At 41.9% G+C, this 72,089-nt stretch overlaps 2 protein-coding genes across 2 annotated transcripts; one reads left to right on the top strand and one right to left on the bottom strand.

Annotated features, from left to right (window-relative positions):
• Positions 1-34,263: 34,263 nt before the first annotated feature.
• On the top strand, positions 34,264-35,036 carry LOC139839151 (uncharacterized). The gene is made up of 3 exons (XM_071829197.1): positions 34,264-34,331; positions 34,571-34,932; positions 35,008-35,036. The coding sequence occupies exons 1-3, from the start codon at positions 34,264-34,266 to the stop codon at positions 35,034-35,036; spliced, it is 459 nt and encodes a 152-aa protein (XP_071685298.1).
• A 1,749-nt stretch (positions 35,037-36,785) lies between these two features.
• LOC127294107 (peroxidase 43) lies at positions 36,786-38,513 on the bottom strand. Its single transcript, XM_051323859.2, has 4 exons — positions 38,244-38,513; positions 37,964-38,149; positions 37,716-37,878; positions 36,786-37,616 (listed from the first exon to the last, which is right to left on the bottom strand). Exons 1-4 carry the CDS (start codon positions 38,451-38,453, stop codon positions 37,189-37,191), a joined length of 987 nt encoding a protein of 328 aa, XP_051179819.1. The 5' UTR covers positions 38,454-38,513; the 3' UTR covers positions 36,786-37,188.
• Positions 38,514-72,089: the final 33,576 nt, after the last annotated feature.

Below are 72,089 nucleotides of genomic sequence, written 5' to 3'. Positions count from 1 at the left end.
ACACGTGAAAACGAATAAGTAAGCCTGGATCCTTCTTAGTCACTCCAAAATGTACCAATTGATAGGTGCGTTAACTTTGCTTCATGGAAAAAATAATGTCATGTAAATGAGTTAACTTGGATTTCCTACCCTTGAATCCATAGGAAACTTTGTTCTAATGCACTATAATAATCAACCGAGCTTTTACACCAGCAGGTCTGTCACTTACGTGTGGTGCCCATGCGTGAGGTCCCACACTTCAGTGAGCACAAGTCACGTGCAATAGGTACGCAAACTCCCAGCCTTTTTCTTTGTCAAGAGAAGACGCATCAGGATGCGTATTGGAAGTCTGTGGGTCCTTCTGGATCCTTCGGTTGTCCCTCTCACAAAAAAAAAACAAATCTCTCTCATTCTCGGCCTCGCTCGACTCGCTCGCTCGCTCGCACCTCCTGCTCACTGACAAACCCTGCACAAAAGTCAACATCATCACCCGAAAAAGGGGAGACACCATAATTCTCTCCCTTCTTCTCTCCTTCCGAGTGATCCCTCTTCCTCCGAGTTTCACTCGACGGGCAAACACACATGTGCTGCATAGTAATAATAAAAAGGTAGAAAAATCGACCTACGAATCTATAATTAAATAGGTTAAACTAGGGTTTTGCCCAGTACTACAGATCAAGGTTCAAAAAATCCAACTATGGGGTTCGAACAACCCCATTTCTAATCCAAGATTTTTTTCGACCTCATCCAATGGCCTCAAACTATAGGCCGGGTTAGCATCTAGTGCAGTATGTGTGAGAATGTATGTACTATGTGTGCTATAACTTGTGTGTCTTTCAAATTTGAACCAAATTTGAATAAGTTTGAAATATTTGAAATGGGGCTTTTGGCTTAAACGTTTGAAACCCAAAACGACTTCTCCTCATGCTAGACTTCATAAGACCGAGTTTAGGGTTAGGGGGTAGATACATGATTTGTCTGGTTTGAATATGTCTAAACCTTGTTTATCAATTTGAATGCTTACTATATGACATAAGAAGACCATGTGCTTTTGTTTTTCATTTTTCTATTTTTTTTAAGAATTTTATGCACATTTGATTCTGGTCAAATCCTAGGTTCAACCAAGATTTAAACAAGTTTCAAGCATGAAAATGAAAACGTAAGCCAAGATCCTTCTTAATTAGTCACTCTAAAATATATGAAGCTTTTGGGACGTACTTGAAATTTCCATGTTTGAAACCCAAAACCAATTCTCTTCATGATTGACTTCATAAGACAGAGTTTAGGGTTAGGGGTAGATATACACATGATTTTTCTGGTTTGAATATGTCCAGACCTTGTTTATCAACTTGAGTGTTTACTATATGACATAATTAAGAAGGCTATGTGCTTTGGTTTTTCATTCTTTAGATTTTTTGTCTGAATTTTTATGCCCATTTGAATCTTGGTCAAATCCTAGGTTTGACCAAGATTTAAATAAGTTTAAAACATGGAAATGAAAAGGTAAGCATCGATCCTTCTTAGTCGCTCTAAAATGAAGCTGAATTTTGGGAGGTTTTTGAAATTTCCATGTTTGAAACCCAAAACCACTTCTCTTCATGCTTGACTTCATAAGACGAAGTTTAGGGTCGATAGGGGGTAGATACATGATTTGTCTTGTTTGAATATGTCTAGACCTTGTTTATCAACTTGAATGCTTACTATATGACATAAGAGGACTATGTGCATTGGTATTTCATTTTTTGATTTTTATGCCCATTTGAGAATCTTGGTAAAATCCTAGGTTTGTTGAGCAAGATTTAAACAAGTTTAACATGTGAAAATGATAAGGTAATTAAGTCTGGATCTTTCTCTTAGTAACTCTAAAATGAAGCTTTTGGGAGGTTCTTGAATTTACCATGTTTGAAACCCAAAACCACCGTACTTCTGTTCATGCTTGACTTCATAAGACAGAGTTTAGGGTTAGGGGTAGATACATGATTTTTCTGGTTTGAATATGTCTAGACCATGTTTATCAATTTGAATGCTTACTATATGACATAAGAAGGCTATGTGCTTTGGTTTTTCATTCTTTCGATTTTTTTCTGAAATTTTATGCCCATTTGAATCTTGGTCAAATCCTAGGTTCGACCAAGATTTAAACAAGTTTAAAACATGACAATGAAAAGGTAATTAATCATGGATCCTTCTTAATTAACCAGCCAGTCTAATTAAAATGAAGCTTTTTGGGAGGTTTTTGAAATTTCCATGTTTGAAACCCAAAACCACACTTCTCTGCTTCATGCTTGACTTCATATATAATTAAGACAAAGTTTAGGGTTAGGGGGTACATGATGTCTAGACCTTGTTTATGAACTTGAATGCTTACTATATGACATAAGAAGACTATGTGCTTTGGTTTTTTATTTTATTTATTTTTTATTTTATGCCCATTTGAATATTGGTCAAATCCTAGGTTTGACCAAGATTTAAACAAGTTTAAAACATGAAAATGAAAAGGTAAGCCTGGATCCTTCTTAACTAGTCACTATAAAATGAAGCTTTAATTTTGGGAGGTTTTTGAAATTTCCATGTTTGAAACCAAAAACCACTTCTCTTCATGCTTGACTTCATAAGACAGAGTTTATGGTTTTAGAGGGGTAGATACATGATTTGTCTTATTTGAATATGTCTAGCTAGACCTTGTTTATCAACTTTTGAATGCTTACTATATATATGTATGTGACATAAGAAAACTATGTGTTTTGGTTTTTCATTTTTCTGATTTTTTTTGGAATTTTGATGCACATTTGAATCTTGGTCAAATCCTAGGTTTGACCAAGATTTAAACAAGTATAGAACATGAAAATGAAAAGGGAAGCCTGTATCCTTCTTAATTAGTCACCCTAAAATGAAGTTTTTGGGAGGTTTTTGAAATTTCCATGTTTGAAACCCAAAACCACTTATCTTCATGCTTGACTTCGTCATAAGACAGAGTTTAGGGGTTAGGGGGTAGATACATGATTTGTCTAGCTAGTTTGAATATGTCCAGACCTTGTTTATCAACTTTAATGCTTACTATATGACATATAAGAAGACTATGTGCGCTTTGGTTTTTCATTTTTCTGTTTTTTTATTTTATGCCCATTTGAATCTTGGTTAAATCCTAGATTGACTTCATAAGACAGAGTTGAGGGTTAGGGGTAGATATACACATGATTTTTCTGGTTTGAATATGTCTAGACCTTGTTTATCAACTTGAGTGTTTACTATATGACATAATTAAGAAGGCTATGTGCTTTGGTTTTTCATTCTTTAGATTTTTTGTCTGAATTTTTATGCCCATTTGAATCTTGGTCAAATCCTAGGTTTGACCAAGATTTAAATAAGTTTAAAACGTGGAAATGAAAAGGTAAGCATCGATCCTTCTTAGTCGCTCTAAAATGAAGCTGAATTTTGGGAGGTTTTTGAAATTTCCATGTTTGAAACCCAAAACCACTTCTCTTCATGCTTGACTTCATAAGACGAAGTTTAGGGTCGATAGGGAGTAGATACATGATTTGTCTGGTTTGGATATATCTAGACCTTGTTTATCAACTTGAATGCTTACGATATGACATAAGAACACTATGTGCTTTTATTTTTTTATTTTTTTGTGCCCATTTGAATCTTGGTCAAATCCTAGGTTTGACCAAGATTTAAACAAGTATAGAACATGAAAATGAAAAGGGAAGCCTGTATCCTTCTTAGTCACCCTAAAATAAAGTTTTGGGAGGTTTTTGAAATTTCCATGTTTGAAACCCAAAACCACTTCTCTTCATGCTTGACTTCTTAAGACATAGTTTAGGGGTTAGCGGGTAGATACATGATTTGTATGGTTTGAATATGTCTAGACCTTGTTTATCAACTTTAATGCTTACTATATGACATAAGAAGACTATGTGCTTTGGTTTTTCATTTTTCTGTTTTTTTTTGAATTTTCTGCCAATTTTGTTTGACCAAGATTTAGACAAGTTTTACACGTGAAAACGAATAAGTAAGCCTGGATCCTTCTTAGTCACTCCAAAATGTACCAATTGATAGGTGCGTTAACTTTGCTTCATGGAAAAAATAATGTCATGTAAATGAGTTAACTTGGATTTCCTACCCTTGAATCCATAGGAAACTTTGTTCTAATGCACTATAATAATCAACCGAGCTTTTACACCAGCAGGTCTGTCACTTACGTGTGGTGCCCATGCGTGAGGTCCCACACTTCAGTGAGCACAAGTCACGTGCAATAGGTACGCAAACTCCCAGCCATTTTCTTTGTCAAGAGAAGGCGCATCAGGATGCGTATTGGAAGTCTGTGGGTCCTTCAGGATCCTTCGGTTGTCCCTCTCACAAAAAAAAAATCTCTCTCATTCTCGGCCTCGCTCGACTCGCTCGCTCGCTCGCTCGCTCGCACCTCCTGCTCACTGACAAACCCTGCACAAAAGTCAACATCATCACCCGAAAAAGGGGAGACACCATAATTCTCTCCCTTCTTCTCTCCTTCCGAGTGATCCCTCTTCCTCCGAGTTTCACTCGACGGGCAAACACACATGTGCTGCATAGTAATAATAAAAAGGTAGAAAAATCGACCTACGAATCTATAATTAAATAGGTTAAACTAGGGTTTTGCCCAGTACTACAGATCAAGGTTCAAAAAATCCAACTACGGGGTTCGAACAACCCCATTTCTAATCCAAGATTTTTTTCGACCTCATCCAATGGCCTCAAACTATAGGCCGGGTTAGCATCTAGTGCAGTATGTGTGAGAATGTATGCACTATGTGTGCTATAACTTGTGTGTCTTTCAAATTTGAACCAAATTTGAATAAGTTTGAAATATTTGAAATGGGGCTTTTGGCTTAAACGTTTGACACCCAAAACGACTTCTCCTCATGCTAGACTTCATAAGACCGAGTTTAGGGTTAGGGGGTAGATACATGATTTGTCTGGTTTGAATATGTCTAAACCTTGTTTATCAACTTGAATGCTTACTATATGACATAAGAAGACCATGTGCTTTTGTTTTTCATTTTTCTATTTTTTTAAGAATTTTATGCACATTTGATTCTGGTCAAATCCTAGGTTCAACCAAGATTTAAACAAGTTTCAAGCATGAAAATGAAAACGTAAGCCAAGATCCTTCTTAATTAGTCACTCTAAAATATATGAAGCTTTTGGGACGTACTTGAAATTTCCATGTTTGAAACCCAAAACCAATTCTCTTCATGATTGACTTCATAAGACAGAGTTTAGGGTTAGGGGTAGATATACACATGATTTTTCTGGTTTGAATATGTCTAGACCTTGTTTATCAACTTGAGTGTTTACTATATGACATAATTAAGAAGGCTATGTGCTTTGGTTTTTCATTCTTTAGATTTTTTGTCTGAATTTTTATGCCCATTTGAATCTTGGTCAAATCCTAGGTTTGACCAAGATTTAAATAAGTTTAAAACATGGAAATGAAAAGGTAAGCATCGATCCTTCTTAGTCGCTCTAAAATGAAGCTGAATTTTGGGAGGTTTTTGAAATTTCCATGTTTGAAACCCAAAACCACTTCTCTTCATGCTTGACTTCATAAGACGAAGTTTAGGGTCGATAGGGGGTAGATACATGATTTGTCTTGTTTGAATATGTCTAGACCTTGTTTATCAACTTGAATGCTTACTATATGACATAAGAGGCCTATGTGCATTGGTATTTCATTTTTTGATTTTTATGCCCATTTGAGAATCTTGGTAAAATCCTAGGTTTGTTGAGCAAGATTTAAACAAGTTTAACATGTGAAAATGATAAGGTAATTAAGTCTGGATCTTTCTCTTAGTAACTCTAAAATGAAGCTTTTGGGAGGTTCTTGAATTTACCATGTTTGAAACCCAAAACCACCGTACTTCTGCTCATGCTTGACTTCATAAGACAGAGTTTAGGGTTAGGGGTAGATACATGATTTTTCTGGTTTGAATATGTCTAGACCATGTTTATCAATTTGAATGCTTACTATATGACATAAGAAGGCTATGTGCTTTGGTTTTTCATTCTTTCGATTTTTTTCTGAAATTTTATGCCCATTTGAATCTTGGTCAAATCCTAGGTTCGACCAAGATTTAAACAAGTTTAAAACATGACAATGAAAAGGTAATTAATCATGGATCCTTCTTAATTAACCAGCCAGTCTAATTAAAATGAAGCTTTTTGGGAGGTTTTTGAAATTTCCATGTTTGAAACCCAAAACCACACTTCTCTCGCTTCATGCTTGACTTCATATATAATTAAGACAAAGTTTAGGGTTAGGGGGTACATGATTTGTCTGGTTTGAATATGTCTAGACCTTGTTTATGAACTTGAATGCTTACTATATGACATAAGAAGACTATGTGCTTTGGTTTTTTATTTTATTTATTTTTTATTTTATGCCCATTTGAATATTGGTCAAATCCTAGGTTTGACCAAGATTTAAACAAGTTTAAAACATGAAAATGAAAAGGTAAGCCTGGATCCTTCTTAACTAGTCACTCTAAAATGAAGCTTTAATTTTGGGAGGTTTTTGAAATTTCCATGTTTGAAACCCAAAACCACTTCTCTTCATTCTTGACTTCATAAGACGAAGTTTAGGGTCGATAGGGGGTAGATACATGATTTGTCTGGTTTGAATATGTCTAGATCATGTTTATCAAATCCTAGGTTTGACCAAGATTTAAACAAGTTTAAAACATGAAAATGAAAAGGGAAGCATGTATCCTTCTTAGTCACTCTAAAATAAAGTTTTTGGGCGGTTTTTGAAATTTCCATGTTTGAAACCCAAAACCACTTCTCTTCATGCTTGACTTCATAAGACATAGTTTAGGGGTTAGGGGTAGATACATGATTTGTATGGTTTGAATATGTCTAGACCATGTTTATCAACTTTAATGCTTACTATATGACATAAGAAGACTATGTGCTTTGGTTTTTCATTTTTCTGATTTTTTTAGAATTTTGATGCACATTTGAATCTTGGTCAAATCTTAGGTTTGACCAAGATTTAAACAAGTATATATAGAACACGAAAATGAAAAGCGAAGCCTGTATCCTTCTTAGTCACCCTAAAATGAAGTTTTTGGGAGGTTTTTTGAAATTTCCATGTTTGAAACCCAAAACCACTTATCTTCATGCTTGAGCAAGATTTGACCAAGATTTAAACAAGTTTAAATCATGAAAATGGAAAGGTAAGCCTGGATCCTTCTTAGTCGCTCTAAAATGAAGCTTTTGGGATGTTCTTGAAATTTCCATGTTTGAAACCCGACCAAAACGACTTTTCTTCACGCTAGACTTCATAAGATCGACACGGGGTACATACATGATTTGTCTGGTTTGGATATATCTAGACCTTGTTTATCAACTTGAATGCTTACGATATGACATAAGAACACTATGTGCTTTTTGTTTTTCATTTTTTTGTGCCCATTTGTATCTTGGTCAAATCCTAGGTTTGACCAAGATTTAAACAAGTTTAAAACATGAAAATGAAAAGGGAAACATGTATCCTTCTTAGTCACTCTAAAATGAAGTTTTTGGGAGGTTTTTGAAATTTCCATGTTTGAAACCTAAAACCACTTCTCTTCATGCTTGACTTCATAAGACAGAGTTTAGGGTTAGAGGGGTAGATACATGATTTGTCTTATTTGAATATGTCTAGCTAGACCTTGTTTATCAACTTTTGAATGCTTACTATATATATATGTGACATAAGAAGACTATGTGCTTTTGTTTTTCATTTTTCCGATTTTTTTAATTTTATGCCCATTTAAATCTTGGTCAAATCCTAGGTTTGACAATGATTTAAACAAGTTTCAAATATGAAAATGAAAAGGTAAGCATGGATCCTTCTTAGTCACTCTAAAATGAAGCTTTTGATAGGTTTTTGAAATTTCCATATTTGAAACCCAAAACCACTTCTCTTCATGCTTGACTACATAAGACAAAGTTTAGGGTTAGGGGTAGATACATGATTTTTCTTGTTTGAATATGTCTAGACCCTTGTTTATCAACTTTAATGCTTACTATATGACATAAGAAAACTATGTGCTTTGGTTTTTCGTTTTTCTGATTTTTTTGGAATTTTGATGCACATTTGAATCTTGGTCAAATCCTAGGTTTGACCAAGATTTAAACAAGTATAGAACATGAAAATGAAAAGGGAAGCCTGTATCCTTCTTAGTCACCCTAAAATGAAGTTTTTGGGAGGTTTTTGAAATTTCCATGTTTGAAACCCAAAACCACTTAATCTTCATGCTTGACTTCGTCATAAGACAGAGTTTAGGGGTTAGGGGGTAGATACATGATTTGTCTAGTTTGAATATGTCTAGACCTTGTTTACCAACTTTAATGCTTACTATATGACATATAAGAAGACTATGTGCGCTTTGGTTTTTCATTTTTTCATTTTTTTATTTTATGCCCATTTGAATCGTGGTCAAATCCTAGATTTGACCAAGATTTAAACAAGTTTAAAACATGAAAATGGAAAGGTAAGCCTGGATCCTTCTTAGTCGCTCTAAAATGAAGCTTTTGGGATGATTTTGAAATTTCCATGTTTGAAACCCAAAACCAATTCTCTTCATGCATGCTTGACTTCATAAGACAGAGTTTAGGGTTAGGGGTTAGATACATTATTTGTCTAGTTTGAATATGTCTAGACTTTGTATATCAACTTGAATATATTATTGTACCATGTCTCCACACAGCCCAAAATGCACATATTTTCAAAAGTTTTCATGCATGAGTACTTGTAACTAGTAAAAATAGAAAGTAAAAAATAGGAACCCCATGTATGAAGGATACTAAAAAGAACTCTTTCACATTTTTTTGGTATAGATTATGAGTTTGCTTGGCTTCATACACAAGTGAGTACATGTCATGCAAAAATTAACACGAAATTTAGTTATCATGACCCATTTTTGGCAGGCATTGTGCATATCGCCTAGAGAAACATCTTTGCGAGCTAGTGTATTAAACGTTTATTCACATATAATGGATTTTTTTTACTTTATTAGTGCACACAATGACAGAATCGGCCAAATGTGTATGATTTTTGTGAAGGTGCTAGAAAAACAAGATGCACTACGATGAAGCATGAAAGGAGGCAAGGGGAGGGATAGTGAAGAGGTGGGAGAGACCGAGAGATGAACAGCAAGGTAATTAAAAAATTGGGGCCAAAACGATTCCAACTTCCTAGGCATTGACCAACTTTGCCCCTCTTAACCCAACGTGGCAGTGAACCCGTATAAGCAACAACTTCCTCTTACTCCGCTTCTCCGAAATGGTAAGAGAGCCTCTCCAGTTTAAGTGACCAATCGACATAGCTATGGCCTTCCGACTTGGCTCTGGTCGCCGCGCGCGTAGTCCTACCACCGACGAGGAAGCGGAGCATCAGCGCCGCCTTCGCTTCGTCCATCGCGCACCAAGGCATAACCCGCCCGCTCTGCACTGGTCGGTTGTTCAGCCCGCAGCGGCGGCGCTGGCCGTGGAGCCCCTCGCCAGCCGCTTCCCGTGCGGGCCGATGGATGCAGAGGCAGGGATCTCCCACGCAACCCCGCATGCGACGCCCGCTCGGCCCTGGCCGGCTTTTCCGCCCGCGCATGCCGCATGGTTTTCTTTGCCAGCAGGTGAGATCCCCTTCCCGGCCGGCGCGAACGATGCGGAGGCAGGGAGCTCCCGTGGCCAGCCGCCTAATCCGACCGCACTTCAGGCGGTGCCGGCCGTGGAGCCAGGCCGTTCTTTCGAAGCGCATCACGGCGACGCCCTTTGCAGGAGCAACACCGCCAAGGAGCTCGTATATAACGTGATGTTCCCGGCACTCTATAGATGCCGGGATGCTCTGCAAGCTTTCGTGCAGGCTAAGAATGCGGCGGCTGCAAATCCCAGGGACGCAGCATTGCAGCGGCGCGCCGATGAGGCTAAGGTGGCGCACGCTTTCCACCAGGCGTGCCTCGACAGGCTTAACATCCAGCACGGCTTCGTGCAACCGCCAAACGCCGCTCCAGCTAAGATCCAAAAATACTCCGGTGAGCATATCACTCCGGAGTAGAACAATCCAATTTCTAGTACTGTAGGAGTACTTTATTAGTGCACAAACCTGGCGAAATTAAAGGTGTGTTCTTTGTGTGTGATGTAAATCTAAAAAATTGAAGGTTATAGCAAAAACATTTCTTAACAAATATTCGATGTGTTTGCTTGGCCTTATCTATATATCCGGTGAGCATATATGGATGCCAAATCCTTTACAAACTTAGGGCTCCTTTGATTCATAGGAATATGAAGAGTGTAGGAATAGGAAAGGTGTAGGATTGGAATGTCATGCCAAGTTGAATCCTATAGGAATATGGTGTGTCTTTGATTGTAGCAAAGGAATTTTTCCATGAGGTATGAGCTAATGCTTTTTTCCTATAGGATTTGTACTACAAGATTCCTGTAGGAATAATTCCTATAGGATATGTTCCTATGAATCAAATGACTTGTATAGAAATTTTCCTATAGGATCCAATTCCTACATAATTCCTATATCAATCCTATGAATCAAAGGAGCCCTTATATTTTTTAAGAGATCGATGTGCATGCATCTATCTCGTCATGGTAAATTAATGAAACAAGTTGCATATTTGCCAGAATTCCAAACTTCGTGAGCAGTATAGAGATCGAGACCTTAATTAATTATTATGGGTAGGATGCATGCATGCATGGCCATTTTCTAGGGTTTTAAAGGATACTAGAGCTTTTCTAGGTTAATTTGCAACTATATGTATATTTGTTTTCTAGTTCTGGGCTGATCATTAAACTCAACATTGAGTTGTAGATTATGTGAAATTAGTACATGCCATAAAATATAGTAATTTTTTATGTACCCTACGAGGCAGTACGTGTGGTGTACCCTTAATTATTAATTGGTAGACATGTACCGTTGGCATGTTTGAAGAAAATTTGAATTTGGAAGAAGTTTTTTAAGTAAAATTAGCGCAAGCACAAAATCATGTGTGATGGTGAAATTTCTAGAACAAATTAATACAAACCTAGTAATATGAGTTTGTTTGGCTTTCTGCCCACAAGTGAGTATTGTGCGCATGTACTTTGATGCAAAATCCCGCCATACAAAACTTTTTAGTTATCATATGACCTCAAGTTTGGAAGAGATCGTATTTTAAGCAACTTCACAAACAAGAGATTCTAACAATTATATGCATGCATGAAAGAATGATTTCCCTTTTTATTACTCTACAAAAATGGCTAGATGTGTGTTATTTGTGAAGGAGGGCTACCAAATTTTAACAGTTGCACATTATTGTCATAATTCCACCTTTTGGAAGCAGTAGGGTAGACATGCTTTCCGCTTGGTAGGATGTGTTAGTGCCATCAATTTTGTAGATATAGGTTCAAGGATTTGTTCATCTTAATCTGCAACTATATATGGATTTTTAAGCTTTTGCCTAGTAATTAAACTCATAATTGAAATAATGTAGGTTATTTAACTACATACATGCCATAAATTCTGACAGGAAATACTTGGACGTGCCTTGCGAGGGTGGTAACAAACAAGAACACAATGACCAAACTTCAAATGCCAATCCACCCACCAAGCTATACGATTGGCATGTACAATCGATCGACTCCTTCTAATCAAATTTGAATACAATAGAAGAAGTTTAAAAAAAATTCAAAATGAGATCAACTTGTGCATTGAGTCATCCTTTGTTATTTATTTGCTTGTAAAAATAGAAACATAGGCATATGAATGTATTCGAAACACTTCACTTTTCAACGGGGAAGGGACCCGAAGGTCCCAGAAAAACAAAAAAAGATTACAATAGTAGTACTCCTTTGAGAAGGCAGTAGAAGAAGGATCCTCGAAGAGCCAAATGCTTTTATTATCCACAGCTGTTCGGCTCTTTTCCTTCTCGTGTAAGCTATCGCGCAATGATTATACTAATGGTCGGATGGTAGTACAACCATTTTCGCAAACTTCTGCGCCCTTCGTCATGTCAGCATCGTATCCCAGTGTGCAAGCAGTCTGCTCGAATGAAATACTCCTAAGTACGTACGGTATTCCCTCCAAAGACACACCACACGGTATTCCCTCCAAAGACGCACCGTCGCCCCGATCTGTTCGAATGAAATACTCCAAAATACTTCTGCGCCCTTGATACGTCTCCGACGTATTGATAATTTCTTATGTTCCATGCCACATTATTGATGTTATCTACATGTTTTATGCACACTTTATGTCATATTCGTGCATTTTCTAGAACTAACCTATTAACAAGATGCCGAAGTGCCAGTTCCTGTTTTCTGCTGTTTTTGGTTTCAGAAATCCTAGTAACGAAATATTCTCGGAATCGGACGAAATCAACGCCAAAGTTCCTATTTTCACCGGAAGCATCCAGAACACCCGGGAAGGACCAGAGGGGGGGCACTGGGCCCCCAAACCATAGGCCGGCGCGGCCCAGGCCCTGGCCGCGCCGCCCTATGGTGTCGTCGCCCCTTCGACCCTCCTGCGCCGCCTCTTCGCCTATATAAAGCCCCTGGATCGAAAACCCTGATACGTTCGGCGAAAACCACAGAAACCTTCCAGAGCCGCCGCCATCGCGACGCCAAGATCTGGGGGACAGGATCTCTGTTCCGGCACGCTGCCGGAGCAGGGAAGTGCCCCCGGAAGGCTTCTCCATCGACACCGCTGCCATCTCCACCGCCATCTTCATCACCGCTGCTGCTCCCATGAGGAGGGAGTAGTTCTCCATCGAGGCTCGGGGCTGTACCGGTAGCTATGTGGTTAATCTCTCTCCCATGTACCTCAATACAATAATCTCATGAGCTGCTTTACATGATTGAGATTCATATGAGTTTTGTATCACAATTCATCTATGTGCTACTCTAGTGATGTTATTAAAGTATTCTATTCCTCCTGCATTGGTGTAAAGGTGACTAGTGTGTGCACCATGTGGTTCTTGTCGTAGGCTATGATCATGATCTCTTGTAGATTGTGGAGTTAATTATCATTATGATGGTATTGATGTGATCTATTTGGTTATGTTGATCTATCTTACACTATAAGGTTACTTAAATATGAACAAATTGTGGAGCTTGTTAACTCCGGCATTGAGGGTTCGTGTAATCCTACGCAATGCGTTCATCATCCAACAAGAGTGTAGAGTATGCATTTATCTATTCTGTTATGTGATCAATGTTGAGAGTGTCCACTAGTGAAAGAGGCCTTGTTCCTAAATACTGCTGAGTTACTGCTGCTTGTTTACTGTTTTACTGCGTTACTACTGCTGCAATACTACCACCATCAACTACACGCCAGCAAGCTATTTTCTGGCACCGTTGCTACTGCTCATATATATTCATACCACCTGTATTTCACTATCTCTTCGCCGAACTAGTGCACCTATTAGGTGTGTTGGGGACACAAGAGACTTCTTGCTTTGTGGTTGCAGGGTTGCATGAGAGGGATATCTTTGACCTCTTCCTCCCTGAGTTCGATAAACCTTGGGTGATCCACTTAAGGGAAAACTTGCTGCTGTTCTACAAACCTCTGCTCTTGGAGGCTCAACACTGTCTACAGGAAAGGAGGGGGAAAGTAGACATCAAGCTATTTTCTGGCGCCGTTGCCGGGGAGGAAAGGTAAAAGGTACTCACACTCCGGACCTTGGCTACCAAGCTATTTTCCGCCATTGTAAGTACTCGAAGCTATTTCCTTTAGATCCTGCAATTGCAACTTTTTGTTTCTTGTTTACACTAGTTTGGCATAATGGAAAACATCTGTGAGCTCTTTGTACTATTTCCTGAGTCAAGACATGAATGGTTTAATGCGAAAATTAAAAAACCCATGGAACATGTTAGCATGAATACTTTGAATACCATTGTTGCTAATGATATGGAAAATTCTAAGCTTGGGGAAGCTGGTTTTGATGAGCATGATCTTTTTAGTCCCCCAAGAATTGAGGAGAAAATTTTCTTTGATGACACTTTGCCTCCTATTTATGATGATTATAATGATAGTGGTCTTTTGTTGCCACCTACTATGGAGAGTAGTTTTTATGATGATAATACTATGCCTCCTACACTTGATGAGAATATTAATGATAGCTACTTTGTTGAATTTGCTCCCACTATTACTAATAAAATTGATTATGCCTATGTGGAGAGTAATAATTTTATGCATGAGACTCATGATAAGAATGCTTTATGTGATATTTATATTGTTGAGTTTGCTCATGATGCTACTGAAAGTTATTATGAGAGAGGAAAATATGGTTGTAGAAATTTTCATGTTACTAAAACACCTCTCTATGTGCTGAAATTTTTGAAGCTATACTTGTTTTATCTTCCTATGCTTGTTACTTTGCTCTTCATGAACTTGTTTATTTACAAGATTCCTATGCATAGGAAGCATGTTAGACTTAAATGTGTTTTGTATTTGCCTCTTGATGCTCTCTTTCGCTTCAAATACTATTTCTTGCGAGTGCATCATTAAAACTGCTGAGCCCATCTTAATGGCTATAAAGAAAGAACTTCTTGGGAGATAACCCATGTGTTATTTTGCTACATTACTTTGTTTTTATTTTGTGTCTTGGAAGTTGTTTACTACTGTAGCAACCTCTCCTTATCTTAGTTTTGTGTTTTGTTGTGCCAAGTAAAGCCGTTGATAGAAAAGTAAGTACTAGATTTGGATTACTGCGCAGTTCCAGATTTCTTTGCTGTCACGAATCTGGGTCCACCTCCCTGTAGGTAGCTCAGAAAATTAAGCCAATTTACGTGCATGATCCTCAGATATGTACACAACTTTCATTCAATTTGAGCATTTTCATTTGAGCAAGTCTGGTGCCATTTTAAAATTCGTCAATACGAACTGTTCTGTTTTGACAGATTCTGCCTTTTATTTCGCATTGCCTCTTTTGCTATGTTGGATGAATTTCTTTGATCCACTAATGTCCAGTAGCATTATGCAATGTCCAGAAGTGTTAAGAATGATTGTGTCACCTCTGAATATGTTAATTTTTATTGTGCACTAACCCTCTAATGAGTTGTTTCGAGTTTGGTGTGGAGGAAGTTTTCAAGGATCAAGAGAGGAGTATGATGCAACATGATCAAGGAGAGTGAAAGCTCTAAGCTTGGGGATGCCCCGGTGGTTCACCCCTGCATATATTAAGAAGACTCAAGCGTTTAAGCTTGGGGATGCCCAAGGCATCCCCTTCTTCATCGACAACATTATCAGGTTCCTCCCCTGAAACTATATTTTTATTCCATCACATCTTATGTGCTTTTTCTTGGAGCGTCGGTTTGTTTTTGTTTTTTGTTTTGTTTGAATAAAATGGATCCTAGCATTCACTTTATGGGAGAGAGACATGCTCCGCTGTAGCATATGGACAAGTATGTCCTTGGTTTCTACTCATAGTATTCATGGCGAAGTTTCTCCTTCGTTAAATTGTTATATGGTTGGAATTGGAAAATGATACATGTAGTAATTGCTATTAATGTCTTGGGTAATGTGATACTTGGCAATTGTTGTGCTCATGTTTAAGCTCTTGCATCATATGCTTTGCACCCATTAATGAAGAAATACATAGAGCATGCTAAAATTTGGTTTGCATATTTGGTTTCTCTAAGGTCTAGATAATTTCTAGTATTGAGTTTGAACAACAAGGAAGACGGTGTAGAGTCTTATAATGTTTTCAATATGTCTTTTATGTGAGTTTTGCTGCACCGGTTCATCCTTGTGTTTGTTTCAAATAAGCCTTGCTAGCCTAAACCTTGTATCGAGAGGGAATACTTCTCATGCATCCAAAATACTTGAGCCAACCACTATGCCATTTGTGTCCACCATACCTACCTATACTACATGGTATTTTCCCGCCATTCCAAAGTAAATTGCTTGAGTGCTACCTTTAAAATTCCATCATTCACCTTTGCAATATATAGCTCATGGGACAAATAGCTTAAAAACTATTGTGGTATTGAATATGTAATTATGCACTTTATCTCTTATTAAGTTGCTTGTTGTGCGATAACCATGTTCACTGGGGACGCCATCAACTATTCATTGTTGAATTTCATGTGAGTTGCTATGCATGTTCGTCTTGTCTGAAGTAAGAGAGATCTACCACCATAGGGTTAAGCATGCATATGTTAGAGAAGAACATTGGGCCGCTAACTGAAGCCATGTTCCATGGTGGAAGTTTCAGTTTTGGACAACAATCCTCAAATCTCAAATGAGAAAATTATTAATTGTTGTTATATGCTTATGCATAAAAGAGGAGTCCATTATCTGTTGTCTATGTTGTCCCGGTATGGATGTCTAAGTTGAAGAATAATCAATAGCGAGAAATCCAATGCGAGCTTTCTCCTTAGACCTTTGTACAGGCGGCATAGAGGTACCCCTTTGTGACACTTGGTAAAAACAATGCATTGTGATGATCTGGTAGTCCAAGCTAATTAGGACAAGGTGCGGGCACTATTAGTACACTATGCATGAGGCTTGCAACTTGTAAGATATAATTTACATGATACATATGCTTTATTACTACCGTTGACAAAATTGTTTCATGTTTTCAAAATCAAAGCTCTAGCACAAATATAGCAATCGATGCTTTTCCTCTATGGAGGACCATTCTTTTACTTTCAATGTTGAGTCAGTTCACCTATCTCTCTCCACCTCAAGAAGCAAACATTTGTGTGAACTGTGCATTGATTCTTACATACTTGCTTATTGCATTTGTTATATTGCTTTGCATTGACAACTATCCATGAGATATACATGTTACAAGTTGAAAGCAACCGCTGAAACTTAATCTTTCTTTGTGTTGCTTCAATGCCTTTACTTTGAATTATTGCTTTATGAGTTAACTCTTATGCAAGACTTATTGATGCTTGTCTTGAAGTGCTATTCATGAAAAGTCTTTGCTTTATGATTCACTTGTTTACTCATGTCATATACATTGTTTTGATCGCTGCATTCACTACATATGCTTTACAAATAGTATGATCAAGTTTATGATGGCATGTCACTCCAGAAATTATCTGTGTTATCGTTTTACCTGCTCGGGACGAGCAGAACTAAGCTTGGGGATGCTGATACGTCTCCGACGTATCGATAATTTCTTATGTTCCATGCCACATTATTGATGTTATCTACATGTTTTATGCACACTTTATGTCATATTCGTGCATTTTCTGGAACTAACCTATTAACAAGATGCCGAAGTGCCAGTTCCTGTTTTCTGCTATTTTTGGTTTCAGAAATCCTAGTAACGAAATATTCTCGGAATCGGACGAAATCAACGCCAAAGTTCCTATTTTCACCGGAAGCATCCAGAACACCCGGGAAGGACCAGAGGGGGGGCACTGGGCCCCCAGACCATAGGCCGGCGCGGCCCAGGCCCTGGCCGCGCCGCCCTATGGTGTCGTCGCCCCTTCGACCCTCCTGCGCCGCCTCTTCGCCTATATAAAGCCCCTGGATCGAAAACCCTGATACGTTCGGCGAAAACCACAGAAACCTTCCAGAGCCGCCGCCATCGCGACGCCAAGATCTGGGGGACAGGATCTCTGTTCCGGCACGCTGCCGAAGCGGGGAAGTGCCCCCGGAAGGCTTCTCCATCGACACCGCTGCCATCTCCACCGCCATCTTCATCACCGCTGCTGCTCCCATGAGGAGGGAGTAGTTCTCCATCGAGGCTCGGGGCTGTACCGGTAGCTATGTGGTTAATCTCTCTCCCATGTACCTCAATACAATAATCTCATGAGCTGCTTTACATGATTGAGATTCATATGAGTTTTGTATCACAATTCATCTATGTGCTACTCTAGTGATGTTATTAAAGTATTCTATTCCTCCTGCATTGGTGTAAAGGTGACTAGTGTGTGCACCATGTGGTTCTTGTCGTAGGCTATGATCATGATCTCTTGTAGATTGTGGAGTTAATTATCATTATGATGGTATTGATATGATCTATTTGGTTATGTTGATCTATCTTACACTATAAGGTTACTTAAATATGAACAAATTGTGGAGCTTGTTAACTCCGGCATTGAGGGTTCGTGTAATCCTACGCAATGCGTTCATCATCCAACAAGAGTGTAGAGTATGCATTTATCTATTCTGTTATGTGATCAATGTTGAGAGTGTCCACTAGTGAAAGTGTAATCCCTAGGCCTTGTTCCTAAATACTGCTGAGTTACTGCTGCTTGTTTACTGTTTTACTGCGTTACTACTGCTGCAATACTACCACCATCAACTACACGCCAGCAAGCTATTTTCTGGCACCGTTGCTACTGCTCATATATATTCATACCACCTGTATTTCACTATCTCTTCGCCGAACTAGTGCACCTATTAGGTGTGTTGGGGACACAAGAGACTTCTTGCTTTGTGGTTGCAGGGTTGCATGAGAGGGATATCTTTGACCTCTTCCTCCCTGAGTTCGATAAACCTTGGGTGATCCACTTAAGGGAAAACTTGCTGCTGTTCTACAAACCTCTGCTCTTGGAGGCCCAACACTGTCTACAGGAAAGGAGGGGGAAAGTAGACATCAGCCCTTCGTCATGTCAGCATCGTATCCCAGTGTGCAAGCAGTCTCCTATGAAATGGAGACGACATTTTGTTGAAAAGTATCGGTGTATGCTATATACCACACTAGTATGAGAGTTTTTACAGCATTATTCCGATTTCCACAGAATGCATTAAATTTGGACGCGATGCCACACTGACAAGAGTGGTTTAAACAAGGCCATTATTTTTATTATGTTATATTACTACAATACTCCAAGGTAGCACTAGTAGCCTTCGGTTGTACTCTGCCGGTCGCGCTGCCTCGTTCGACCAGACTTTATTCTTCTTCTCATATATATATACAAAATACTGTCTGCCGAGGTTCGATGACCGCACCGTCGCCCCTCTCCGCGCCGCCGTCTTGGGCCGCGCCACCATTCTCCCCGCCGAGTTCTCCCCCGTCCCCGACGCACCACCGTCAAGCACCACCGGACCGATCTTCGCAGGTATGTACATCTCCAACCTCCGGCGAGTACAGAGGTTCATCGGTCATTGTGTTCGATATAACCTTAATTTGGGGATTGCAATGTGAGTAACTTACTGGGTTTTCTAGGAAATGAAAACGGCGTCGCTCGATGCCTACACTGCGTCGGCGGATACATGGAAAGCGGAGACGGATGCTCTGCATGCATCGGCGGAGACATGTAAAGCGGATGCGGATGCGGAGGCAAAGGCGAAGGCGGTGGCTAGGACGGGCCCGGGCGCTCAAATGCTCGTATCGAAGCTGCATTTTGTTGGAAAGTCTTGGCTCGTGCTTCGAGAGTTTTGGCGGCGCAGCCGGGAGAACCGTCGGAGGCTTCGAAGCTGGCTGCTTTGAACGCGTCGAGAGCTTGGATGGTGACTTCATCTAAGGCGGCGCTTGTTGCATATGATCGTGACTCGTCAACCCCTTTGTAAGTTCTACCTTCCCCAACTGCAATGAGGTTAGATCTGGTGGATTGGGTTTTTTGCCCAAACCAGACGTGATGATGCATTGAGATGTTTTTGTATTTTTGATGATGCATTCTGCTTCTTTTGTAATTTGGGTGATTCATTATGCTTTTTAGGTACTAGTAATTTTTCTGATGCACTCACCTCTTCAGGAATTTTTCATGGTTTTTTTTGTTTTTTTTTTCTGTCAACCTAGCTAATGCTCTCTGCTGTTTAGCCAAAAGTTGGATGATGCATTGTACTGTTTACATATATTTTACTCTGATGATGCATTTTGCTCTTTTAGCCTTTTAGGTAATTTTTCTGATTCCTTGAACAGTGTGGGAAATTTCGATGAAGAATTTTGCTGTCAACTTAGATGATGTATTGTGCTGTTTACATTTTATTACCTATATCAAAGCTAACCCCATCTGATGTTACCACAGCGTTTTGGGTCCTGTAGAGGTCTCTTTTTCCTCCAATCGTGTTGACACGTTAGCAATTATTACTGTATATGCGAGATTGCCTTCCGTTGGTGCGTCCTATTTTTGTGGTGTTTTTTTTTGCAAATTAAGGGCTTCATTGATTATGCAACAGGATTACAATTGCATTGTCCTGTTTACAATATTTTGATTTTGCTGATGCATTGTGCTGTTCACATTATTTTGATTTTGCTGATGCATTGTCCTGTTTACATTATTTTGATTTTGCTGATGCATTGTGCTGTTTACACTATTTTGATTTTGCTGATGCACCGTGCAGTTTAGGAAACTTTGATGATGAATTAGATGATGCATTTTGCTGCTTAGTCAAATTAGATGTTGCATTTTGTTTTAAAAAATAGATGATGCAGTGTGCTGTTTACATAATTTTGACGATGCATCGTGCGATTTGCATAATCCTACCAGCTTCAGTCGAAGGACACCCACAACAATCAACGATCTGCCTGGAGATGTAGTCTCTCAGATTCTTGTCAGGCTTCCTCCCCATCCAACCTGCTTACTAGCTGCATCAGGCACCAAGAAAGCATGGAGGCAATGTATGGGAAGCAATTATTTCAGAAAGCTAACTGTGTCACACAACGGAGGAAACCCGTTGCTAGGGTTTTTCACCAACAACTCCGAGGACAATCGATTCATCACAGAGCATGATCTTCACCCGGCCATCTTGAAGATGCTGGCAATCCCGTCTCAAGTGAACGGTCCCAAAATCTATGTCCTGGGATGCCGCGATGGTATGGTGCTACTCCATTCTAATGTATCCAGTGGGTATATATCAGTCTGGGATCCAATTAGGCAAGTTCTCACAGCGATACCAGAACCACCATTGTGGCGCAATCACACAATTGAAAGCAGCGGCTCAATTCTCTGTTCGAGAAACAACTCTGAACCGTTTACACATTGTGGCAAGTTCTCGGTTGTTTGGATAACAACTAAACATTACGATGCACAGGCTCATATCTACTCACCAGATTCAAAAGAATGGGAGTTTCTAGCTCGATCAACTCCGATGCTGTCAGAGATTGACCGTAGACCGGCAACTCTCATAGGGGGTATTTTGTACTGGCCAACGAAGTCTAGATATATCATTGAGCTTGACCATGCAAAGAAGGCTCTGAAATATATTCAGTGCCCTCATGAGACGCATGATATATTCATGCTTAACATTCACATCTTCAAGGGACATAATGGAGATGTTGCCCTTGCTGTTATAAGAGACTTCACCCTACAAACATGGGCCAGTACAAGATCATCAACAGGCGATCACGAGTCATGGACATGTCATATAAATTTTGAATTGGATACTTTTTTTGGCCTTGACACATCATTTCCATACAATTGGAAACATGCAGTAAGGTTACTCTGCGTATTTGAGGACAAAAATGAGCTGGTTGTACGGGCAAAGGAGGGAGTATTCCAATTAGATATGAGCAACTGGCAGTGGAGAAAGTACAATTCTGCTAGACGTTGGTGCACTTTACATCCCTACTCAGTTAGACCGGGTTAGTCATTCATATGTAACCTTTGCATTCATTTGCATATGACTTTTGCTGATCAATTTGTTCATTTCCTGACAGTAACCGACCTGATCCAGAGTGCAACATCAAGGACACGAAAAAGAACGCGCTGTCAGGAACCCATCTAATTCAAAGTTCAACATCCATAAGAGAAAAGGAAGTCGCATATGAAGGAGCAAGGCTTGTTTGGGCAAGAAGTGATAGCCCAGCTTTTGTTTGGTCTGATGTCTTTTAGTTTTCGTTCTGGTGGAAATGTCGCTGCACCATTTGTTTGTACTGCAGCTCCATAGTGCTAGCTGCTAGTACGTTGGCGCTGTCCTACGTCTGCTTGTTTTGGGGGCATAAATATGCCACGAAACCTTTGTTTTATGTGATCAAACAGTCATCTCTGCATGTATATGTTCAGGTTCTGATGAAACCTCTTTTGTGATCTGTACATATATTTGAGTCAGTCTGTGTTTTGTTTTATGATGGGCAGAAGTATTTGTTTTACTACACCATTGTTTATCCGAATTGTATTACTCACTCTATTCAAAAAGTTAGCAGCTCACCTTTTTCCTTCAAGATACGAATGTATCTACACACTAAAAACATATATAGATGAAACCATCTTCAGACAAAGTTTAGTCACTTATGTATGGATGGGGGTAGTATTATTTATGTTGTGCTCCCAAACAAGCAGACATCGGACAGCGCCTGTTTAAAGTTCATATGTGTAATCTTATTCCCTTTGGAAGTTAAGCATTAAACTCTACTAGTACAACCGTGGTGGTCTTGTGATGTAGTACTCTTTTGATGCATTTGTGATGTAGTAGTACAGTACTTTTTTTTGAACTGGTATAGTACTATCTAAGAAGAGTACTCCCTCCGATTCACATTCATTTTACACCAAGAAATATGGATCGGAGCGAGGGAGTAAATTAAACATGGCATCTCGTGCATGAAGCTTGACAGATCGATCAGGTTGGCTAGAATGGCAATACAATGCTCCTCATTAGGCAAATGCATGCCATGTACGATAGTATACATCCAGTAAAGAAGTCTATACTGACATAAAAAAGACTACATTGGGGATGAGAGTCAATGGGGAATCTACAATACATAAAATCTTGCTCGTAGCTGATTTTGGCTAAGAGGGTTTTACTCACATTACACGTGCCACTTTCCTTGTCTGCAAAGCAAGTTCCAATAAAGGAAGAGGAAAGAAGAGGACATTGTGGGCGAGATTGAACACCTTTTTATGTGTTAAGCTGAGGCCTTGTTTAGCTGAGGATTTCGACTTTGGCCTAACAGCTCAGCACACCCAGAAATAAATTTCCTTGCGCGCACCACTGTCAAGAAAATAACAAAATTAGCACGCAAGATTAAGAACGAAGTGAATTTAAGTAACTTGGTTAGCTTTTGAAGCAATATATTCAGAGAAAGAGCACACATGTCCGGCTAGAAATAATCGTAAGAGAAGAACAATAAATCTAAGGCATCCCACTTCATATGCAGAAGGGACGCGACAGCGCATGGATTCATACCTTGAGTCGACTCTGGCTCGTAGAAGGGCAGTCGCGCCTCGAGGATGCCAGCGACGTCTCCACCTCGATCTCACATGTGACTGCTTCTCGGTGGGCGGTGCGCCACGCCATGTAGAAGATCTATCAAAAGAGGAGAGCCCGATGACGCTACCGACGCCTCAACCTTGATAGCACCGGCTTGTTGCTCCGCACCGAGATGCGCCACGTGCAAGATTTAGCGGATGCGCCAATTTTAGAGATATGTCATGATCGTTGTAACAAATTTCAACATGATGATGATTTGATCCTGCACTCGGCCTTGAACATAAGTACTAGTACAGTCTCACAATTTTTTTTATCATTATACTTTGCGAGATTTAGCGGATGCGCCAAATTCAGAGATAGATCATGATCATGGTAACACAATCTTCAATGTAATGAGGATTTGATGTTGCACTAGACCTTGAACATAAGTACTAGTACGGTCTCACAATTTTGTATCATTATACTTTGCAAGTTTTAGCGGATGCGCCCATTTTCAGAGGATCATGGTAACAAATTTTCAACGTGATGATGATTTGATGTTGCACTCGACCTTGAACAGAAGTACTACTACTGTCTTACAATTTCTTTATCATTATACTTTGCAAGATTTAGCAGATGCGCCAAATTCAGAGATAGATCATGATCATGGTAACAAATTTTCAACGTGATGATGATTTGATGTTGCACTCGAACTTGAACAGAAGTACTAGTACAGTCTCACAATTTTTTTATCATTATACTTTGCGAGATTTAGCGGATGCGCCAAATTCAGAGATAGATCGTGATCATGGTAACACACTTTTCAATGTAATGATGATTTGATGTTGCACTCGACCTTGAACATAAGTACTAGTACGGTCTCACAATTTTGTATCATTATACTTTGCAAGTTTTAGCGGATGCGCCCATTTTCAGAGGTAGATCATGATCATGGTAACAAATTTTCAACGTGATGATGATTTGATGTTGCACTCGAACTTGAACGAGTACTAGTATGGTCTCACAATTTTTATTATCATTATACTTTGAAAGATATAGCGGATGCGCCAATTTCAGAGATAGATCATGATCATGGTAACAAATTTTCAACGTGATGATGATTTGATGTTGCACTCGGCCTAGAATAGAAGTACTAGTACGGTCTCACAATTTTTTTTATCATTATACTTTGCAAGATATAGCGGATACGCTAATTTCAGAGATAGATCATGACCATGGTAGTGACCAATATTCAAGGTGACGATGATTTGATTTTGCACTCGGCCTTGAACAGAGGTACTAGTACGGTCTCACAATTTTTTATCATTATACTTGGACCTTAGCGAAATTCAAAATCTCATAGCGGCAAAACTTCCCGCCTACAAAATACAAAAATTTCACACGCTTCCAAATTCCCATTCTACCCCTGTGGAGATGACAGCAAAGTCGGTTGGTGGGGGGGTCTGCCCGTCATTTTTTGGATCACCACCTCCCTAGCCCGGAAACCCTCCCAAAAAAAATTCATTTCCCTCAGACCACCCACCGGAACTTCCCAAGTCCCTCTCTCCCACCTCCACGACCACCGCACCGGAACATCCCCGCCGGACTTCCCTGGCCTACCCGAGCCCTCGCGATCCTCGTCATCCGGCTGCCTGCCGGAGCCGCTTCATCGACGCCGTCATCAACCGGATCGGATCATCCCCGCCGAACCTCGAAACCATATGCTCATCTAGCAGTCTACCGCAGTCGCTTCAGCTGCGGTATCGTCCACCCCACCGGAGTCGCTTCGCCGGATCCGTCATCCACCGCATCGGATCTTGCTCACCGACACCGCTGTGCACGAACCGGATCTGCTTCACCGGCGCTGTGCATGATCTAAACTCTTCTACTGTCGCTTTTCTATTGCTTGCCTGCAAGTTCTTGTTTAATCTTGGGGGAACCTGTTTGTGCTAACGACGCGCCGTTACGTTTTTGCAGATGAGATGAGTAATCATGAAGTGTAATGGCCGTCTCTCCAACCCCAAGTAGCACATGTAGCGTACTTCATCACCGGATCTATCAACCCCAGGAAGATCTGCTGTGACTCCCACATAGTGCTTCTCCTAATGTAAGTCCCTTGTTTTAGCGCCATGTTCTGGGTTCAGATGCTTGTTTGTCTGAAGCTCTTTTAGTTCATTCCTAGCTATGACCGTAACACGTTGCTATTTTCTACTTCATTGCTAACTTTAAGCGATTGAACATTTTGGTTTGCATTCCCTGCTCTGTAGATGTAGCCATCATAACTTCTATCTTGCTCAGTCGTTGTTACAAAAATTATAGGTATTATAGTAACATCCTGCTATTATTTAGTTCATGGCCAATTTTAAGTAATTGCACATGTTGGTTCGCATTCCCTGCTCTATAGCTTTTGGCATCGTAACTTCTATATTTGGTTTACATTCCCTGCTCTGTAGATCTAGCCATCATAACTTTATCTTGCTCAGTCATTGTTACAAAAATTATGGCCTGCTACTATGTTGTTTGTGCCAATTTTTTACTCCATGAACATGTTGGCTTGCATTCCCTGTACTACAGGTGATGCCATTTTTTGTATCTAGTTCATTGTAAGCTAACAAAGTAAGGACTTAGTTTGGCATGCTATCACTCGCTATCTAGCCTCGTAGTACAAATAAACTTGTCATACTACTAGATAATAATTTTGCGTGCCATCTTGTTCTTCAAAAGCTGCATTATTGACTTGTTTCTCTGACTTGGCATGACGCTCACATATGGAAAGCTGAACATATTGGTTTGCATTCCCTCTTATACAAGTTCACAGGTGATCCCACTATATTCTGTATCTGGTCCATCCTAAGCTCCAACATTAACTATCCTCTATGTGTTGCTCATTACAAGTTTATATCCCGAAACATCTTGATTTGCATCCCCTTCACTATAAGTTCAGAGTATTATTTAGTTCACGGCCAAAATGAAGTAATTGCACTTGGCACATGTTGGTTCACATTCCCTCCTCTTTAGCTTTTGCCATCGTAACTTCTATTTTTGGTTTACATTCCTCGCTCTGTAGATGTAGCCATCATAACTTCATCTTGCTCGCCGTTGTTACAAAATTTATAGCCTGCTACTATGTTGTTCATGCCAATTTTGTACTCCCTGAACATGTTGGTTTGCATGGGACTCGACAGTAGTAAGTCTGCTGTTTCATTCTAACATGCTCTGTTATATTGGCTGTTGGTATGCGGCATGCACTCTTTGTTTGCTTATTGTGCGCATTACAATGATCTTGTTATAACGACGAAATGATGAGTTCCAAATTCTTTGGCAAACAATATTGTAGTGTCTTTGCCTTTCCATTGTTGCTGTCTTAACTTGTAATGTCTTTGTTTTGGATATAGGTGCTGCATGGACAACTTAAAAGATTGCCGGATCCCTTCATTGTATTGCTAGGTTTAATTACCATTCAATTTCTCTGGGTTCTGTAATATTTTTCAATGCCTTGCATCTGATGTAATATTTAGTTAGTTTTTATAGTTCTTTCGCGCATTTTTTCGTTGGTGCTTGTGGTAAGTGAGGCTATCCGACAGAAATCAATGCTGCGTAAATATTCTCAATATCTAAATCACGAATTCCCATCCCTTAAACGGCCCAATTAAGCGAAATCACATATGTGCCGGCCCGCAAAATCCTAAAGCGCCTATTACGCCGGCATATAAACAGCAACTAAACGGGCTAGCCCACTTACTTATTGGGCCAGCCCACTTGATTTACTGTGGACCCCACACTTTTATTGGGCCGGCCCACTTGCTTTAAGGTGGACCCCACCCACTACTGGGTCGGCCCACTAACTAGTTGGGCCAGCCCAATTGCTTTTGTGGTGGTCCCCACATACTAAACGGGCCGGCCCTTTAAGACGAAAGTGGGACCCACCTGTGTTTTTGGCCCGGCCCACTAGCGTGTTGGGCCGGCCCACTTGCTATATGGTGGACCCCACATACTAAATGGGCCGGCCCTTTAACAGGAAAGAGGGACCCACCTGTGTTTTTGGCCTGGCCCACTAGCGTGTTGGGCCGGCCCACTTGCTATACGGTGGACCCCACATACTAAATGGGCCGGCCCTTTAACAGGAAAGTGGGACCCACCAGTGTTTTGGCCCGGCCCACTATCTTGTTGGGCCGGCCCAATTGCTATATGGTGGACCCCACATACTAAATGGGCCAGCCCTTTAACTGGAAAGTGGGACCCACCTGTGTTTTTGGCCCGGCCCACTATCTTGTTGGGCCGGCCCACTTGCTATATGGTGGACCCCACGTACTAAATGGGCTGGCCCTTTAACAGGAAAGTGGGACCCACCGGTGCTTTTGGCCCGGCCCACTGGCTTGTTGGGCCAGCCCATTTGATCAAATGTGGACCCCACGTACTAAATGGGCCGGCCCGATAGCAGGAAAAGTGGGACCCACATGCTAATTGGGCCGGCCCAATAACTTCTTGGGCCGGCCCAGTTGCTTTAATGTGGACCCCACTTTGTAAATGGGCCGGCCCGATACCAGGAAAGTGGGTCCCACATGTCTTGTGGGCCGGCCCTTTTGCCTGTTGACCGGTCAATCGAGTGCATTCGGCCCGGCCCACATGCTTAGTGGGCCGGCCCATTAAAGTTTTGACTAGTCAACCTTAGAGGTTAGGCCCGGCCCACGTAACTAATGGACCAGCCCAGCTATATAGTTGACCGGTCAAACTAAGTCACCTGGCCTGGCCCGCAAACTTAATGGGCCGGCCCGCTTAAGACGTGGCAGGCCTCGTGTGGGCCTACCATCTACCACGGGGTTTCAGCCGGTTAACGCCGTTAATCGCGCTAACTGCGGCGTCTGCCACGTGTCAGTTTGCATGACGTCAGCAGTCAACGGGCTCCCGGAAACACTTGGGCAACGGTCCGATTTTCCGTGGCGGAAGGGCGCCCAAGCGCGACGGACTGAAAAAATCGTCGTAGGACTTTGCCTGACGCAGTTTCCACAACAGAACCCATATCGTCGGGTTAGGCCCATAGGCGACGAAAAATACCCCTTAGCGGACGATTTTGAGACGTTGTCTATCAGAACTTTTCTTGTAGTGAATGGTGTTTGTTATCAAACAAGAGCATATGTAGCACAAAGGAAGAGAAGTTATTTATTTATGTGATCACTGTTGAGAGTGTCCACTAGTGAAAGTAGGATCCCTAGGCCTTGTTTCCGAATAGAAAAGTTACACCACAGAGAATTGCTTCCCACGCCAGCAAGCTATTTTCTGGCACCGCTTGTTTACTGTTTTACTGCATCTTTACTTCCTGCAATATTACCACCATCTATACCACTTGCATTTCACTATCTCTTCGCCGAACTAGTGCACCTATACATCTGACAAGTGTATTAGGTGTGTTGGGGACACAAGAGACTTCTTGTATCTTAATTGCAGGGTTGCTTGAGAGGGATATCTCTGACCTCTACCTCCCTGAGTTCGATAAACCTTGGGTGATTCACTTAAGGGAAACTTGCTGCTGTTCTACAAATCTCTGCCCTTGGAGGCCCAACACTGTCAACAAGAATAGAAGCGTGCGTAGACATCAAGCTATTTTCTGGCGCCGTTGCCGGGGAGGTAAGGTAAAAGGTATTCACATCCTCCGACTACTAAGCTATTTCCTAGCACTGTTGCCGGTGTGTGAGTGCTCGAAGATATTTCCTTTAGATCCTGCAATTATATCTTTTTGTTTCTTGTTTTCACTAGTTAGGCTTAATGGAAAACAACAACAAAATGAGAGATCTTTATGAACTTTATCTTGAATTAGGACATGATGTGTTTGAAGAGAGAATTAAAAAACCCATGAAACTTTATATGCATGATAATGGGAATGTTATTAGTATGAATGCTTTGAACACTATTGTTGCTAATGCTATGGAAAATTCTAAGCTTGGGGAAGCTGGTTTTGATGAGCATGATATTTTTAGTCCCCCAAGTTTTGAGGAGAAAATTTTCTTTGATGATACTTTACCTCCTATTTATGATGATTATAATGATAGTGGTATTTTGGTGCCACCTACTATGGAGGATAAAGGTTATTATGATTATACCATGCCTGCAATTTATGATTACAATGATGGTTATGGTAGTTTTACTCCCACTATTACTAATAAAATTGATTATGCTTATGTGGAGAGTAATGATACTTTTATGCATGTGAATAAAAATGCTTTATGTGATACTTATATTGTTGAGTTTGTTCATGATGCCACTGAAAGTTATTATGAGAGAGGGAAACATGGTTATATGCATCTTAATAATGTTAAGTTTCCCCTCTTTATGTTGAGAATCTTGAAGTTGAACTTGTGTTGCCTTTTTATGCTTGTTGCTATGTGCTTTCAGTACTTGTTTCCTTACAAGATTCCTTTTCATAGGAAGTGGGTTAGGCTTAAATGTGTTTTGAATTTGCTTCTTGATGCTCTCTTTTGCTTCAACTCTTATTTATTGCGCGAGCATCAATAAAATTACCGAGCCCATCTTAATGGCTATAAATAAAGCACTTCTTGGGAGATAACCCATGTTTTTATTTTGCTACTATTTTGTTGTGTCTTGGAAGTTGTTACTACTGTAGCAAACTCTCCTTATCTTTACTTTATTGCATTGTTGTGCCAAGTAAAGTCTTTGATAGTAGAGTTGATACTAGATTTGGATTACTGCGTAGAAACAGATTTCTTACTGTCACGAAATTGAGCAGCCCCGTCTGTAGATAACTCAGAAAATTCTACCAATTTACGTGCGTGATCCTCAGATATGTACGCAACTTTCATTCAATTTGAGCTTTTTCATCTGAGCAAGTTAAGTGCCCCAGAAAAATTCGTCTTTATGGACTATTCTGTTTTGACAGATTCTGCCTTTTATTTCGCATTGCCTGTTTTGCTATGTTTGATGGATTTCTTTGTTCCATTAACTTTCAGTAGCTTTGTGCAATGTCCAGAAGTGTTAAGAATGATTATGTCACCTCTGAATATATGAATTTTCAATTATGCACTAACCCTCTAATGAGTTTGTTTCGAGTTTGGTGTGGAGGAAGTTTTCAAGGGTCAAGAGAGGAGGATAATATAATATGATCAAGAAGAGTGAATAGTCTAAGCTTGGGGATGCCCCCGTGGTTCATCCCTGCATATTTCAAGAAGACTCAAGCATCTAAGCTTGGGGATGCCCAAGGCATCCCCTTCTTCATCGACAACTTATCAGGTCACCTCTAGTGAAACTATATTTTTATTCAGTCACATCTTATGTGCTTTACTTGGAGCGTCTGTTTGTTTTTATTTTTGTTTTTGTTTGAATAAAATCGGATCCTAGCATTCTTTGTATGGGAGAGAGACACGCTCCGCTGTTGCATATGAACACATGTGTTCTTAGTGCTACTTTTAATGTTCATGGCGAAGGTTGAAAACTGCTTCGTTCATTGTTATATGGTTGGAAACGGAAAATGCTTCATGTGGTAATTGGTACAATGTCTTGAATAATTTGATACTTGGCAATTGTTGTGCTCATATAGATCATGTTTAAGCTCTTGCATCATATACTTTGCACCTATTAATGAAGAACTACATAGAGCTTGTTAAAATTTGGTTTGCATGATTGGTCTCTCTAAGTCTAGATATTTTCTGGTTAAGGTGTTTGAACAACAAGGAAGACAGTGTAGAGTCTTATAATGCTTGCAATATGTTCTTATGTAAGTTTTGCTGTACCGGTTCATACTTGTGTTTGCTTCAAACAACCTTGCTAGCCAAAGCCTTGTACTGAGAGGGAATGCTTCTCGTGCATCCAAAACCTTGAGCCAAAACCTATGCCATTTGTGTCCACCATATCTACCTACTATGTGGTATTTCCTGCCATTCCAAGCAAATACTTCATGTGCTACCTTTAAACAATTCAAAAGCTATTATCTCTTATTTGTGTCAATGTTTTATAGCTCATGAGGAAGTATGTGGTGTATATCTTTCAACCTTGTCATTTACTTTTGACAGACTTTCACAATGGACTAGTGGCTCATCCGCTTATCCAATAATTTTGCAAAAAGAGCTGGCAACGGGGTTCCCAGCCCCAATTAATTAACTTTCATTAATAATTCTCTTCACATGTTTTGCTCTGATTCATCAGTAAGCAACTTAATTTTGCAAATAGACACTCCTCCATGGTATGTGAAATGTTGGAAGGCACCCGAGGATTCGGTTAGCCATGGCTTGAGAAAGCAAAGGTTGGGAGGAGTGTCATCTCTAAACAAAACTAAAATAAATAGACACTCCTTCATGGTATGTGATTGTTGGAAGGCACCCGAGGATTCGGTTAGCCATGGCTTGTGAAAGCAAAAGGTTGGAAGGAGTGTCATCCATAAATAAATAAAAAAACTAAACTAAAGTACATGTGTAAACAAAAGAGAAGAGGGATGATCTACCTTGCTGGTAGAGATAACGTCCTTCATGGGAGCCGCTCTTGAAAGTCTGGTTGATAAGGTAGTTAGAGTACCCGCTACCATTCGTTGACAACAACAAACACCTCTCAAAACTTTACTTTTATGCTCTCTATATGATTTCAAAACTTAAAAAGCTCTAGCACATGATTTAATCCCTGCTTCCCTCTGCGAATGGTCTTTCTTTTACTTTATGTTGAGTCAGTTTACCTACTTCCTTCCATCTTAGAAGCAAACACTTGTGTCAACTGTGCATTGATTCTTACATACTTGCTTATTTGCATTCATCATATTACTTTGTGCTGACAATTATCCATGAGATATGCATGTTGGAAGTTGAAAGCAATTGCTGAAACTTAATCTTCCGTTGTGTTGCTCCGATGCCTTTACTTTGAATTTATTGCTTTATGAGTTAACTCTTATGCAAGACTTTTTGATGCTTGTCTTGAAAGTACTATCATGAAAAGTTTTGCTATATGTTATCTATTTGTTAGCAACTATAGATCATTGTCTTGAGTCACTGCATTCATCTCATATGCTTTACAATAGTATGATCAAGGTTATGTAAGTAGCATGTCACTACAGAAATTATTCTTTTTTATCGTTTACCTACTCGAGGGCGAGTAGGAACTAAGCTTGGGGATGCTTGATACGTCTCCAACGTATCTATAATTTCTTATGTTCCATGCTAGTTTTATGACAATACCTACATGTTTTATTCATACTTTATATCGTTTTGATGCATTTTTCGGAACTAACCTATTAACGAGATGCCGAAGTGCCAGTTGCTGTTTTCTGCTGTTTTTGGTTTCAGAAATCCTAGAAAGGAAATATTCTCGGAATTGGACGAAATCAACGCCCAGAACCTTATTTTTCCCAGAAGCTTCCAGAGCACCGAAGAGGGACCAGAGGGGAGCCAGGGGGCCCCACCCCACAAGGCGGCGCGGCCAATGGGGGGGCGCCCCCCTATGGTGTGGCTGCACCAGGTTACTTAAATACGAACACCGAATGTTGTGGCGCTTGTTAACTCCGGCTTGAGGAAGCTCTTGTAGCCCTACACAATGAATGGTGTTTGTTATCAAACAAGAGTATATGTAGCACAAAGGAAGAGAAGTTATTTATTTATGTGATCACTGTTGAGAGTGTCCACTAGTGAAAGTAGGATCCCTAGGCCTTGTTTCCGAATAGAAAAGTTACACCACAAAGAATTGCTTCCCACGCCAGCAAGCTATTTTCTGGCACCTCTTGTTTACTGTTTTACTGCATCTTTACTTCCTGCAATATTACCACCATCTATACCACTTGCATTTCACTATCTCTTCGCCGAACTAGTGCACCTATTCATCTGACAAGTGTATTAGATGTGTTGGGGACACAAGAGACTTCTTGTATCTTAATTGCGGGGTTGCTTGAGAGGGATATCTCTGACCTCTACCTCCCTGAGTTCGATAAACCTTGGGTGATTCACTTAAGGGAAACTTGCTGCTGTTCTACAAACATCTGTTTTTGGAGGCCCAACATTGTCTACATGAATAGAAGCGTGCGTAGACATCAGCCGACCGAGCGGGTGATGACCAGCCGGCCATGTCGCTAGATCGGGAAGGGTGGATAATTCAAAATGGGCGGAATGGGGGATTTGAAATTGGCGGTGAGAAAGCCGCCCCTATGTACGGTGCTGAAATTTGGAGTGAGGTGACGGAATTCATTCTGCCGATCTTTTGTCGTTCCGCGCGGGCTCGTGCCATCTCCCCTAGGCGACTCTACGGGAACGCGGTTGTCGCTTTTTACAGAGACAAGGGTGGCTCGCTAGAAACAATTGATTTGGGCAATTCCTCTCGGACCTGGCCCGGGAATATTTTAAGAATCATGCGATACAATAACACGAAGAAAACCCAAAAAAACCAAATTGACCAAAACCTACGGCCCAGCCCAGGCTCCTAAACAAGCCCCATGACTCCAGACCGCCGTCTCCTTGTGGCTCCACCAAATGCACATCTGCCTTCCTCAAGCAGCCAAATCACACCTGTTTCGCGAAGCTGCAACCTTATCCTCCTTTTGCAAGCAAATAGCGCACACATCAGTTTGTCAATGTCTGCCACCAAGTCTATGCCGCTGCCTTCTGTCAGACGTTCGGAGCCTGTACTGGAGCACCAACTATGCAAAGATCTTACATTTTAGCAGTGCAAGTGATTTCCAAACAGGTTCAGCCACAGTAAAACCCACATTCCCCTGGCCAAGCAGATTATAAGTGGCTTTTGCGGAATAACTTCCCGAGGCCGAGCCCTTGCAAGTTCTGTATATATTGTGCTTCTAAAAGCATCTCCACGGGCGCGTTCTATAGGGGCCTCGATAGCGTTTTGGAGGTAGATGTGGATTTTGGGCTCGCACCGGTGCGTCTCAAAAGACGCCAGCTAGTTTTCGAGTCCAATAAAATCACCGGCAACCCCGTACCGGCCCCTTCGTAGAGGGCGCGGATCGGGCGCGCCGGCGCCTTGCGGCACGTCAGAAAACGAGCGCGAGCTCCGCCAGACAGCCAGACGCACCGCTTTCCCCACCTCCTACCCACTCCCGAGCAGACTCCCACCCCTCTAGATCGCCACCGTCATCGTCGTTGCCGCGCCCCTGCTTGCAATAGACACCGCCGCCTGTCCAGGAACCGCCATCCATCGACACGGCCGCCACCTCTCGACCGGCGGCCGCTGTTTCACCTGGAACAGAGCTCGCCGCCACCGCGGCAGAACCGCCCCACCCGCAAGGTGTTTGTCGGATTTCCGCGATGGACAACGACGACGAGACGATGGTGCAGCTGTTCACGGAGGAGGAGAACACAGAGGCTGTCCGACGGTAACAACAGCAGCTGATTCTGACGAGTATGTTGCGCGTTCGCCAACCTTTCTTCGCCGTGCCTCAGGGCGGCGGCTTAAAGCCAGGCAAGAGGAGGAACATCAAATGGCATCGTCAAGCCGACGCAATGCTGCTTGATGTCGACTATTTCAACGACGACTCGACTCATCGCCGAAGGAATTTTGGCGCCGGTTTAGGATGAACAAGGATCTGTTCATGAAGATTGTCTATGGCGTCAGGGAGTACGAAGACTTCTTCATGACCAAACAAGATTACACAGGTTTGTGGGGCTTCACCCCAATTCAGAAGTGCACCGATGCAATGCGTTGTCTTGCATATGGAGCTCCTCCAGATACAGCCAATGACTACCTACAGATGGCGGAGTCGACATGTTCACAGACTCTCTACAGATTTTTCCGAGCCGTCATAGCGTTGTTTGCTAAAGACTACTTGAGAGCACCAAGGGCAGATGATACAGCTAGAATCCCGGCAAAAAATGCAGCAAGTGGGTTTCCTGGGATGCTTGAAAGCATTGACTGCATGCACTGGGGCTGGAAGAATTGCCCTTTTTCTTGGCAGGGGATCTACAAGGGGCATACCGGTGAGTGCAGTGCCATTCTTGAGACGGTGGCTGACCATGATCTCTGGATTTGGCATGCATTTTTTTTCATGGCAGGAACAAACAATGATATCAACGTGTTGTAGTGCTCTTCGGTGTTTTCCAGGCTAGCTGAGGGACAAGCTCCTGCCGTGAAATTTAAGGTAAACGGTCACGCATACAACAAGGGGTACTATGTAGCTGACGGTATCTAGCCAATGTATGCTACATTTGTGAAGATAATCCCGTTTCCAGCTTCGGAGATGGACGCTTATTTTGCAACGTGCCAGGAATTAAGCAGCTCGCAAGGATGTTGAGCGTGCTTTTAGGGTGCTTCAGCAGCGTTTCGCCATTGTCAGGTACCCAACTCTCACTTGGTCTGAGTCTCAAATGTGGGAGGTGATGAACGCCTGTGTGATCATGCACAACATGATCATTGTGAGCAAGCGCGACGAACCTGTGCATGATGATCAACCATTTGATTATCAAGTACCTCTTGCTGAGGTGGAGCATGTACCCCAAGAATTTGCCGCTTTTCTTCACATGCATAATAAAATTTGAGATGCAGGTGTTCATGCTCAACTTCAGGCGGATCTAGCTGCACATTTGTGGGCGAGGAGAGGAGCCGCCAACAATGCATGATTTAATTTCTATTTGGTTGATTGTAAGAATAATTTAATTTCCATTTGTTTGATTGTAAGAATAATTTATTTTCCATATGTTTGATTGTATGAATAATTTAAGTAGTATTTGTGTGATTGTATGAATAATTGAATATAGTATGAATAAAATGTGATTGATATGTTGTTTTAAAATATTGTAAAAAGTAAAATAAAGTTTTGGGGACCGACGTGTGGGAGGCGCCGGTGTGGAAATATCGTCCCTAATAGAGGATGCATTGCTGGCACCCTCCATACAACAGTGTCGGCGCCCCTGCCGGCAACTATTTGGGGCGCGCTGGTGGAGATGCTCTAACAGCAAGAGATCATCTTTAATTAGCACCACCAGCTGGCGTTCAAGATTAGCAGCCTGATGGAAATTCTTTTTGAAGTAACCAAACATTCCACGGCATTCTCAGCGTGTATGGCAATTGAACTGCAAATTTATTCGGACTCATAAATAGCCGCCTGATTAGCTTTGTTAGCCCACAAATTCTCATGCATTTATAAAGCTGCACACTAGTAGTACCTTTTGGTGCTGTTAGCAGAAAAGGTTTCAGACACCAGATCCTGGAAAAGGATTGTAAGATATTGGCCAGGTTCACAAACTAACGTACATGTAGCTAGTCAGGTACACCATCTCCGTATGCAATCCCTTCTTTGTTTGTCAAGACATTTTTCGTTTTGGTATTGTAAAAAAAACACAATAATTTGCAGTGTTTAGGGACAACCCCATCAATGCAGTACTTCTAATTTCCGGTTGCAAGCTAAGCAAGAGAAGTTCTTGTCCCCAATAATAACAAGCCCAGCCAACTCTGCCTACTTCCTGATCTGCCAACTGCTCAAACAGGGCATAGAAACAAAAGCTTTTACTCAATGATGAGTTTGATCATGTCATATACATCGCCCGGCTGACACATTCAGCATTCGTAGCTTGGAGTGGGCATGAATATATACAGAAAATTTTGCTCTTGCCAATCAGTTAAGTTGAAGGGAAAATCATTTATTGAAGTCTTCCTTATAGTTAGATGACTCCAAGGTGAAGAAAATAATTTTGATTTAATTTGTACTGAAAAACAAATTAAGTCCAAGCAATCGAATAAACTTTTCTATACGGCAGTAACATGTGACACTTGTTTACATTGGCAGTGGATGCACATAAACACAAGTTTTCACAATCTCACATTTACACAGATAAATAGCCCCAACCAAAGGGCAAGAACAAAATGATATCACCTTCACTTAATTGCACATATGGTGTTCTACAGTGTACATATTATAAACATAAAAAATCAAACATATCTCTTATACCCTATGAATTTGATTTCACTTCAAGAGAAAACTGCACATATCCTAGAACCATTTGCAACCCCTCGGCCGTGCTAGCTAGACCTTTTGGCGCATCACATGAACACACTAAATTTTCCCTCTCTTTTCTCAAGCAGTAACATGTACACAATAAATAGAAGAAGAAATCGCCATGAAGGCTGGACGCGACCAGAGCACGCGATGCATGCATCGTGTGCATGGGCTAGCTCGCCAACCAGCAGCGCAATGAATGGTATCCACGGCTAGATCGATGATGGGCGGATCATGACGATCAGTTGAACTTGGAGCAGAGCTTCCGGACCTCCCCGTTGCTGCCGGTGATGACGCCGATGCTGCCCATCTTGACCATGGAGTCGGCGAAGTCCTGGCGGAAGTAGGGCCCGAAGATGGTGCCGAGGAGGCCGGAGTAGGAGTCGACGACGTCGACGGTGGAGGCGTCGTCGTAGAGGGCGGCGTCGGAGGCGATGACGCCGAAGCCGTTGCGGATGTTGCGGAGGATGGAGGTGTCGAAGACGCGCTCGCTGCCGCGGTCCAGCGGCACCCGCGTGTTGAAGTCCCCCGGCGCGCACCGGGACTTTAGCTCGGCGAGGAAGTCGACCGGGATGGACGGGTCCGACCCTCGGCCGCCGCCCGCGAGCGGGAAGTTGTAGAGGCGGTCCTGCATGAAGAAGCAGGCCGTCGTGCCCACCGTGTGCGCGGCTGCAGTTCGCATAAAAAAGTGTGTGTTAGTCTGTTAGCTGAGCTCAGCTAGCCGGCCACCATGAAAGGGCCGTCGAGGTTTGTCTTAGTTTGGCTCACCGCTGAGGAGGACGAGGTCCTTGTCGTCGAGGCCGCCGGCGGCGAACTTGGAGCGGAGGACCTGGGCGGAGTCGTGCACGTCGGGTAGCACGTCGGCGTCGCGCAGGTTCGACACCTTGCCGTCGAGCCGGCCAGTCGGCACGTCGAACGACGGCCCGCCCGTCTGCGTGCAGCAAGCAACACGAATTGAAACCGATCAGTTTTTTAACCTCCGTGCATGCAGCGCGCGCGATAAAGTATGTTCTTACGAAGGCGACGGCGTCGCGCGCGGCGAGAATGACGATGTCGGCGCACGAGACGACGCCTGGGCACTGCGTCTCGAGCTGCGCCTTGGCGCTGTCGATCACGTCCAGCCCGCGCAGGCCCTGGTGCTTGGCGTTGTCCACCTCCGCGCTGTTGTTACCGCCCTTGATCAGCACCGACGCGTCGCAACCCTGATACACAGAGCCGTCCAGTTTAAGTTACTAGTAAGAAGCTTTGCAGGAGGGTCATAGAAATCTCGCAAGAAACAGACACCGGCATGCATACCCTGACGAAGCAGTCATGGAACTGGAGGCGGAGGAGCGCGGGGAGGATGGTGGAGTCGGAGGCGGAGGCGGCCCGGACGACGGACGCGACGGTGGACTCGGCGCTGGGGCAGGACTTGGAGTAGAACCCCACCTGCAGCTGGCCACTGGCTCCGAGCGCCAGCAGCAAGAGGGCCACGGCCACGCTGCAGCTCGTACTGCTACAGCCCATCTTGGCGAAAAGAATGTAGAGCGAGGGTGGGGGTGAGTGAGAGCTAGGGGCAAGGTCCTGCGCGCTGCGTTAATGGGGTTTTATAAGCTGAGCTGCAGGCAAAACCTTCCAAATGTTGCATCACATGGATGGATGATTTGATTTGACCGCACCGCAAAGAGTAGGTGCCAGGCATTTAGTGGTACACAAAACCGCATAATGTAGTTGAGTGCAGAAGTCTTGTCATCTTGATGAAGTTAGTTGCACTAACCAAGATGGAATTTTCTTGTAATTTCGAAGAATTCCCTCTGTTACATAACTTTGTCGTGATTGTAATTTAAATTTGACATAAAGCATGACAAGAATTATGAAGCAGAGGGAGTAACCTGTGAGGAATTTCGCGCAGTACTCGGTAATTGCATAGATTCGCTATGCGTACTTTCTGCATAAACTGAATAGATATGTCGTCTGCTGTGAAGCTGAATCTACTACCTAGTCCCAGTTGATCGATGTCCCAATTCGATCTTGGCGGGGACACCGCCATGAATGCGTTACACAGTTCCGGGGATGGCCGGAGAAATTTCTCCTGGACCATGCATGGTTAGGCCGGCCAGCCATCCGTCGTCCATGTGCGCAGGTCACCGGCCGGAATTTATGTGCGCGACTCCAGCGAGTGAGCCATGATTCATGGCCAATTTGTCACGGCAAAAGGGGCGTGCGGCAAGTTGCCAGCGAGAGGGAGCAGTAAAGGGTTGCGTCTGCGGCATGGCATGCCATGGCAGAGGAGCATCCATGAGATGGTCACAGCCGGATTGCCTGAACTGTGAAAGTGTGCGACCTCTCCCCTGGTTTCTGGACTTCATCACATTACTGCTGCACAAGCTCCAAGAGATTTCGTCATGGGCAAAGCTTGCACGGAATTGGAGATCAATCATGTCGTTCTGACGTCCAGAGGGTAAATGAACTGCTAGTTTTTTCAGGTATAGGAGGGCGTCCTCTTAGGGCATCTTCAACTGGGCGACGCAGTTTAGACGCATAAATTATCCGCGGGTGTCCGTTTGCGTCGCCAGACGGATGTCAAAATGACCGTGAGGGGCGAAATATCCGTTTGTGTCGGGGGCCACTCTCAGCGGTCCGACGCATTTTGAACATGCAACTGTTTTTTCCTGCTCCTTCTTTTCATTTTTGTTGAATGAGCAAGTTTAAACGCGAAAATAAGTAGTACTGAATGATGTCTTGTTGCTCGAATCGAATAGATTAGCCATAAACAATTCACCGGATAGATTACTCCAATCGAAACGGTTCAAACATATTTAACATACAAATAAGAACAAATTTAAAAACATATATAAACTAAAAACTAATTTTTGGCCTTCTTGTTAGAAGGCCCTGCCTCGTCGTCCAAACTCCTGCGCATCTTGCTTGTCACCTCCTCGTCGGAAGAGGAACTGGAGGACGACGCATCCGTCGAGGAGTTGGAGTCGGACAAAGTGTCGTCTTCGTCGTCGTCGTCGGTGAACGGAAGACGACGACGCACCGCCCGCGCCTGCGCCCTTGCCCGGGCCCTGGACTCCTTCCTTGCCGCCGCCTTGTCGTCCGCCGCCTCTTGCGCCTCCAGCCAGGCGAACTTGGTGACGGAGTCCTCCTCCTCCTCCTCCTCCTCCTCCTCCTCCTCCTCCTCCTCCTCCTCCTCCTCCTTCCCCTCCTCCTCGTCCTCGGCGTCGCTGCCAGCGCCGCCTCCGTCCTCCACCTGGCCGTCGCTGGGCGTGGAGCCCGGATCGCTTGGCGTTGCAGGGGATTCCCACCAATGCAGCCATCCGGGCGGCTTGCCCTCGCTCTCCGAGTCCGACGGTAGGGTGTAGTCGCTCATGGCGTGCCGGTGTTGGAGAAGAAGAAGAAGGAGAAGGAGAAGGAGAAGGAGAAGGAGAAGGAGAAGCAGAAGGAGAAGAAGAAGAAGGAGAAGGAGGAGGAGGAGGAGGAGAAGGAGAAGAAGAAGGAGGAGGAGGAGGAGAAGAAGAAGAAGAAGAAAGAGGCGGTTCGACGTGAATTATAGTAGACGTAGGGGTTATATTCTGCGGGGATTAATGGCGACGCGTATAACGAAGAGGCCAGCGGTTGCTCTTCCGCGGCGGTTCGGTGCTCCATTCCAGCGGTTGGCGGGTTGATCAAAGCGGTTGCCACTCCGGCGGTTGACATTCGCGCGCTTGTTATGCTTTAATTCGAGGCCGATCGAACCATGGTCGCTGCTAGGAGGGCCCGTGGGGGAAGCGAGCGGACGCTAGGCGCGACCGCGTAGCGTCTGCGGAGATGCACACGTGCCGCATATTTGTGTCGTGTTTGCGTCGCTGCGTACGCCCCGGACACGATGCGTCGCCCCGCTGGAGCAGGGTGCAGACGCATTTCCGGTCCGCGCAAATGCAAACGGTTGCACATCGTCCGTTTGCGTCACCCTGTTGGAGATGGCCTTAGATTCAAGGGCCCTCTCTTTTGCATAAAATTTTAGATGATTTCACTCTTTAGCAGTTTTTTCTATAACAATTGTTCGGTTAAAGAGTACAAAATTATAGAAATTTTCTACCATCTACTTTGCATACAATGAAGTACTAGTTTTTTTTTTCCGGTATAGGGCTTTTCTCTTTGATTTAAAGGCATCTCCAACTGAACCTTGCATTCCAGACACCGATATTGTCCATCTCAGTTCGTTCGTGATGGATCGCAGACAGGCAAGAGGCTCATATCCGTCTGGGGTTGGTTGTAAACCCAACGGCTCTCTAGTTTGGTCTGCGGCTCGGCAATTTTAGCCTATTTGTTATGCATAATTCACACGTATAATAATCTAGATTTAGCGAAAATTAGCAAATAATCCAAATTTTACAAAAAATGAGAGCAAATTAAGTAGTACTATAAGATAATTCAGTTCCGCCCGTGACGGTATACCCAAAGCTCCAAAAGGATGAGACACAAATGGAAACGTGATCGAGTGAATCACACATCTCCATTAAGAATCATCTTCTTCTCCTACCATGCCTGATGACTTGGATCCATGTCGTCAGTCATAGGAGTCATAGGGGTCGCCATGATCCTAGTCTCCTCCATAAGTAGGAAGAGCTCTAATTCCTTTTGCTTGTTATGGGCATTGATCTCTTCAATTTTGAGCTTGTTGTGTTGTATGATATAGTAGGTCTTCCGGAATCCTCTTTTTCCCGGTGCTATCTCTCGTTCCTCTTCTTGCTTGACACCTCCTTGTCATCTGGAAGTGTCTTATCATCTCTATAACTGCTTTTGAGGAAGCCTCGCTCTTTGCATTCTCCTTGGAGCTGGTCCTTCCCCTCGGCCTCTTTGATGCACTCAACGCACTTGGTCACTTGGGGTGGCACCATCGAGAGAGCGGTTATTTGGGTGTCAACTTGGGTCGCACGTTGGGTATCGGTGCTGGCCCCTTCATTAATCATGGTCGGATCCATGGTCACGTCCCCATCCTCAGATAGGACCTGGTAGATATGCCATCGGGTCGAACGCAAATCATGTTAATATATGGAAGCAAAGGAGATTCATACCAAGTCAGAGGGTGAACCTGGCTGGACTGGCATATCTTCGTACATGTTTCAAGGAACGAGACGACGCCAGGTGACAAACGCTTTGCGGGCTTCCTTTACACCTCCCTGACCAGCCGCTCGCCGGAATGTTAAGGTCAATGTTTGGAGTTGTCGGCATGGCCGGGAAAGACACGCCGACTTCTAGCGGCGTGTCCCTCAACAACTAGGAGTCCAGGACAACGTTGTGGCATGTTCCGAAGAGCATGGTGGTTTGTTCGAGGACAAGCCAGATCTCATCACCAGAGCGTTTGTCAGCGCCTGCCCGTTGATCAGAGTGCAAATTGGGTGGCCATTGCCTTGGCGTGAGTGTGGGCCCGAACATAGCTGGCGTGTGCAAATGTATTGGCTCTTTGTTTTTTATTTACTTAGTATTTGTATTTGCGGTCAGCTCGCTTTTTAAACTCCGCAACCCTCTCCTCCAGCGTGATCTCCTTCTTCGGCTTGACGGCGCCGGGCACAGCGGCCTCTTTTTGTCGACTGCGGCACGAGCCGGAATTGCGGCGCGAGCCAGAATTGCAGCGGAGGGAGTTGTAGCCACGACGGCGGGAGCTCCGAGCATGGTGTTGGGAACAACTCGGACAACATGAGGGGCACCATGGCATCGATGAATTGACCTAGGGCACAACAGCTGTAGGTGTGGCGATTGGGTGAGAGTGGAATGGGAAGTGTGGTTGGTCTGTCTGGTGTATGTGGATAGCTGGAGGGCCCGAGGTGGACAAATGAACGAGTGATGCGGGAGCAAAAGTTGTCCGCTCAACTTCATAGCCAACCCAAATTTGGGCTGAGAATGCGGTGAAATGGACTGATCCAAGCGGCGTGGTCTATTTTCGGTTCATCATTGAGCCTCTCCATTAGGCCACACAAACAACAACATGCACCATCTGGCTGTTTGCAGATCTCAGTTCGAAATTTCCTAAGGGCCCTCTCTTTTGCATGGAATTTTAAAGGATTTCACTCTTTAGTATTTTTTCTATCATTATAGAGTATAAAGTTATAGGATTTTTTCTATGATCAACTTTGTGTATGTTTCGTGGTGGTAGGTGTTGTGATGTCGTATGGAAGCGATTACGGTGAGCTGTTACGCTCGGCCCTGGGTGGCGTTTCCGGCGGTGGGTACAAAAAAAAACGCTTCAAGTGTGGATTCAACTCCAAGACAACAAACAATGGTTGAGCCTTGGTGGACAAACAAATAATGCCCATAACGTATGACTAATTAATTACATGCATGCATGTGAGGAGTAGGAACCGCCAAGCAACCATATATGATTGTTATGAGAATCTTAGATTTATTATATGCATGCATATTGTGAGTACTAACTTGCCAAATTATAGATAAATAGTTGGCAATATATAATAATTTTTTTGCGAGATTAATATGCATCATTCTGCACCAAAGCAAGGTTGCATGATGCTAATATGTTTGAAATAACACCATCTTTCAGGCCTTGGAAACACTTGAACACTAGCTCTCTAGTTGTTCATAACATTGCAATGACTAAAAACGTGTAAATCATTATTTGGTAACCATTTATAATTATTGTGGAAATTGTTCGCTACTTATTTGGCAACTATAGTACTAAAATCTAGCAACTGGTGTGACACAACTGTTTAGTCGTGCATATCATTGCAATGTTTTAATCCCGTAAAATATTATCTGGTAACCTTGTACAATATTCTGGAAAATTGCTGGTGCTAATTATTGCTATGTACTGTTCAGGAAACTGGTGTCATAAGAAACAAGTTTGTCAAAACATGCAACACGATAGTTCTGAATCCCTCATCGAGGCGAACTTAATGGTGTAAATGGATCACTAATTAAAATAGCGGGTTTGAAGATAACCATTTCGCCGTTTTTAGATAGATCAATTAATTTGATGACATCACCTATGAGGTTTTAGATTTTTGTTGCATGCATGTCCTCTCTCTATAAGACAAAAGCCCATGTAAACTTTAGAGCCCTACGGAGACAAGCACATGCAACGCTTCTAAGTAGATTTTTTCTTGAATCGTACACAACTTTTGCAAACATTCAATTTTATTATATTTAACCCAAGTTTTCGCATCCACTAAAACATTTCGACAAACACATTTTTTTCCCGTGGTAAAGTCTAAGGAAATTTGGTGCAAACACAATATTCTAGGCTTCATGTGGCAATGACATGGACATCGTTCATCTCTCTGTATCATTGTTCCCCGAATATATCAAATTAAATAAACCCTTAGAGGTGTATCCCTTGTTAGTCTTTGCTCTGAGAATTGTTAGACTTAACATGGATGCATGCTATTTATTCTAGGTAATTTATTGCTGTCCAATAATCATGAAAACAAGTGTCTGAAATTGACTGCGGTATAATGCAGAAAGAAAAATGACAAGTCAATCATTAAAAAATAAAAAATAGAAGGGGAAATGAAAATTGTTTTGATAGATTGATAAATAAACACATGGGCATGCATATACTGTATTGATGGATGGGCGACACAAAAAGTTCTAGTAAGATAATAAAGTATATGTACATGTGCGGTATCATAGAAATACATGTCACATTAATAGGATATATTATTGCACTACCACCAACCCTCAGGCTTGTGGAGGAGAATATGAGGTTCATATACGAACTATTAATCCTCCAAACATAAATCAAAGGAAACGTATGGATTGCACATTTTTTGGTCCCTAGCTAGCTATTGACAATGATGAACATGATCCACGGGCAGAGGACAATAAGCAACATTAATAGATAAATTAGAATGATATGATATAGCTGCAAGATTTTTCAAATGAAGTTCTATTAACTCGGAAATTCAATTCGGCTCCACGGTGCGTATGCTCCGGCCCTCTACCCGAAAAATCATATTTTGAAGTGTTAAATTTTTTTGACAAAACATTCTACATGTACATCTCCATAATATATGTGCATTCATCAAGTTTCACGAAAAAATAATATTTTGTGTAGTCTATGTAAAGAAGAGAAAATTCATCTTGTGAAAAACATTATTTTTAGCCCTGAATTTTGTCTTTTTTACACACGTCACATGACAAGCTAATTTTTTTTATAAAACAACTTTACGAGCGCATAGCACATGAAGATGTACATGCAAATTTTTTGTTTCAATTTTTTTGAAATTTAAAATATGTGTAAGATGCATTTCAAAATAGAGCCAGCATATGCTCCCATGTTCCAAAACACCACTCAAGTGGTATTTCAGTTTTATGTCTTTAGTTATAAAATATACTCCATCTGATTCATATTACTTGATGCTAATACATATATATCTAGAAATATTTTAGTTATAGATATATACATTTTAGCATCAAATAATATGGATCGAAGGTACTACATTTCAGTATTATGTTATCAGTTGTAGAATATACTACACTAAAATAGTAATGCATGTATAATATGGTTAGTAAAGACTAGGGTGGATAAAGAGAGTTGACGAGGTTGCCGTACTTCCTTCCAAATTACTTTATCTATTGGTTTTAATCAAAGTTAAATTTTATAAAGTTTGACTAACTATACATGAAACATATCAACACTCACATATAATACAAAATATATGTCATTATGGTTCTAATATCACTGAGATGATATCATAGGTATTGATATATCTTTTCATAAAGTTTTTAAACTTTGTAAGATTTGACTTTGATCAAAATTAATAGGCACTAGTCGTCAACCCGTGCACCTGCCCGGGCTAGCAATAATGTAAACTAAAAATAATGGATATTAATTTTTTTTAAACAAATTTAGTAATAATAGAATAAATAAGGATAACTTTATATACTCAACATACCATTTTAAAATATGTGAATGTAAAGTGGTTATTAGGTGGTACATGTATGCATCCTATTCATGTAAGTTTATTTGCCGATGTTGCATGTTTTCCGGCTCATACTCTTTGACTTTTTCCTTTTGGCGTCAAAATATTGGAATATGCTTTAGGATTTCCACCTTTAGAAATGATACTTTATATAAATGGTGGTGTTTTTATAGATTATATGTCAATATTAGATTTTCACACAATAGTTGGACTATGGATATATTTTCTTTATGGCCTTCCCGCGGTATTGAAGTCGCAAAAAGCACTTATCCACGGTCCACACTAAGGTAAGTGTCAGCCTCCTTATTTCAGATTATCTCACCGACCTTTATCAATTATATTATGGAGGAAAACATATGCAATAAGCATGAACGACCATATTTTTGGTTAATTATTATTTTTGTATAGATAAAATAATGAGTTTTTGAATTCAAAAAAATTATGCAAGTGAAATAAAATTGTATCCACAATTGGACATGCCAATAATGAGAACTTTTTTCCGGTTTTGGTCTGCACTTTGATATGTAGTATTTTCCATGTGAAAACGTTATTTTATTATATGATTTTTTACTTCTGAAGACTATGTAAGTGATATGCATTTGCGTCCACAATAAGAGACCGATGACAATAATAAGAGTTTTCCTGTTTAGTTCTACACACTGATATGTAGTTGTTTACATGTGAAAATATTGTTTTCTTCTACTCCGTTTTTTTTCAAGATATACCCCGAAATATAAAATCCTAGGTACTGCAACGAACAGATCAACATAGGACTGGACTCAGCAAAATCAAATTCAATTGGCATATGCTCCATGGATTGGCCAAATTATAAGGGACACGCCATTTTTTGTTTTATCATTGGATGGAAAAGATTTATGCAGGTTTTTTGAGACATATAAGGTTGTAAATAGACGCATTCAAGATAGATGTACCAAGTTATATTGTTGGTTAGTCTGAAATATATTCAGCATCGTGAACATGATCTACTTGTAAATTTCATATCTGTAAAATTACCAGAATAAATGAATAATATTTCGGTGGTAATATGGTCTGTCCGAATTAGTGGCAAAAATTAAGTGGGTCCTGAAGTATAATTTACATATTTTTATCCAGAACTATGGTGTTTTCAGTTTTTTTATCATACAGCAGTTTCATGGCGATGTAGGAAAAATAAAAACTACACAGATTAAGTTTAGTGCATACTGGATGCTTCCGGTATTAAGGAAGAGCTGGTGAGTCTCGTTGCTTCATTGTCGGAGGCATATATTTGTGTTGGTGAAGTCATCAATTGAGGATTATTTACCTGCCGATGAATAAAAAGGGGGTTAGATCGAAGATTCTTCAGGTCACCAAAGTATTGCTTCATTCCTATCTTGAAAATATGCAGAATTAACATAGCCTAGTTTTTCCACTGAGAAATTACTGGGGTCAATCAATCTCAACGATGACAGGGGCAGTTGGCATTAGCAACCTGTAGGAAGAACATCGTAGGGTAATGCCTGGAGGATGGGCTAGCTATGATATCTCTCAGTAGGCTTGCATTCCATATAACAACTCAGGGATTAAAACGTACCTGAGATAGACTCTCGTACATGAACGTGTTGTGGAAGGAATCCAGCTGGGTTATCGTTACAGAAATTTAGGGTTCAGTTTCTTCCAAAGAAATCTTGCATTTTTTTCAAGTTAAACTATGTTCCGATATCCGACTGCAGGGCTCGAACCTTACAATATCACCAATAGGTTGGAAATCTCATATAAAATAACATGGCACTAAGTTGGGCTCAACTTGCAAATGGATTACTCACAACGTAGGATAAAGATAGATAGAGGTAAATATTTTGCTTCTTAAATTGTTTCTTTGAAGGATTACTGGTTTGTACCCACCTGTTCTTTCTGAAGTTGATACAAAATCTTGGGGCAGGTATTGATGTACTAATACTTTCTTAAACCTGCGTAACAAATAATGATGGAGAAGAAAATATTATTTCTTCTGTTATCGCCGTGGTTCTGCAAGAAAATATCATTTCTTACTCAATTATTTGGCAATGTCATTCACCTTTAGCCATGATACAGAAGAACCGTTGCTACTGTCGAGGGTACTCAAAGCCAGCAAAGGGTTACTGGGGCCCCATAAACGACTAGTAATTGTGCACGTGCCACGCACGTGTAATCGTGAGAAGGTTGTATTAAGTATCATAGCATATATTTTGTTTGCAATTTTTTTTGAATTCCACCCTACTTCAGTGAGTTACATTTTTGTAGCTTTCTTCATCTACATCTTCTTTTAGTTCTAAATGCTAAACTTTGGGCCTACAGAAACCACTCATCAGTAAGCCACCAATTTAATTAAGGAAAACTTGTAGAATACTATTTAAAACAACAACCAATATATAACCATTCTTTTATCGGTGGCGTTTCATGGCACAAAATCGGATGCACCAGCGAGACAAAGAAAGTTCAAGATGCAAAGGCCCTAAAAAGATAGTATACAATCGCCAGCTTCAGAGCACAAGAGCCTGACCCGAAACTTACACCTTGCATTTATGTCTGACGTTAAGCATGCCGTCAAACACTCATCTTCACCCCTCTTTGTACATATAGAGCAAAATAATCAAATATCAGATCAACAAGAATGTATGACAGTGAACAAAATTGTCAAACTGAAATATCAAGAAGAAAGCAACATTCTTTGTATCTTCATTTCTGAATTTTGATGGTCTGGTAGAAATGAATCCCTTCTTTTCCTTGTTCTCTACTGTTTCCGCATCTTGTAACTCCAGAAGTCATAGATAAAGAGATGCACATGCCAAGGGTGGTTTAACTGGCAATGAGCGGGCACTGCAAAGACAGTCTTCCTAGGAGGTAGCTCCCCTCGTCATGCAATCCCCAGTTATCTTGAAAGAAATAGGAATACCCGTAACAAGAACCAGGAGTGCAACCAAAATTGTTCGAAGATGCTATAGCAAGTTGTGCTTCCTCCGGCCCTCACAAAGCTCATATCCACTTGGTTCTTAACCTGCTAAATTGGCATATAACACTCAAGAATTCACCGTAACTGAAAACTAATGTACAACTAACATAATATGTAAATTCGGCAGAAAAAACAGTATACACCACATAAAAATAGAATAATGATATGCTATATCATTGGTTAAACAATAAACACTCATATGATGCATGTTTAGAATTCCGATAAGCTCATGGTGGCATTCAAACACCCTGGATTTTGACCACAGCTGACTACATTTAGTCATTAGATAACTTCAGAAATGATTCAACGGATTGGAGATTTCACAAGAATTAATTAATTGAGAGTTTGAGACAAGTTTCACACATCATAGTGACGATATCTCACATATAATCTCTGAAATTTTCGGAGAAATGAAAAAGTGCATTCATATAAAAAAATCCAAAATATCTGACAGGATAAGCTCGAGGATATCCACCTTGAGAGAGTATGTATACCAGAAAATTGCGCATGCCTTGTAATTCCTCCCGAGGAGCCAAAGGCATGATATCAGTTTAATAATTGTGACTTTTATTTAGCATCAACATTTACTACAGTATGAATCCTTCATTCCCATGCACGTTCAATTATTTACCACCTATCTTATAATCTTACCCTGTTTTCTCTATTCACCATTTTTAACAATAAAATCGGATTTCTCGAGGCTCTTTTCTGGGTAATAATCAATGTCATACAGTTAATCCTTTAACGTAGTCCAAAATATCATAGATTCGATGCAGACAACCCGTGTCTTGACTGCAACTCTAGTATCTACAGTTCTTCATCCTGAAAAAGACGCATGCATGTTCAGCAAACAAAATAAAATGAAAGAAGTAACGTTCTATCCTTAGTAAGCATGCCTTTTCCATGCGCAGAATGAACTATAAAGTCGCAGAATGAACTATAAAGTGAACTGAGATAATACAGGCACGGGACAAACTTCAAAGTGCACAAACATGTCAATAGATACATACATACCTGATCCGTACCCGAGGGCACACCAAGACCCCAAGCAGATAAATACATTCTGCTACAGCCATACTGGCCCGACATGGTAAAACAAAATTTGGAAAACAGTACTTCTGTATTTATCTAGAAAGAACATTAATACCTCAATCTTTGTCTGTAGCCTTGAAATCTTCTTGCGATAACATACTCAAGTTTTACATGACTATGAACAAAAGAAATACAAGGATCGCTTTGAGCTAAAAGTGATAAGCTTCAGTAACATAAGCACAACCTAATAAGCAATTGCTGAAGAAACAGTTAGTATTCACTATGCTAAACTCTTTGCTGAAAAAGAAATGTTTATGACAAGCCAATCTCTATTGGATTTTGTAAGTGTCATTATAAAATTCGATTGTAGCCTCCTGGAAGTCTACATGCCAATCAGTTTCAAAAATTTCCAATTGCACCACGGCTGTTCTGCTCCTCCTTACGCACATTCTCTGTCACATATTGATCCGATGCTAGGAAGTTCGAGCAACAAATTTAGATGAAAATGTCAAGTATAGACGTTTCTTTTTCGAAAGAGGCCAGACCTGTGCAATTCATAGAGAAGAACAGAATTGGCCATAAATACTATAGGTTCTCTATTAACCCACTTATCTGCGCCTTGTGAAAGCTGGAGAAATATCATGAGGCAAAATATGATAAGTATGGAGATTATCATTCATAAAATTACAAGTCACCTTTCTAGAATAACCACATGAAATAAAAGAAAAATCTATATTTACATGAGACTATTTTAGAATTATTTCCAAATGCAATATACTCAAGTACTCAAAGATATCATAATATCTAGCTTAAGGGGTAGAGTTGAGGAAAGATCAGAATACAATTAGGTAGCCGTAGCTGGCATACAAAACCTGCATATCTTTCTCATACAAACTTGGATCCATTATCTTACTGTTTTTTTGCGTTTACTCTTGGATATTTGCTATTTACTCAAGAAAAAGAAAATAAATAATTCTACAAGGTTAACATAATATTATTATTACAAGTGGAACATACTCAAGAATACTGCAGGTTTAGGCACACGGTGCAGATACAAATAAAATTCAGAATTGCATTTGGTTACGTGGATAGCCAGATATCATCATTTACTCCATGTGCTCTGTACGTAACGAAAGCCAGAACAAAAAAATTCGTTGAAGAAGAGAATGGATGAACGAAGGGGAAATATTGCATCAGACCTTGATTGGCGGCAGACGTGCGGCTGCGTCCGCGCTCGTGAGGGACGATGCGAGCGATGGGCGGCGGGCGACGGGCGGCGGGCGGGCGACGGGCGGCGGGGGACGGGCGGCGGGCGGGCGACGGGCGGCGGGGGACGGGCGGCGGGCGGCGGGCGGCGGGCCGCGGGCGGCGGGCGGCAGGCGGCGAGCGGCGAGTGACGAGCGACTGGATTAGATTGTCAGCCCCAGACTGTTTTAGCGCTAATGTCGGGTGGCCTTTGAAGCGTTGGATGAGTGTTTGACGGCTGCGATCTTTTGGATCTGCCCCCTCTGGGCCTTTTTATATTGGTATAGATACACCAATTAGTTCTCGGAAATACTTCACACACGACAATTCCCGTCCGAAGTGCGTACGAACACCACCTAGTGCTAGTTAATTCCCCTTCCCTCCCCAATGGCTAAGTCCAGCCCAGACTCAAACCCTTAATACTGCAGAGCGTGTTCTGATGGTTCCTTGCACCTGCTCCTCAATATGGGGAGTGGTTGCACACACCAACAACCTCAAAGAATCACCCAAAAAAATAATTAAATATGCAATTATAATTAAACTGTGGAATTCACTCAAATTTACATAAAATTTAATAAAACTTGAATTACAAAACTTAGGGCATCTCCAGCGGCGCGACGCATTTCGGACGTCGAAACGGACGCGTCGTGTCCGTTTGCGTCGGGCCAAATGGTCGAAACCATCCGGGTGTCCGTTTGCGTCGGGGGTGGCTCCAGCGGCACGACACATTTTTTTTCATTCATACGCCATAATTTTACATGACATAAAAAGGACATTAAAGCGTGCTAAATTACGCGCTGTCTACTGGTCGTCGTCGCTGACGAGGTCAATCAGCTGCGGCGTCGGCCATGGAAGGTTGTGGCCAGGGATCCCACGCAGGAGCAGCAGGCGGAGCGCGGACGTTGGAACGTGTCGGCGTGGCAGGAGGAGTCGCCGGCCTCCCCTGCGCGAGCGCTGACTCGCGGAGCTGGATTGTGAGCCCGTCCCACAAAGCGAGCTCATTGAGCTCGTCCTGCTCGCTGTTGCCCAGTGCCATGGCAATGGTCTCCTCCTCTGAAATGTCCGGTGGCTGGGTCTCCGGATCCCACGCCGGTCCGCCGTCGTCGTGGTCGTACTGCGGTAAGAGGAAGAAAGCCAGCGCTTATTTGAGATTTGTTTATCTTCATAGCATAATAGACCATGCACTTTCTTTCTCATCTCAAGTGGTAATTGCACCGCGTGTGTTAAGTTGGATCGTACACGAATCGGACGATATTTATCGTACGCATAGCAGGACTCATTAGTTCTCATGGGACAGCTTGGACGTAATGAATATCTACCTGAAATTTGAAAGCTTGTCTAGTGTGCTTGCTGAATCATGCCGAGGAGGTTCGCACATAACCAATAGACAGAAAAAGAATACCTCCAATTGCCAAGTTCAGAGCGATCCGACGCCCGTTGGTCTGATCTGCAGCGGTGAGTTCCGTCCGGCGTAAGCAGGCTGACAGGCGCAAGGTGGAGATGCATCCTGCCGCATGAACGCAGAACGTGACCTGAGGAATTGGCACTGGTCTAGAAGTTCAACGATCTGATTAACTGGAAACAGGAGATCGTATTACGTACTCAAGACCTGCGAGATCAGATGAGTAGAGGACTGACTGCCGTCCAGCGTCTTAGCTGATGTCAGAGATTTTGGAAACTTTGGCCGTGAGGACATAGGACCTGCATGATGCGGAGGAGGCTACAGGGAGGAGAACATCCGTATCAGATCGATCTTGTCCTGGCAAGATCGATCACGTCCTGGCAGAATCCAAGTGGAGAAGATTAGTTAAGACCTTCTTTTTTTTTTCTTTTCTCGGGAGGAGATTGGAAAGAGAGAAGCCACGTGGGTAGGAGAGGAGAGACGCGACATCCAACGATTCAAGATAATTTGACGGTCGATCCGATGGATAAAATTTTACAGCCTCCAGGATTAACGTGGTGGCTTAATGGGAGTCTCCAATTAGTAAATATAAATATAAGATTGTAATTTAAGAGAAAGGGAGTATATCCATATTTTCTTCGAAACGTAGAATTTAGCCCCAACCTCTGGTTCAAGTGATGGACGTGATCTTATTATTGCTATGTAATTTAGCAGGAATGGAGTACAATCTACATATCTTTATGCTGAGAAATATGAAGACGGGTATAGTTTATTTTTTATATGACAGGTTTCTGTCCAGAAATTCAATTCGGCTGCCAGGTGCATCTGCTCCATATACCAAAAAAAATCATATTTTAAAGTGTCGAACAATTTTCACAAAAAATTCTACATGTACATGTCTATAATGTATGTGTCTATGTAAAAAAGAAGAAAATCTATCTTGCGAAAAGTCTTGTTTTTAGCACCTAGTTTTATGTTTTTTACACACGTCAGACACGACAAGTCGATTTTCATAAAACGACTTTGTGAGCCCGTAGCACGTGAATATGTACGTGTGAATTTTTTATTTCAATTTTAAAATTTCAAAATATGTGTAAAAAATATTTCAAAATATGTTTAACACCACTCTCGTTTCTGTCATCATATTTATAATTTTATATAAGCATGTTCGATTGAGGAAACAAACAAAGATGCTGCCGAGCAAGCAGCATTAATGCGGGGAGATGTAGACAAGCAACAGATTAAACGGCTCAAAAACTCGTACCAGATTAACCGGGAAAGGAACTTCCGTGTACGCGCGTCCAATTGTATACGCAATCCGATTACTGGTGATGATCGCGACCAGGCATCAACAGACATGTACAGTATTTATTGCGTATACACGATTATTTCGATTGCCTAGCTCAGCTGGCGCACGTACACTAGCTCTCAGCTCATGTGCTGTTCGGCGCGTCCTGCTAATTTCACCGGTTGAACGGACGAGTCATTTATTGCCCACGTTGCATGTCGCTGGGAAATGAAATGGTAACAAGTGCACGTTCACTATGAAACATCCCAGTGGACAGTTTTCCTTCTTCCTCGTACATTTCACCCTCTTTGTCTTCCTTTTTGTAATAAAAAGAATCATATATATTAATATCATGTATATGATGCTAGTGTATGATACTAATCATATAATGCATTATATCATTATAGTATCATATTATTATCATATTTAATATTTTATAGAATCTCAATGCAAATTTATGTACATGATATATTTGTCATTAAATTTTCTAATTTTATGTGCTACGTAGTATGGTATCTACCAATGATACCACTCTCATCTCTTCTCTCATTAATTGTCGTGTCACATATAATTTTTTGTCAACATGGCATCCATAATACTATGATATTTTTATTATGGCTAGTCTGAAAAAAAATGTTGTTTCCACCTTGTAAGCTATTGTTTTTGCGCTTCCAAGCTAGTTATGACACGCGCGTCCAACGCGGTGTTTTGAGTGACATTTAAATAGGACAGCTCTCACTTATTTTATTTGTCTTTGGGATTGAGATTTTAGTGATGTGTGTTCTACGTGTGGAAGGCGGGAGTAGGGCCGAGGGAGTGCTGGAAAATGCCGGTGGGGTCTTGCAACCACGGGAGAATAGGCCAGCATGGTGACCGCGGTAGGCACCATGGCTAGAGTGCGAAGGGAGGGCACGAAATGTGGAATCTCGTGGGACGGTAGGAAAATTTCAACAACGTGACAACGGGTGAAATTTAACCTGCCAAAACATGTGGTTTGGCTATGTGTTTCTAGGGATATTCTGGGTCGCAAAATTTCTATTAATATTCTTGATACCATTGTCCATTGGACATCATGGTGGTGCATGAGGCGGATGTAATTGATATATTCGCAATGTTAATATATTTTATTATCAGAAAAACCTTTCTATTTCAAACGTCCTCACCAATTACTGTGGTGCAATTAATCATCCTTTGAGTAACATTACTACCCAGAAAAGCCAAATACAAAGGCATCTTTGTTACGCAAGTTTTTGATCGTCGGTAGTCGGCGTTTCTCGTTCTGTACATATGGACAGGTAGGCAGAGTAGCAGACGGCATTTTCAGTTAATGCCCACGGTTGCCGGTACATACAAGCCAGAGTAATTCCATTCTGTCACCAAGAATTTGACTTTCATTGGCGATCAAGTGCAGTTTGTTCATTACTATGTTGGAGCCACAGCACATGCTCTTGTCTTCCACCTAATGCCAATCATGTGTGTACTGTAATATGTTTTTGATCGAAACTTCTTTTTAAATTTCCATTGAACTATTAATGCACCGATTACTTGGGACGGCAGTTCTGTTCAGCTAGTCGACGTCAGAGCAGGAAAGACACGGGCACCGACTCTTGCAGCCGACACTGAGCTGCTGATTGCGCGTACGCGCAGACAGTTTTTGGCCATGAATCATGCTGATTGTGACGTCAGATAAACATGAAAAGAACATAATAGTTTTAAGCTGTCGGTTTCTAGTTCCTCTACGGCACATATTGAAATAGAAACTCCCAGTAAAAACAGTAATGTTGTATACAGCCATAGTGTCAATAACAACAGATCTGCTCTCTTATTGTCACCAGTTAATTATTATCAATTCAGTTCTTACGAGTTTTCTTATGTTTATATTTTTTCTATAAATATCTGAAGGGGCTATAGAAGAGATTATCTTTTGATATGTCTTGTTTGTTTTGGCGAAATGATGGTCACAAAAGAAAGCATAGACTCTCCAAGTGGCTTGGGAATCAATGTATTACAATTAAGGAATAAATGCACATTCCCTCCTTTTTATCTGTGACTAAGTGTATATTTAGCTTTTGTATTAAGTCAAACTTTGTACAATTTGATCATTTTTTAAATGGCAACATATGTGATTTCAAATTAGTATATTATGGAACTATATTTCAAAATAAATCCAGTGATACTAATGTAGTGACTTAAATTTTGTTTTTTTTCTAGGAAGTTGGTCAAATTAAACAAAGTTTGACTTAGGACAAAGATTAAATGTATATGTATATGTTTAAATTTATAAATGTGGAAGGGGTATGGCATGAGAACTAGATTATGGAAAGATACTTGGTTAGGGGATATGCATCTATCCCACCAATATCTTTCTCTCTGTAATGTGGTTTAACAGAAACATGTTTTGGTGGCTAATGTCACTCTTTCTCATTTTAACTATGGAGGGTACACAATAACTATATTTAACAAATCAAGAGCACTGTCTTTTGCAGGTTATCCCTTGGCTACCCACTAGATATGTGGTTCTATCTCTGACATAGGTATGCCTACAAGGCATGTTGAATAAGTACCCCTGGTCCACAGGAAAGCATGAAGCCCATGGACTCGAAGCTTTGGAGGCCCAGCAGATTAGAGATCCTCGGATTAGGAAGTTAGAGTTATTATAGGAAATTTGTATCAATAATCTGTAACTTGTACGACACGGAAAAGACTCGGCTTCACCTCCTATATAAAGGGGAAGCCGAGGGAGAAAGGAGGGACCGAATCATTGTAACCCTAGCCACCGTAAATATTGAGTTGAGCACCTTTGTTCGGCTGAACCTTCGAGATCTACTTGCCGTCTACTTCTTACGAAACCCTAAATCTACAAACTTGATCTCAGCCTCGATATCCAACACGGTATTCTGATGTGCCGAAAAATATGAGGAACCTATCCCCTTTGTTATGGTATCCCTTAAGCAAAATGAAGGGGAAGCCGAGGGAGAAAGGAGGGACCGAATCATTGTAACCCTAGCCACCGTAAATATTGAGTTGAGCACCTTTGTTCGGCTGAACCTTCGAGATCTACTTGCCGTCTACTTCTTATGAAACCCTAAATCTACAACACGTAGGAATTGACGAGTTAATCGTTCGACAATTGGCGCCGTCTGTGGGAATTGGAGGTTGCAAGGTCCTGATTTCGATGGCATCATCAACATCATCATCGGCAGCAAGCAACGTGATGGAAGGAGGTAAACGAGTCCAACCTGATCTCGTCGATTTTGTTCCTCATGAGCCCGCTCGTTTGCATGCATATGCCGATCTGGAGGATTTGACGGAGATGACTTTCGGGAGGTTCTGCTTCCTCGTCGGGAAAGAAGGATCGCACCGTTTTTCGGCACCGATTTTTTCGGGATCGTTGGCAGTCGAACCTGATTACTCGGGATCATCAACATCGTCCGTTGAGTTAGGCGACGAAGAAGTTTCGTCGCCACGCTTCACTGATACGTCTCCAACGTATCGATAATTTCTTATGTTCCATGCTACTTTTATGATGATACTCACATGTTTTATACATACTTTATGTCATATTTATGCATTTTCCGGCACTAACCAATTAATGAGATGCCGAAGAGCCAGTTGTTGTTTTTCTGCTGTTTTTGGTTTCAGAAATCCTAGTAAGGAAATATTCTCGGAATTGGACGAAATCAACGCCCAGGGGCCTATTTTCCACGAAGCTTCCAGAACACCGAAAGGGAATCGAAGTGGGGCGACGAGGCACCGCCACACTAGGGCGGCGCAGCCCAGGAGGGGCCCGCGCGGCCCTAGCGTGTGGGGCCCCCGTCAGCCCTCCGACTCCGCCCTTCCGCCTACTTAAGCCTTCGTCGATAATAGTTCCAGTACCGAGAGCCAGGATACGGAAAACCTTCCAGAGACGCCGCCGCCGCCAATCCCATCTCGGGGGATTCAGGAGATCGCCTCCGGCACCCTGCCGGAGAGGGGAATCATCTCCCGGAGGACTCTTCACCGCCATGGTCGCCTCCGGAGTGATGTGTGAGTAGTTCACCCCTGGACTATGGGTCCATAGCAGTAGCTAGATGGTCGTCTTCTCCTAATTGTGCTATCATTATTAGATCTTGTGAGCTGCCTAACATGATCAAGATCATCTATTTGTAATGCTACATGTTGCGTTTGTTGGGATCCGATGAATATGGAATACTATGCTATATTGATTATCAATCTATCTATGTGTTGTTTATGATCTTGCATGCTCTCCGTTGCTAGTAGAGGCTCTGGCCAAGTTGATACTTGTAACTCCAAGAGGGAGTATTTATGCTCGATAGTGGGTTCATGTCTCCATTAAATCTGGGGGAGTGACAGCAACCCCTAAGGTTGTGGATGTGCTGTTGCCACTAGGGATAAAACATCAATGCTATGTCTAAGGATGTATTTGTTGATTACATTACGCACCATACTTAATGCAATTGTCTGTTGTTTGCAACTTAATACTGGAAGGGGTTCGGATGATAACCTGAAGGTGGACTTTTTAGGCATAGATGCATGCTGGATAGCGGTCTATGTACTTTGTCGTAATGCCCAATTGAATTTCACAATACTCATCATAACATGTATGTGCATGATCATGCCCTCTTTATTTGTCAATTGCCCAACTGTAATTTGTTCACCCAACATGCTATTTATCTTATGGGAGAGACACCGCTAGTGAACTGTGGACCCCGGTCCATTCTTTTACATCGAATACAATCTACTGCAATACTTGTTCTACTGTTCCCTGCAAACAATCATCATCCATACTATACATCTAATCCTTTGTTACAGCAAGCCGGTGAGATTGACAACCTCACTGTCACGTTGGGGCAAAGTAATTTGGTTGTGTTGTGCAGGTTCCACGTTGGCGCCGGAATCCCTGGTGTTGCGCCGCACTACACTCCGCCGCCATCAACCTTCGACGTGCTTCTTGACTCCTACTGGTTCGATAAACCTTGGTTTCTTACTGAGGGAAAACTTACTGCTGTACGCATCACACCTTCCTCTTGGGGTTCCCAACGGACGCGTGTTGAACGGAAAAGACATACGTCAACCACGCGCAGCAAGAAGATTTTCTGGCGCCGTTGCCGGGGAGATCAAGACACGCTGCAAGGGGAGTCTCTACCTCCAATCTCTTTACTTTGTTTTTTGTCTTGCTTTATTTTATTTACTACTTTGTTTGCTGCATTATATCGAAACACAAAAAATTAGTTACTTGTTTTACTTTACTTAATATCATGCATGTTTTTATTTCACTAGTTAAGCATAATGGAAAGTAACAGTGAGCTTTTGAAGCTATTTCCTGAGTTAAGACATGGATTATTTGATGCAAAAATTAAAAAACCTATTGAACCTTATTTGTATGCTATTAGCAATGTTATTAGTGTGAACACTATTATTTCTAAAGATATGGAAGAATCTAAGCTTGGGGAAGCTGGTTTTGATGAGCATGATATTTTTAGTCCCCCAAGCATTGAGGAGAAAATTTTCTTTGATGATACTTTGCCTCCTATTTATGATGATTATAATGATAGTTGTCTTTTGGTGCCACCTACTATGGAGAGTAAATTTTATTATGATTATACTATGCCTCCTACACTTGATGGGAATAATAATGATAGCTACTTTGTTGAATTTGCTCCCACTACAACTAATAAAATTGATTATGGTTATGTGGAGAGTAATAATTTTATGCATGAGACTCATGATAAGAATGTTTCATTTGATAGTTATATTGTTGAGTTTTCTCATGATGCTACTGGATATTATTATGAGAGAGGAAAATATGGTTGTAAAAATTTTCATGTTACTAAAACACCTCTCTATATGCTAAAAATCTTGAAGATGAGCTTGTCTAGTTTTCCAATGCTTGTTACTTTGCTCTTCATGAACTTGTTTATTTACAAGATTCCTTTTCATAGGAAGCATGTTAGGCTTAAATTTGTTTTGAATTTGCTTCTTGATGCTCTCTTTTGCTTCAACTATTATTTCTCGCGAGTGCATCATTAAAACTGCTGAGCCCATCTTAATGACTATAAAGAAAGAACTTCTTGGGAGATAACCCATGTGTTTATTTTACTACAGTACTTTGTTTTATATTTGAGTCTTGGAAGTTGTTACTACTGTAGCAACCTCTCCTTATCTTAATTTTGTTGCATTGTTGTGCCAAGTAAAGTCTTTGATAGTAAGGTTCATACTAGATTTGGATTGCTGCGCAGAAACAGATTTCTTGCTGTCAAGAATTTGAGCTGTAGTTTCTGTAGGTAACTCAGAAAATTCTGCCAATTTACGTGAGTGATCCTCAGATATGTACGCAACTTTCATTCAATTTGAGAATTTTCATCTGAGCAAGTCTGGTGCACCTATAAAATTCGTCTTTACGGACTGTTCTGTTTTGACAGATTCTGCCTTTTATTTCGCATTGCCTGTTTTGCTATGCTTGATGGATTTCTTTATTCCATTAACTTTCAGTAGCTTTGTGCAATGTCCAGAAGTGTTAAGAATGATTATGTCACCTCTGAACATGTGAATTTTGATTATGCACTAACCCTCTAATGAGTTTTTTTTGAGTTTGGTGTGGAGGAAGTTTTCAAGGATCAAGAGAGGAGGATGATACAATATGATCAAGGAGAGTGAAAGCTCTAAGCTTGGGGATGCCCCCGGTGGTTCATCCCTGCATATTTCAAGAAGAATCAAGCGTCTAAGCTTGGGGATGCCCAAGGCATCCCCTTCTTCATCGACAACATTATCAGGTTCCTCTAGTGAAACTATATTTTTATTCCATCACATCTTATGCGCTTTACTTGGAGCGTCTGTATGTTTTTGTTTTTGTTTTTTTTGAATAAAGTTGGATCCTAGCATTCATTGTGTGGGAGAGAGACACGCTCCGCTGTTGCATATGGACAAATATGTCCTTAGGCTTTACTCATAATATTCATGGCGAAGGTTGAACTGCTTCGTTAAATTGTTATATGGTTGGAAACGGGAAATGCTACATGTGGTAATTGGTATAATATCTTGAATAATGTGATACTTGGCAATTGTTGTGCTCATATTTAAGCTCTTGCATCATATACCTTGCACCTATTAGTGAAGAAATACATAGAGCTTGCTAAAATTTGGTTTGCATGATTGGTCTCTCTAAGGTCTAGATAATTTCTAGTAAGGGACGAACAACAAGGAAGACGGTATAGAGTCTTATAATGCTTACAATATGTCTTTTATGTGAGTTTTTCTGTACCGGTTCATACTTGTGTTTGCTTTAAACAACCTTGCTAGCCTAAACCTTGTATCAAGAGGGAATACTTCTCATGCATCCAAAATCCTTGAGTCAAACACTATGCCACTTGTGTCCACCATACCTACCTACTACATGGTATTTCTCCGCCATTCCAAAGTAAATTGCTTGAGTGCTATCTTTAAAATTTCTATTCTTTATCTTTGCAATATATAGCTCATGGGACAAATAGCCTAAAAACTATTGTGGTATTGAATATGTACTTATGCATCTTATTTCTTATTAAGTTGCTTGTTGAGTGATAACCATGTTCCTGGGGACGCCATCAACACTTTGTTGAATATCATGTGAGTTGCTATGCATGTTCGTCTTGTCTGAAGTAAGGGCGATTTACCATGAGTTGAATGGTTTGAGTATGCATATTGTTAGAGAAGAACATTGGGCCGCTAACTAAAGGCATGATCCATGGTGGAAGTTTCAGTTTTGGACAAATATCCTCAACCTCATATGAGAATATTATTTGTTGCTAAATGCTTATGCATTAAAGAGGAGTCCATTATCTGTTGTCTATGTTGTCCCGGTATGGATGTCTAAGTTGAGAATAATCAAAAGCGAGAAATCCAATGCGAGCTTTCTCCTTAGACCTTTGTACATGCGGCATAGAGGTACCCCTTTGTGACACTTGGTTAAAACATATGTATTGCGATGATAATCCAGGTAATCCGAGCTAATTAGGACAAGGTGCGGGCACTATTGGTATACTATGCATGAGGCTTGCAACTTGTAGGATATAATTTACGTGATACATATGCTTTATTACTACCGTTGACAAAATTGTTTCTTGTTTTCAAAATAAAAGCTCTAGCACAAACATAGCAATCAATGCTTCCCTCTGCGAAAGGGCCTTTCTTCTACTTTTATGTTGAGTCAGTTTACCCATTTCCTTCTATCTCAAGAAGCAAACACTTGTGTGAACTGTGCATTGATTCCTACATACTTGCATATGGCACTTGTTATACTACTTTATGCTAACAATATCCATGAGATATACATGTTACAAGTTGAAAGCAACCGCTGAAACTTAATCTTCCTTTGTGTTGCTTCAATACCTTTACTTTGAATTTATTGCTTTATGAGTTAACTCTTATGCAAGACTTATTGATGCTTGTCTTGAAAGTACTATTCATGAAAAGTCTTTGCTATATGATTCAATTGTTTACTCATTGCATTTACATTGCTTCGAATCGCAGCATTCATTACATGTGCTTACAATAGTATTGATCAAGATTATGATGGCATGTCACTTCAGAAATTATCTTTGTTATCGTTTACCTACTCGGGACGAGTAGGAACTAAGCTTGGGGATGCTGATACGTCTCCAACGTATCGATAATTTTTTATGTTCCATGCTACTTTTATGATGATACTCACATGTTTTATACATACTTTATGTCACATTTATGCATTTTCCGGCACTAACCTATTAACGAGATGCCGAAGAGCCAGTTGCTGTTTTCTGCTGTTTTTGGTTTCAGAAATCCTAGTAAGGAAATATTCTCGGAATTGGACGAAATCAACGCCCAGGGGCCTATTTTTCCACGAAGCTTCCAGAACACCGAAAGGGAACCGAAGTGGGGCGACGAGGCGCCGCCACACTAGGGCGGCGCGGCCCAGGAGGGGCCCGCGCGGCCCTAGCGTGTGGGGCCCCCGTCAGCCCTCCGACTCCGCCCTTCTGCCTACCTAAGCCTTCGTCGATAATAGTTCCAGTACCGAGAGCCATGATACGGAAAACCTTCCAGAGACGTCGCTGCCGCCAATCCCATCTCGGGGGATTCAGGAGATCGCCTCCAGCAACCTGCCGGAGAGGGGAATCATCTCCCGGAGGACTCTTCACCGCCATGGTCGCCTCCGAAGTGATGTGTGAGTAGTTCACCCCTGGACTATGGGTCCATAACAGTAGCTAGATGGTCGTCTTCTCCTAATTGTGCTATCATTATTAGATCTTGTGAGCTGCCTAACATGATCAAGATCATCTATTTGTAATGCTACATGTTGCGTTTGTTGGGATCCGATGAATATGGAATACTATGCTATGTTGATTATCAATCTATCTATGTGTTGTTTATGATCTTGCATGCTCTCCGTTGCTAGTAGAGGCTCTGGCCAAGTTGATACTTGTAACTCCAAGAGGGAGTATTTATGCTCGATAGTGGGTTCATGTCTCCATTAAATCTGGGGGAGTGACAGCAACCCCTAAGGTTGTGGATGTGCTGTTGCCACTAGGGATAAAACATCAATGCTATGTCTAAGGATGTATTTGTTGATTACATTACGCACCATACTTAATGCAATTGTCTGTTGTTTGCAACTTAATACTGGAAGGGGTTCGGATGATAACCTGAAGGTGGACTTTTTAGGCATAGATGCATGCTGGATAGCGGTCTATGTACTTTGTCGTAATGCCCAATTGAATTTCACAATACTCATCATAACATGTATGTGCATGGTCATGCCCTCTTTATTTGTCAATTGCCCAACTGTAATTTGTTCACCCAACATGCTATTTATCTTATAGGAGAGACACCACTAGTGAACTGTGGACCCCGGTCCATTCTTTTACATCGAATACAATCTACTGCAATACTTGTTCTACTGTTCTCTGCAAACAATCATCATCCACACTATACATCTAATCCTTTGTTACAGCAAGCTGGTGAGATTGACAACCTCACTGTCACGTTGGGGCAAAGTAATTTGGCTGTGTTGTGCAGGTTCCACGTTGGCGCCGGAATCCCTGGTGTTGCGCCGCACTACACTCCTCCGCCATCAACCTTCGACGTGCTTCTTGACTCCTACTGGTTCGATAAACCTTGGTTTCTTACTGAGGGAAAACTTACTGTTGTACGCATCACACCTTCCTCTTGGGGTTCCCAACGGACGCGTGTTGAACGGAAAAGACATACGTCAACCACGCGCAGCATTCACCAAGCCCGCCGACGGTGGAGTACTCGTTGATCTGTTCGGTGATATGACTTTCGGGTCGTTCACAGAAACTGATCTATCTCAAGAGAGCGACTCGGAAAGCTTCACAAACTTCGACTTCACCAACACCACCAACTCCACCGCTAAAGAGGAGGTCTTCACCGATCTATACGACGGTGTCACCTATCCTGAGTTCGAAAAAAGTACAGACGCAACATACCATCAAGTCTGCGTAATCACGGCATCAGGTCGTGAGGTAGATGAGGATGAACAATCTGAGGCTTTTGACGATCTAGGAAAACCGTACGTCGATCCCGCAGATCTTACAAGTGGAACATGAAATAAGTATGTTGGAGCTCAACCAAGAGAAAAGGTGCAACTACCGCAAGAAGCGTGGGATAGAGCTACGAGAGCCATAAACGGCACAGAACCAATGACCACACAAGCTTTGGCAGCAGCACTGCAGGCCTATCAATACAAACTCAGTCGTTCAAGACGTGAGTTGGAAAAACTTCAACGAAAACTTGATGAAAGAAAGGCTGCTGCAGATGCTTCCAGCGAGCGCAAAGGAAACTTGAGTCAGCACTCGAGAAACTCAGCATATAATCATAGACATAGCCACCAAAGAGAAAGGTCACGGTTGGCAGGCATACCTGAAGCTGAATGAGATAATTTGATCCAAAACCTTGACGTGTCCTTCATGTCGATAGATACGAGAGGACACATAATCCCGAAAATGCCTGAGGCGGGATACATGGCAACGGCCCCGGGTAGTACCCCTAATAGATTTTGCTTGTTCTTTTCTTTTTGCATCATCATGTCATTATGCATCATATCATCCATGTTTTTAAATACAATAAAATTATTTTATAAACCCTAGTATCCATCTTTCCCTCTCATATGGTTTTCATAAAACCTTCCCTTCCCTTTCTTTTAACAAAACCCTAACAAATAAACTATTTTATTTTGGGTATCCAATATTTTGGCAATGCTTCTAATTGTTCTCTCTCTGTCCCTCCATCTTTGGATTCAAGTTTCAGCATTCTTTTGAGAAGGTTTTTAATCAATTTTGCAAACAACTTTGAAAAAGAAAAGGGTTTTGGAAAATAAAAAAACAGTAAAGAAAACCCTAACCCCACCCCCTCTAACATGCCTCTCTCTCCCCGCCCGTTGGCCCAGCCTTTTCCCTCTCTTCCTCTCAGCCTGCAGCCTTTCCCCAGCCCAGGAAGCAGCCCGGTCTTTTCCCTCTCTGGCCCAAGTCCAGCCCGACCCCCTTCCTTTTCCGAAGCGGTACGCGACTCGCTGTCGTCTTCCTCCACGCATAGAGCGTGAGCACCCTCGCTCATGTCACAGCGCTTCACGCCAACCACGCCGTGACCACCTGCTCTCCCCTCTTCTTTATAGCCCCGCAAAGCCTAGCGCCACCAAACCATCCCTCTCCCCTTCCTGCCGCCGCCACCATCCCCTTCCTCCTTTTCTTCTCCGTGAGAATACCACCTTGAGCAGTTCGCCGACGCCCCGTCGATTCCGGCCTCCCCTCTCCAAGCCGAGGGCACCCAGAGCTTTGCCCTGGTTCTCCTCCCCAAAGGAATCGAGCCCGGGCGCCTCGTGTCGTTGCCAAGCTCGCGGATTCCGTGCGCCGACCGCCGCAGTTCTTCGCCGATTCCGGCCAACATCGACGACCGCCGGCCGAACCTACCATGCCATCGCGCTCAGGGTAACGTTGCGCACCTCCTGGACATCCTCTGCCTCTCTCTCTCGTTTTCGTTTTGCTACTCCTCGTCGGTGACCGACGTCCTTCCCCGCAGATGCTCGCCACCGGCGTCCCTCTGGTGGCTCCCCGTCCATGGCGCCGCCCTCTCTGGGTCCGCGCCTACAAGGAGCCTCCGGCGCGCCTTTCATTGCATCCGGGAACGCCCCGCCTCGGCCGCGCGTGTCCTCGCCGCCCCGTGGTGACCGCCGCTCCGCACGCACGTCCTCCGTCGAACACCTTGCCCGCGTGCGTGGATGCTTTGCCACGCTGGCGCCACGGGCCCCTGCTGTCAGCCTCATCGGCTCCGGATCCTCTCGGTGAGAAACGCCCCAGATCCAGATCTGGATCTGGCGGTTTGCATCTAGGCCCCTGCCTATTCCACCTCTTAACCCGCAGCCCCTACGCCTGACCGTTTTACAAAAAAAACTCTGCAGGTTCTGTTAGCAACCCGGACCCCCTCTGCCTCGTCAACTTCTCCCTGGGCCCGTGCGTCAGCCCTTGTGGGTAGCCCCATTTTGGTATAAAACGTTTTCTTCTTTTCTCTGTTTTCCGAAAATTGCATAATATGTTCAGATCTTGCAAAATTAATATCTTCTAATCCGTAACTCGAAATAAAACATGTTATATATGAAAATTGATCAGAAAAATGTGATGAACATGATTATGCCATCCATGCTTGCTGTTGCCTCATGCATCATATAAATTCGTGATAGTTTGCATTATCACCTAATATGGAACATATGGAATATGTGGGATATTATATATATGTTGTCCCGGTATTTAACTTTGAAGTAGCTCACCCCTGCCATGCTAATCAACACTTAACTTTGTCGGTAGAAATGCAATTCCAACCTTAATTTGTTTGTCCGGGGTTCCGACTCCGATTAATATGGATAAATTGCATTGCATCATTGTTGCCATGTCATGCATATCACCTTGAGCATGCCGACTCTTTATCCGTAGTAGTAAGACTTGCATGCGTTATTTGTCCCAGCATTTGCTTCTTCCCGGACAGGACCGCGAAGTGGTGTTGTGATATACGACAAGTTCTTCTGCAACTTTTCACAGGCGAGCCCACCTCCTTCACCTATTTTATATTTTGCTCTCCCTCTCACTGCTATCCTTATGTTGCGATTCTTTATCGAGTCACGTGTCCTATTCCACTTGTTTACCATGATAATCCTATATATATCATTCCTTAAACATATCCGTTGCTTGATGTTTGAGCCTTGCGAGTCGTAGGCGTGTTTAGGCTCTATTGTTTATCTCGATCTATTATCGGGATATGTTGGGTTGTTGGGAGGTTATCACATGCTATATCAATTATTGGAGATACTCATGCTTTATTTAATGTTAACAACTAAAATTGTAAGCAGAGGCATCTGTGAGCCCCTTTGCGAAAGCATCGGATCTTTGTCTCGCTAATGTCCCCTAGGACCCGAGTTCTTGTTATCTGTTCCGAGATTGAGCGCTCTACCCGTACGTGGGGGAGCGGGACCCCGATCACCCACTACCTTTCCTCGAGTCTGTTTATTGGGAGCCACAACCTTGGTTTTATTTTCCCATATGCACAATGCACGATTTACTTCATGTTGCCTTCGGGTGTTTATATTCTGTACTGTACTCATAACGCAGGACTCCTTATCCTTGGCCGGTCGTTAGTGCCTGCCTTGGAAGCCGTCGCAAACCTCTGGGTCCGTATCGTAGTACGGCCGAACTTCTTCACGGGTAGCTTAGTTGGGTGGCTCCCATTAAACTTTCTCTTGCATTGGGAACAGTCTTGATGTGAGACTCCACCTGTAGCAAGTGGGTTCGAGCATGCGTATGGTTACGTTTGGGTAACCCTGATACGCGTTTAACACGCATCCGTTGGGAACCCCAAGAGGAAGGTGTGATGCGTACAGCGGCAAGTTTCCCTCAGTATGAAACCAAGGTTATCGAACCAGTAGGAGCCAAGAAGCACGTTGAAGGTTGATGGCGGCGGGATGTAGTGCGGCGCAACACCAGGGATTCCGGCGCCAACTTGGAACCTGCACAACACAACCAAAGTACTTTGCCCCAACGAAACAGTGAGGTTGTCAATCTCACCGGCTTGCTGTAACAAAGGATTAACCGTATTGTGTGGAAGATGATTGTTTGCAGAAAACAGTAGAACAAGTATTGCAGTAGATTGTATTTCAGTAAAGAGAATTGGACCGGGGTCCACAGTTCACTAGAGGTGTCTCTCCCATAAGATAAACAGCATGTTGGGTGAACAAATTACAGTTGGGCAATTGACAAATAAAGAGGGCATGACCATGCACATACATATCATGATGAGTATAGTGAGATTTAATTGGGCATTACGACAAAGTACATAGACCGCCATCCAGCATGCATCTATGCCTAAAAAGTCCACCTTCAGGTTATCATCCGAACCCCCTCCAGTATTAAGTTGCAAAGCAACAGACAATTGCATTAAGTATGGTGCGTAATGTAATCAACAACTACATCCTTAGACATAGCATCAATGTTTTATCCCTAGTGGCAACAGCACAACACAACCTTAGAACTTTCTGTCACACGTCCCTGTGTCAATGCAGGCATGAACCCACTATCGAGCATAAATACTCCCTCTTGGAGTTACAAGCATCTACTTGGCCAGAGCATCTACTAGTAACGGAGAGCATGCAAGATCATAAACAACACATAGATATAACTTTGATAATCAACATAACAAGTATTCTCTATTCATCGGATCCCAACAAACGCAACATATAGAATTACAGATAGATGATCTTGATCATGTTAGGCAGCTCACAAGATCCGACAATGATAGCACAATGGGGAGAAGACAACCATCTAGCTACTGCTATGGACCCATAGTCCAGGGGTAGACTACTCACACATCACACCGGAGGCGACCATGGCGGCGTAGAGTCCTCCGGGAGATGATTCCCCTCTCCGGCAGGGTGCCGGAGGCGATCTCCTGGATCCCCCGAGATGGGATCGGCGTTGGCGGCGTCTCTGGAAGGTTTTCCGTATCGTGGCTCTCGGTCCTGGGGGTTTCGCAACGGAGGCTATTTGTAGGCGGAGGGGCAGGTCAAGAGGCGGCACGAGGGCCCCACACCACAGGGCCGCGCGGCCAAGGGGGGGGGCCGCGCCGCCCTAGGGTGTGGCCCCCTCGTGGCCCCTCTTCGTCTCCTCTTCGGACTTCTGGAAGCTTCGTGGCAAAATAGGACCCTGGGCGTTGATTTTGTCCAATTCCGAGAATATTTCGTTACTAGGATTTCTGAAACCAAAAACAGCAGAAAACAGCAACTGGCACTTCGGCATCTTGTTAATAGGTTAGTTCCATAAAATGCACGAATATGACATAAAGTGTGCATAAAACATGTAGATAACATCAATAATGTGGCATGGAACATAAGAAATTATCGATATGTCGGAGACGTATCAGCATCCCCAAGCTTAGTTCTGCTCGTCCCGAGCAGGTAAAACGATAACACAGATAATTTCTGGAGTGACATGCCATCATAACCTTGATCATACTATTTGTAAAGCATATGTAGTGAATGCAGCGATCAAAACAATGTATATGACATGAGTAAACAAGTGAATCATAAAGCAAAGACTTTTCATGAATAGCACTTCAAGACAAGCATCAATAAGTCTTGCATAAGAGTTAACTCATAAAGCAATAATTCAAAGTAAAAGCATTGAAGCAACACAAAGGAAGATTAAGTTTCAGCGGTTGCTTTCAACTTGTAACATATATATCTCATGGATATTGTCAACATAGAGTAATATAATAAGTGCAATAAGCAAGTATGTAGGAATCAATGCACAGTTCACACAAGTGTTTGCTTCTTGAGGTGGAGAGAAATAGGTGAACTGACTCAACATTGAAAGTAAAAGAATTGTCCTCCATAGAGGAAAAGCATCGATTGCTATATTTGTGCTAGAGCTTTGATTTTGAAAACATGAAACAATTTTGTCAACGGTAGTAATAAAGCATATGTATCATGTAAATTATATCTTACAAGTTGCAAGCCTCATGCATAGTGTACTAATAGTGCCCGCACCTTGTCCTAATTAGCTTGGACTACCGGATCATCACAATGCACATGTTTTAACCAAGTGTCACAAAGGGGTGCCTCTATGCCGCCTGTACAAAGGTCTAAGGAGAAAGCTCGCATTGGATTTCTCGCTATTGATTATTCTTCAACTTAGACATCCATACCGGGACAACATAGACAACAGATAATGGACTCCTCTTTTATGCATAAGCATGTAACAACAATTAATAATTTTCTCATTTGAGATTGAGGATATTTGTCCAAAACTGAAACTTCCACCATGGATCATGGCTTTAGTTAGCGGCCCAATGTTCTTCTCTAACAATATGCATGCTTAACCATAAGGTGGTAGATCGCTCTTACTTCAGACAAGACGGACATGCATAGCAACTCACATGAAATTCAACAAAGAGTAGTTGATGGCGTCCCCAGTAAACATGGTTATCGCACAACAAGCAACTTAATAAGAGATAAAGTGCATAATTACATATTCAATACCACAATAGTTTTTAAGCTATTTGTCCCATGAGCTATATATTGTAAGGCGAATGATGGAATTTTAAAGGTAGCACTCAAGCAATTTACTTTGGAATGGCGGAAAATACCATGTAGTAGGTAGGTATGGTGGACACAAATGGCATAGTGTTGTTTGGCTCAAGGATTTGGATGCATGAGAAGTATTCCCTCTCGATACAAGGTTTAGGCTAGCAAGGTTATTTGAAACAAACACAAGGATGAACCGGTGCAGCAAAACTCACATAAAAGACATATTGAAAACATTATAAAACTATACATCGTCTTCCTTGTTGTTCAAACTCAATACTAGAAGTTATCTAGACCTTAGAGAGACCAATTATGCAAACCAAATTTTAGCATGCTCTATGTATTTCTTCATTAATGGGTGCAAAGCATATGATGCAAGAGCTTAAACATGAGCACAACAATTGCCAAGTATCACATTACCCAAGACATTTATAGCAATTACTACATGTATCATTTTCCAATTCCAACCATATAACAATTTAACGAAGAATACTTCTCATGCATCCAAATCCTTGAGCCAAACAACACTATGCCATTTGTGTCCACCATACCTACCTACTACATGGTATTTCTCCGCCATTCCAAAGTAAATTGCTTGAGTGCTACCTTTAAACAATTCAAAATTTATCACCTCTGATTTGTGTCAATGTTTTATAGCTCATGAGGAAGTATGTGGTGTTTATCTTTCAATCTTGTTGGGCAACTTTCACCAATGGACTAGTGGCTTCATCCGCTTATCCAATAATCTTGCAAAAAGAGCTGGCAATGGGATTCCCAGTCCCAAATTAATTAACAAAAATAGACACTCCTCCATGGTATGTGATTGTTGGATGGCACCCGAAGGATTCGGTTAGCCATGGCTTGTGTAAGCAAAGGTTGGGAGGAGTGTCATCATAATAAAACTAAAATAAAAAGGCACTCCTTCATGGTATGAGATTGTTGGCAGGCACCCGAGGATTCGGTTAGCCATGGTTTGTGAAAGAAAGGTTGGAAGGAGTGCCACCCAAAATAAAATAAAATGGGAGCCGCTCTTTGAAGGTTTGTCTGGCAAGGGGGTTAGAGTACCCGCTACCATTCGTTGACAACAACATACACCTCTCAAAACTTTATTTTTATGCTCTCTATATGTTTTCAAAATCAAAGCTCTAGCACAAATATAGCAATCGATGCTTTCCTCTTTGAAGGACCATTCTTTTACTTTTATGTTGAGTCAGTTCACCTATTTCTCTCCATCTCAAGAAGCAAACACTTGTGTGAACTGTGCATTGATTCCTACATACTTGCATATTGCATTTGTTATATTACTCTATGTTGACAATTATCCATGAGATATACATGTTACAAGTTGAAAGCAACCACTGAAACTTAATCTTCTTTTGTGTTGCTTCAATGCCTTTACTTTGAATTATTGCTTTATGAGTTAACTCTTATGCAAGACTTATTGATGCTTGTCTTGAAGTGCTATTCATGAAAAGTCTTTGCTTTATGATTCATTTGTTTACTCATGTCATATACATTGTTTTGATCGCTGCATTCACTACATATGCTTTACAAATAGTATGATCAAGGTTATGATGGCATGTCACTCCAGAAATTATCTGTGTTATCATTTTACCTGCTCGGGACGAGCAGAACTAAGCTTGGGGATGCTGATACGTCTCCGACGTATCGATAATTTCTTATGTTCCATGCCACATTATTGATGTT

The sequence above is a fragment of the Lolium perenne genome, chromosome 4 (assembly GCF_019359855.2).
Source record: "Lolium perenne isolate Kyuss_39 chromosome 4, Kyuss_2.0, whole genome shotgun sequence".
Taxonomy (NCBI): Eukaryota; Viridiplantae; Streptophyta; class Magnoliopsida; order Poales; family Poaceae; genus Lolium; species Lolium perenne.
Note: the sequence above shows the minus strand (reverse complement) of the source record. Positions and strands in the feature narration are given on the sequence as shown.

Bases quoted from the DNA above. Each gene is read 5' to 3' on its own strand.
- LOC139839151 (XM_071829197.1), top strand. From the start codon at position 34,264: ATGGACAACGACGACGAGACGATGGTGCAGCTGTTCACGGAGGAGGAG. The intron at 34,332-34,570 runs GTAACAACAGCA...CTATGGCGTCAG, and splicing joins AACACAGAGGCTGTCCGACG to GGAGTACGAAGACTTCTTCA. The intron at 34,933-35,007 runs GTGAGTGCAGTG...TTTTCATGGCAG, and splicing joins GATCTACAAGGGGCATACCG to GAACAAACAATGATATCAAC.
- LOC127294107 (XM_051323859.2), bottom strand. From the start codon at position 38,453: ATGGGCTGTAGCAGTACGAGCTGCAGCGTGGCCGTGGCCCTCTTGCTG. The intron at 38,150-38,243 runs GTATGCATGCCG...TCTGTGTATCAG, and splicing joins TCCATGACTGCTTCGTCAGG to GGTTGCGACGCGTCGGTGCT. The intron at 37,879-37,963 runs GTAAGAACATAC...TGCTGCACGCAG, and splicing joins CGCGCGACGCCGTCGCCTTC to ACGGGCGGGCCGTCGTTCGA.